Source organism: Hetaerina americana, unplaced genomic scaffold, assembly GCF_022747635.1.
Source record: "Hetaerina americana unplaced genomic scaffold, ioHetAmer1.1.p SCAF_6, whole genome shotgun sequence".
NCBI lineage: Eukaryota > Metazoa > Arthropoda > Insecta > Odonata > Calopterygidae > Hetaerina > Hetaerina americana.
Genome location: NW_027287205.1, coordinates 63,168,726 through 63,240,814, shown reverse-complemented (window position 1 = coordinate 63,240,814; position 72,089 = coordinate 63,168,726).

The following is a 72,089-nucleotide window of genomic DNA, read 5'->3' as shown; positions in this document are numbered from 1 at the left end:
GTCACTTAAGAAAAATGATCACCTGTTACAATGATGCAGGGATTTTCTTGTGGATCCGAAGATCCCATGAGTTAGTATGGTGCTCGCAAACAGTATGTTTGGTAAAAGTACCCACCTTACCATGCTGAACAACTGACACATGAAAGACAGTCCCCTGTAAATGTCCGTTACTTTAATCACTGTACATAGCTTATTACAGGAATCTTGTTCGTTTTACAACTTCCATTGAGGCGGTCATTAATATAACATAAAGGTTTGTGGTGAAGGAAGCTGGGCCATTTCATTACGTTTCCTTAGATTATTGATTCAGGAGGAACCTTAATTTATTAATGATGCATTGTTTCAGCCATTCTTTATGAAGGAAGAATTTTAATTACCCTTGGTAAACAAATAACAAATTGATAGATCTTTATTGGTGATAATTTGAATAAGAAATATTAAAACAAATATAAACTTGTCGAAAGTGTTGCAAAATGTGTGTTCACTTTACTCATACTACCTTGATCAAAAGATTCCCGGAATAACCACCGTGTGGCGCTCCCATCGTTCCGATTTGAGTTCTGTTTTTTTTGTTAAATTGGTACATCTGTTGTTGATATTCCCTTTAAATCTTAGTGTCATAACTTGACATTTGCAAAAGTTACGTAGCCAAGAGTACATCTATCTCTGTGTGTGTTGGCGATTTTTTACAATTGCAGAAATGGATTTAAATTTGCAACAACGAACTTGTATTAAATTTTGCGTAAAAAACGGATTTAGTGGCGCACGGACGTTGAAAATGTTGGAAAAGTGTTTCGGCAACGATTCTCTAAAAAAAACGGTCGTTTACCAGTGGCACGAGCGGTTCAGCAGTGGTCGTGAGTCAATCGAAGATGATGAACGCAGTGGCAGACCATCGACATCGAAAGTCGGTGAAAAAATTGATAAAGTAAAAGAAATGTTGGTCAATAACCGCAAATTAACCATCAGAGAAATAGCGGAGGACTTGAACATTGCCTATGGATCCGCCCAAGACATTGTGGTTAATGATTTGGGTTTCCGTCGTGTAGCATGCCAAAAGACCTCAATTTCATGCAAAAAAGAGACCGTGTTGACGTCGCAAAAGACATGATTTGCGAGGCTGAATCCGATCCCACATTCATCAAAAGGATCATTACTGGAGACGAGACGTGGGTTTATGAGTACGACACGCAATCCAGACATCAGGCAAGTGAATGGCGTTCACCAAATGAGCCGAGACCAAAAAAACCACGTCGTTTTCAGTCAAAAAAGAAGGCAATGCTGACGGTTTTCATGGATTACAACGGTGTAGTGCATCATGAATTTTTGCCAGACAGTAAACAAAGAGTATTATTTGGGCGTTATGAGACGTTTGCGTGAAGCAATTCGCCGAAAGAGACCAGAAATGTGGGCAGAAAACTCGTGGATTTTGCACCATGATAACGCACCGTCGCACAGTGCTATCATTATTCGTAATTTTTTGACGAAAAATGCAACAAATACCATCCAACAGCCACCGAATTCACCTGATTTGGCTCCCTGTGACTTCTTTCTGTTCAATCGAGTTAAAAAACCATTACGGGGAACGCGTTTTAGCAGCCGAGAGGAAGTAATGGAAAAATCGCAGGAAGCACTGATGGACATACCGAAAACCGAATATAAAAAATGTTTCGAGGATTGGATCAAGCGCTGGCATAAGTGTGTTGCAGTCGATGGGGATTACTTTGAAGGGGACAATATAGATTTAGATGAATAAACTTGTATTTTTAATTTTCTGAATAAATTCCGGGAAATTTTTGATCAAGGTAGTATGTATTCCGATACCAATAGGTTTGAGATATTCATTCATTGAAATTTGATTTTTTGCTTTTGTCAACTATATATAATCAATTTTCATTTCTGAAAAGATATTCCTGTTTTTTATTTAATTGATAGCACCATTAACTCCTTATAAGGGAGGAGGAAAGGTTCATATCTTGCAGGTCTTAACAATAAGGGAAAGAAAAAACTGACAATTGCCTTAGGTAAGCTTAGAACATCCTATTTCTTTCCTCTCCCAAGGTCACTCAGTTTCATTCTTTCTAATAAATTTTATTATTCCTTGAAGTCATTTTCTCGGCCACTTCAATCTTGTTGAAAAGAGGTACAAAACCTAGTATGATATTCACCAGAATCTTTTATTTTATTAGTTACCCTATTTATTTTTTAGTTGCGTACTAAATATGGGATGGTGTACTTATAGTGTTAGCTAAATGCTCAATTCCATAGCTATCGCATAGCGATCGTCAGGGAGGGTGTAGAAAAGATGGGAAATAAAATTCATGAGAATATTCATCCACAAATCAACGAATATTTGTTGTATTCATTTGCTACAATTTTAAAAATCATCTAGTAATTCCTAAAAATAAGCATTTCCCAATGAAGCTAAGCACATTTATTCACCTTTGGCTTTTATTTTTTCCACTCAGCGGACTTCAACCTTTACCGGCAGAAAAAAACGGTTGCATTGATTCAGAACGGCATTGACTCTACTGAAGTTTACCTTTACTGTGTCCATCAAAATTAAATATGGCTCTGCAATGATTTTTACGGAAATTACGGTAATTTCTATAAATTTCACGATGACGTGAGATAATGTTGTCTCTCCATTTAAAATGCTTCTGCGTGGAAAGGTTACGGAATTAAAGTAATAGGTCTCATGAGGTAGATTTCGTAAATTTGGCAGATTTATGCTGTCTTTTATCAATAATGTTACTCATGCTACTTCAATGCTATCTAAATGAAATGAAAATATGAAATTTAGTGAGCTAAAATAATTCTTATGAACCAATTCGGATTTTCCTTAAAATTAAATTTCCGGAGACGTTTAAATCTTGATAGCATTAACATTATCTACGTACCCTATGACTTACACATCAATTTAAATTAATGTTGCTCATGACTTGTCTCACTTGCTCTTAAATCTATATGCGATCGTGAACCTGATAGAATAATTAACTTATGGAGTTATGGTTATGGGCCATATTAAGATATCTGGATGATTTATCATTGTTTAATTTAGAAATGTTCCGAATATTTTTTGCTTAAGTGGCAAAAATATTTAAGCAAAAGTCCAGGGATTAATTACATATCTTAACATCTGAACGAGCATTGGCCATAAAGGAAATCAATGATTTAATAACGTTTATTTTGCTGGCGTAATTCTCTAATTGTTGATTCAATACGCGTCACGCCGTACATTTGTCGAGTTATAGGTATTTCTGGCAAAAACAAACCCTAATAATATCGCTAATATTCTGGAGTAAAGTAACGCCAAAATTGGAATCTTACAGTACATATTTCTTTTGACGTTTCATGCCGCTCACACGAAGGTAACTGCTGCCTCTGACTAATTAAGAATATTTAAATCAGTTAAATGATAAATACTTGTTATATAGTTTCTTATAATGTTTCTAGCTCAATGTGGATGGTACAGACGTTCCAATTTGCTCTCTTAGAAAGCAGACTGTATCTGTTGTGTGATAAAAAAATCATTCTTTTTAGTCCAAATCATTTATGAATAATGTAAGGCTGTACTAATCAGGCGTCCCTTAATCATAAAAAAGCTTATTTATATTCCTAATACAGGTATAGTGGCGGAAATATGTTATTCTGAATTGTGTCCCAAAAAAGGAGATTAAGTGCTTTAAAAGTATATATATATATATTGTACCTGTATTTCGAAAAGATAAACACTCCAGGAGATTTCTACCTTCCTTCATAATTATCAAGAAAAATTATTATTATTATGTGAATAACTACTGACAGTAACAATATATTATGATCCTTGAATATTTTCTGCATTCTACAAGTATTATCTATACTTGAATGTGATGTTCTGATATAAAAGATTATCAGTGCGCGAGATGACTAATGAGTAGAAAATACAACTGATAAAAGCCAATCCTTTACACTTACATAAAGAACTGGCTCAAGTATTTTTTCCCTAAAATTGTTTCTTTAAAACTTCGCTTTGAGTGTGTAGTACGTTATGCGTGCAATCGAGTTCAAAGCACAGCAGGCAGATTAGTTCAAATTTTAAATCGCGATACTCAGATGTTTGAATTGAAAATTCTTTAGACCAAAGTACGTGTACCTACATAATTTAATTCTTAAAAAATAATTGTTGAAATATTTAGTTCTGGAAGTTTTATCATCTATTTGGCTGACACCGCAAACCCACGCGAATGGGATCGTGAATGAATAACTTATTTTTCCAGCGAACTATAATGACAGCATCGATTTAAGTATTACCACGCACATTTCAATGAATTCAAAACAATATCCCCATTACCCTATCTCCGCGTTATGGCATGCATTTTGCTCTTTTTCAAAATTTTAGACGTCTATCGATGATTGGATTTCGTCGATTTCACTCACGAATCCGAGCGGTATTTGGTGGCACCTCAAAATACGTTATCCCACTCGGTATATCCCTTCCGGTCGTAGATATTGTGCAAATGGAACACTTCCCTTACCCCGTCATCCAAAAAGGAATTGGGAAACGTCGAAATGCACTCCTTTCTCCTCTAACCTCCTCCACTCTGTGTACACATACCTGTCTATCCTTCTGTAATCCTTCCCTCTCCGCCCTCCCTCTCGCTATCTATCTATCTCTCTCTTGATTCCGCATCAAGCCGCCGGGCAAACTAGGCAAGCCTTTCCACGGACATCCTTTACCTCCCAGAACATCACCTCTACCTTCGTCCCACCGCCAAAATACCCCACACACCATCACCCTTCCCCTTAAGCGCTCCCGTTTCAAAAGTCGCCTCTCCTCTACCAAAATTTTGGGACCCTCGATTGAATAAACAGATGCCGTCATTTCATAATGAATATGACAAGAGAGAAAAATGATAGTTTAAATATTAATAGGACATTTTTTTTTGCTGTATTATGGACTCTGTATTAATTATTTTGATTTTTCAAAGGATACCGAATTCCAGAAAATTGTTTTAGATCCTCTTCATTTGGATCGCATCGAATTCAGTTTTGCAAAAAACTTATTATCATGTTAAGGATATTTCCAGAGTTAATATTTGATGAACCATTGGTCGTGTAATCCATGAGTGTAACGGCTATGTGTAGACATCCAAAAATCTAATAGTCGGACAGATACGTCCTAAAATAATCATTGCATCTTCTTGCATTCATGAAATTTCGGCCAAAATTCTTTGAAAATTTTTCTTTTATCAAGTTTATTTAAGTTAAAAATCATTGATCATATCTACGCGAACAAAATGTAATCAAGAAAACATTGTAAGCAAATTACAAACGTTTCGTTTTCTTTTATTATTTCGCTCACAGCTTTTCTTCATTACTCATTTCAAATTTGTTTTTTCTTCTCGTAAATTCCTTTATTTCATAGTAATTTAAATTTTTTAGTCTTCATTTGTTGTTTCAAAGAAAGGTAAAGCTGCTGTCGATGACCAGTCATATGATTGGCCATCGATAGCACGTTTACATAACCTTATCCCCATTGGAGGAATTATTGCCTTAAGACCTTTTTACATGTTTTTTATAGTTTATATGATAAAATGTTCTACGTACGTTGTAGTAATCATTTGTCCTTTCCTGATACATCAAGTATATTTAAGGTTGCATAGCTGATCTACTCAGAAGAAGTGATGCCTTCGATTATGTTTGTGAAACATGGACAAAATACCAACAGGCCCTCTTCCATTCCTTCCTCTTCCACCCAATTGCCCTATATTCCTGCAGAGGTGTGGAAGGGGGTTAGTGACTCCATCGGGGTTGGAGGAAGTAGGTGGAATAGGAAGGCCGTGCAAGGACCAAGTCGTTCAAGTTCGTACGTGGGGCGGAGGAGTCAGGGAAGGGTCCGGAGAAAGAGGGACGGAGATCGAGAGGGAGAGAGAGAGGATGTAATTCTGATGTGGGTTTTGGTCATCCTTTGATCTGCTGGCCTGAAAGGGGTGGTGCGGCGAGAGGCTGGGGAGGGATGAGGAGGGAAGGGTTTTAGAGGAGTCCCTTTGGGAGACTATGGGTAAATTAGGGTCTATGCAAGTGAGGGATCAGAGGGGCGGAGGAGGCGAGAGGGGCGTCCGCAGGAGGAGGGGGGAGAGGGTGCAAAAGGGTACCAGCGCGTGAGTGTGAATGTGTTTGTAACCGGGGTTTGACTAAATGTAGTGGAACATCCCCCACACCATCTCCTGCGGACCCTCTTACCCTGCCTCGCGGACCACCACCCTCCTCCCCAACTCCGAATCAAACTACGAAAATCCCCCGACTCCCTCTCCCCAACCCTCGCCCCCCCCCCTCGCCCGCCCGCTACTCCCGACGCTCAAGTGACGGTGTTTTTTTCCCAATATCCATCCATCACAGCCTAACAGGGGGCCCGCTTCCGCCCCTCCCCGCGCCACCTTCTCCAATATCCGTGACCTCGTCACCTAACACATCCCTCAGCCCAGCCACCCCCCACCCCACTGACCCCTTCTCCTTCTAATCCTAAACTCATCCCCCAGTACTACCCCCTCCAATACCGCGGTCCCACCCTAACCCCTCGCATCAGAGGGAAGTTTTTTTTTATTCCATCTCCCACCCCGATCACCTCATTTCGCAATCACCGTCGAAACCTTTGATCAGGCACTATCCAACTCCCGACAATTCTCTCACGCCCCGACCGCCCCTACCCACTCCCCCCTTCCCAAGGTCCCAGAAGCCCTCCCGACGACCCCCGCCCGATCCTCTCCCTCTTCGTCCGTCCCTCTCCCCACCTCCCCAAATATCCTCGACCCACCACCAACCCCTCCCGCCCCGGCCTCCCATCACGGTGCATTCGGAATATGTTTCCGAACACGGACTGCCTCTCCCTCCCTCGGCCCCGGCTCTCCCTCCCCTTCCCATCCCACTTCGTTCTCCGCATTGATGCTTTAGTTAGTCCTCGTCCCAGGATCGTCATTTTTTGCGAGTGCGTTAGTCACTCTTCACCCCACTCCGCCCTTTTTTTTCATTTACCTATACAAGAGCTTTGGACGTGGCGATAGGTGAGGAAAAAATATGTGGATTATATTTTCGCTGGGCCAGAGGGAACGGCAGGTTTATAACTGGGAGGATGAGGGAGGTCTCGCGGATCGAAATTTTGAGATTTTTTCAAATTCTTCCCGACGTGCATGTATGGTCATATACACATGCATACGCGCGACAGAGTTTGTTTATATATATATATATATATATATATATATATATATATATATATATATATATATATATATATATATATATATATATATATATATATATATATATAGGAAAATAACTTTAGGAAAAGCACTTTTTTAAAATGATTAATAAAATGAGTAGTAGTAGTATTTAGGGGAGGCGACCAACAGCTGAGGTCATTTGCGCCATTAGGGATGGACAGGGAAGGTTGAAGGGTGGAAAGAAACCTGGCGGCGGCATTAGCCTACTCCTCAGGAAAGGCGCCAAGGTGTCCAGAGCTTAACGTCCCATCCGACGGACGGCGTACTTACTCAAAGTGCCCTCCACAAGGCACCTCAAGTAGGGATCAAGATACCACAAAAAAAAACCACCGGGATCCCGGGCCCTCTGGGTGGGAAGCCAGTACGATAGCCACCGCAACATCTGAGCCCCATTAATAAAATGAAAATAACTCACTTTATTACTTCGGTGGTCCAAGCTACCTTAATCAGAATACGAGGTGTAACTGTTACTTATGCAGTGACTTAGCTTTAAGAGTTGCTCATCGTGCTCCAAAGAAGATGGTTGATATATATATATATATATATATATATATATATATATATATATATATATATATATATAATTTTGGACGGCACAAAAGAACACAAACAAAATAGTAGCACTTTATAGGACACTCACATTGTAAATTGTTTAAGCTTTCGGCCTTCTCCGAGGCCTTCTTGAAGTAAGACTGAAGACTTGAATTATTTCTCCGTCAATCAAAAAAAAACGCCTTTCTCCTGTCTCCTGACCCCAGTCGTTCTCTCCACTCACCACTCGATGAAGAACTGACATCCGTGTGAGTTTTTTGGTTACCGGTACCCTCAGGGAGGAAATATTCGGCAAGGATTTGTGGTAAATATTTATATTTTTGTTTAGCTTTTGGAAAAGTTTTCCAGGATGAACGGTAATGTTTGATTTCTTTATAAAAAAAATTCGTGCACTTTTGGCATCCTTGATATCTTTTGATCGCTTCTATATTGAAAATAAGAGCTCCAGAAGTTTTATTTTTTCAGGATGTAATCACCAGCATTCATGTACTATATGATGGTACAAAATGTTTCCTTGATGGAAATGAATTGAAAGTGCGTATGCCTTTTTTTAATGCTATGACAGATGATTTTAATGTGGAAATTGCCATCTGTCATGCTTGGAATACGATTAATAATCGATTTTTATAATTTTTAAATAATTTTTAAGCCTGATGCTAGTAAACCGTAAGCCTGAAGCCTGTACATCCTAAGAATAGGTTATTTTCCTACTCTCACCTTCTTCTCGCATCTTTTTTATTCTCTGTTTGGGGAAAATAATAACGTGCTAGTCATTCATCCGAAAGAATTTCAAAGAAATTCACTAGGGTAAATTTATTATACGTTATTATGAATTAAAATAATGAATTAATTATTTTTGCTTAATTACAGAAATATAGACGAGAGAACTGAGGAAAGAATTACCTCTCTCTCTCTCTCAGGTATTTTTTTTCCCTGTCATAAGTTGTTATTCAAAATCTAACATTCCATTTGACGTGCCTGTGTGTAGTTATAAGCGACTTTTCGTGAGAAGCATTCCTCCTCGGATATATTGATATTTCTCCTCTTGACAAATTAGCGCGAACTTTACTGTTTGTCAGTTAATAGTTCACTTTCCTGGATTTTGTCAATACATATAAATTAACCTCTAGCATGTAAAATAATTGACAAAATAAAAACGATGTTAACTAATAACGAGGTTGTTAACTGAATATTCATGAAGAAATTAGAGATTTATTTCGATATACTTGAATCAGCAACGTATCAATTGGATCATAATTTATTACTGAAATTCTTTAATTTTTGACAATGGAAGCAGAAATTAAAGTTTTAGTATTAAGCACCATTGAAACTAAGCCTTAAATGGGCGTTTCCAACTGGATGTCACTTGGATATAACTAACCCTGCTAATTTGTGGCTTGTCTGTTAGGTTCCCAGCCGATAGTAGTTCACATCTGCATCTACACAATACCCCTCAAGCCACCGCAAGGGCGTGTGGCGGGGGGTGTTAGGTCACCAACCGTAATAATGAACAATACCACATGCAAAACGACAACATGGAACCACATGGAACACCCACAGCAGCGCACACACGCATGCAAAAATCCCTTCTTCCAACACTAATGCAAAGAAATATACCATAAACCAACAAACAACTGCACCCCAGGATGCAGCACAAAAGCCATCCAACAACACGCAAGCCAGGACACAACAAGCAAGAATGCGAAACTCCACCAGTTAGTTAAACAATCATCAAAGTACCCTAACTTCACTAGTTGATGGTTGTTTTAAAATAGAGTGCATTATGTACAACTTTAAACCATGGATATTTCGAATTGTAGCCAATTGAGATGATAAATTCTGCATTTATTATGAACTGTGCGGCAGAAAAACGATTCTCCAATCGAGTTTTTCGGCAGTCCATACCCCCTAGTCTCTCTTTTGATCTCGCTGACCAATGTATATTCGAACATTGTCAAAACTCAATGATTTCTATTCTTCTTACAGTTAAACTCTTTTATGAAATTTCTTAATATTGGTGGCTCACTATCTCGACTATCCAATGATAACGCTTTTTATTCGTTCATTACGATACTCCACGAAATGGAACTCTTCTATGGATTCTGTATATTTGCAAAAATGCGTAATTTGAGCATACTTGATGCTGCGTCAAATGAGTGCTTCTTTCCCAAGTATTTCAACCTGTAATATGTTGCTATGCCTACCATACGAGTGTACTGATCTCTGGGTGCCCAGGGGATTTTTTTTTCACGCAAATTCATCATTACACAATTTGCAGATATACACGTAGCTAGAGATTCCAGCCCTGAGACCAAGCACTGATAACATGAAGATCTTGTAAAACATTCTAACGGTGTATTGGGTCTCCTCATGACATCTCAGAAGATGCCCGAGTTGTCTGAAAGTGATCTAATTATACTGATTACGTTATAACTGATGCCATATATGTAAATAAGAAAAAGGAGCAACTGATCACACTGCCCTGCGGAATGCTACTTTTACAAATTAGAAACTAATTTTATTAGTATTTACTTTTTTCTCAAATTGAAATTGATTGTTATATCATACTTAGATATATAGGGAATGGCGTAACAGCATGTATTCAGCACACACGCCCGTTAATGGGGCATAATGAACAGTGGATACAGAAATTCTCTTATGCCAATTCAATCGCAAAATACCACTCTTCAAAGCAACAGGCTGGATCCTGTCCCAAGAAAATTATTGGCCGCGAATCGAAGTGTTTGCTAACTATGTGCGAACAACAGTGGAAAATGTATTCTCCATCCATTCTTATCTCATATTCACCCCATACCATTTTTTACAAATTCAATGCTTGAATCAAATCTATGAAACATTGACCAAATATGCATTGCAAATTAAACCATAAGCATAACTTAACACTTATTAACCGCACAAAAAACTATACAAATTATTACTTATAATCACTCTTTAACGAAGAGCCCTAAAACCGTCACAGGGGATGAAGGCTATTTTAAGTGGCGCTTGGTCTTCAGGACATAAGATGGTTCTTTATATCTGTTTCTGGTTAGTTAACTTGATAAACTTCATCTATTAAAATGCAATCTTATATAGCTGAGAGTTCGGCTTTTAAAAATTCTCGAAGATTCAATATGGAGAAGTACTATTAAAATTAGAACTAAGATAACAAGATATGGGATCGTGGATTCTTCGTCTTCGACCAGAAGACGCTCGTTGAAACACGGGCGAAACTGTTGTCAGAAAAACAACCTACGCGGTGACATCCCAAGAATGGAGAGTCTTTCATAAGATTACAAGAATTTGATCCTAGTAAATAAAAAAAATATCATGATCACACATCTCCAGTTGTTCAAATTTATTTATCCGAACAAATTTAACCATTATTCACATATTTTTCCGAAACAAAATAAATATTCTTTCAAATTGTGAAACGGGTGTATGTATTTTAAATAATTTTTCATCATGTGGTGTTAATTAATCCACTGCTCATTTTTTTGGTGACAGCTTTTTTATATTTTGGAAGTAATTTTGACGAAGTTCGTCGGTTCTGCTTTTACCTCTAGTAATAATATTTTGTCGCTTGCTATCCGTTGCTTACTCTTTGTTAACTACGCTTTTTCATGCTTGTTTATTCAATATCATGGCAATTTCTCGCTAGCTCTTGCCCCTTTCGCTATATATTACTCTGTAACCATCACTCCAGCAATCCCCGCTATCCTTCCATTTCACCTCGCACATACCTAAAACATCCAAACTTCCTCTTTCAATCCTTCGGTTTATATTCTCTGATTTCTTATCCTTAACATTGCCCTAACATTTCAAGTACATATTTTTACTACTAATTGAGTCTTCTTCTGCGCCTAAGGAACATTCTTAATTGACTATTTGTAAAACGAACAAGTTTTAATAGGTGCATAGTATGGATCGTTATTACACCGTTGGATAACAGAGCTTCAAGAAAAACTACCACGATCGGCCGACAAATAAGTCCTTTTCCATGACGGCAGAGTGCCAGCTCACTCGCTCGCATTTGTGCCCACAAAATCGATGAAGTTACGATTCCAACCGGTCTCTTCATCTCTCATATTCCCCATGACTGCGTCCCTCGGACAACAACCTGTTCTCCAATATCAAGTAATGTCAGGCAGGAAGAAGATTTTTCTTAACAAGAAGGCGACTGTGGAAATAAATGTCTATTTTTCAGAGCTGAAGTCATCACAATATTTTTGAGAGATGTACAAATTAAAGCAGCGTTTGAAGAAGAAGAAGAAGACTAAAAGGAGAATATGTTGTAAATGAAGAACGAATATCCCGAAAAGTTAATTAGTTTTCAAGTTTAAATGACTTTTCAGACCAACATCGTTTTTGTCCCCTGGTCGTTGAACATGCCGTCTATTTTAATGGATGTTTAGTATTTGTATGTTCGTTATGTGTCTAGGTCCGTCCGATCCATCTGCGTCTTCTTTTATTCGAGGTTCTCCATTTTGTCTGTTCATCTTCCACTCTTCTGTAAGCCTCTTCATTTATTACTTTCTCTGCCGATTTGTACTTCAATATTCCGGGACGACGTTTTTCAGTCTTCTATTCTCCTCTGGTCTACTTTTCCTTTATCTACATATGTCTCTGACCATGTGACTTCACATGAATATTTTGACAAAACTTTTTCTTGTTTACATATATGTTTTCTTTAGGCATAGGAGCTTTTGTCGCATCATAAACACACAGTTAGTTTGGCCTATTCTGCACTTGATATCCGTTGGAATTCTTTCGTAGATTGTAATGGCGCTGACGAGTTAAGTAAAAGCTTCAATTTGCTCTAATTTCTCTCCCTCCAACGCAACATCTGCATGCATCTTTTTTTTCTAAATTTAGGATTTTGTTCCTAATTTTCTCTTTATATTGATTCAATCCATTTTGCTCAAGGTTGTATGCAGGACCTCTCGAAATGACAGTGGATAGGAAATTAATTAAATTTGAATTGCTAAACGTAATATTCACATCACTAGGAGAACATGGAATTTACTTGAGAAACAATGGAAAAGTAACTTGTGAGATAATACGTTTTCATCTAACAATTTAATGTTAAAATATTAATATTCAAAGTTGTGCTGCTACAGTAACGTTATCGGTTACATTCACTGAACGCGAGTATTCACATTGTAAAAATCATTGGCCTTAAAATTAATGATTTTTATGCTACAATATTCTTGTTGAATAGTTGTATTCATTTTGAATTACTCATTTTGTGCGAGTTGAATTTCAGTTTTATTCATTTTATCTATGTGGTCTTACAGAGAACTTCCCGTGTGTCAAGTTTTATAAAAAAATAAACTGCTTCAGGGTGCTGATTTTTCTCACCAAGCTTGACAGTTTTATATTAATACAGAATTTTCAAGCGCACATCGTTATCACATTAATCCAGGCCAAAGGGTAAAAAAATATCGGTGGATACCAATGCGAACGAAGAAATTCTCCCGGCGCACAGATGTCTGCTTTTGTCACATCGAAGGGATAGTATAGATTTTTACGGGCGAAATGAGACCACTTCGTACATTATTGCGTTCGAGACGGGCATGTATTCACGTAAACCTTTTTCCTTCTCAATATATTGCACTTTTCCGGCCGTGCTTGCATCTGATCTCATCCTCGGGAAAGCTGTCTTCGTTTTTATATCTCCTCCCTTAGAAGCCAACTTTATACTCCACTTGACCCAATTTAATGGCACGGCCTGGCTTCGCGTCTCAAATCTCCGGTTGGAATCAAGACCTTAAAACCTCTCTGCAGGTGTCGTGTCAATCCGGGTCACTCGGGATAGAATCGAGTTGCCATCCCGGATTCAATCCCATCGACGGAAAAAGAGAAACATCCGCCCACTTCTGACTCCGGGACGGAGCGGGGCTGGCGTCTCCACTGCGGAACTTTATTTACAGCTCACTAAAAACTGCTCGAATCCCGGGAACGAGACTCCTTCCCTGCGTAGCCGACGGGGAATTCGCCGAGCGCGTAATTTAAAAGCGGCGATTGGAGGTCTGCTGAATGGGGGGAGGGTCGCTGCCAGTTCCCCGACGGAGAGTGCGTTCGTGCTCATTTCCCTTCCATCCTCCTTTAGAAAGGCACAAAGAGATCCTTGCTTGTCTTCTCGCCACATCGTCACCGCTTCGAGCACCACGCGGGCCTGCGTCTCTCCACTCGCCTCAACCCCCGCAGAAGGGTTCTCGGCGCTGGCAATTCATTATTTCTTCCCAAGAACCTCCCCTCGCTTATTCCGACCCCGCAAACCTTTTTTTTTCCCCTCCACACTCCCTCTCACCCCTCCTCCTCCACCACAGTCACGGGGCGTCCGGGATTTCACTTTCAAATCCGCAGTTTTCACGAGGGGCCGACGGAGGACATCGCGACAATCCTTACCGAAACCCCTTCCCTCCCCCTCCACCCTCCACAAAGAACCACTCTCATGTACACATAACCCATCCTTTGTGGAGCCCTCAGCAGTTTACCCTCTCGCAAGGGAGTCGGGGAGGGGGGGGGCGGTGGAATGGGGGAGTGAGAAGGGCTTTATATATCTTCCTTCCCCGCACGCCCCACCGTTTCTCTCTCCTTCCAATCCCTTTTCCCGTCGGATGCAGCGCAGGGCCCCTTTCTGAGGTCCCTTCCCAACGCCCCCCTCTCCTCCAAACACAAACGCAAGCGCTCACACCAACTCAAACCAGCCGTATGACCTCACCTCGCCTGATTTTATCTCGTCCCACTCCCCTGCAGCTTGCCCTGCACTACCTCCCCCCACACCTTCCACACCCTTTCGAGTCCAACCCCCGCCGCCGACCTCCTCCCGCCCCATCACCCCTTACGCCCGCCCCCGCCCCGTCTGCCCCGGCCATCCCCCACTCCGGAGTTTGTCGCACCACCCTCGCAGACGAAAGCTATCAACGAGTCATACACCCCTCTCCGAACTCCCTTCCCACCAACGAGCAACGACCGCCCCTACCTCCCCTCGTTTTTGAAAAAGCCTTCCCATTTCTCGTTACCGTCTCTCCCTCCCCACGTCAAGGCTCAGCCTCCCGAACCCTCCGCGCTCCGTCCAACACCCACCCCCTTGCCAACAGTATCACATACCCCTCGAGATTTCGTAGGTGCCTTTTCTTATTCTCTTTTGCATTGAAGCAGCGCACATAAACGCACCCTCTCTCTAGTCCCTCACCCGCCCTTCACACATCCCAGCAGTCCCCCTCTCTCCTTATCGCCTCATCTTTCTCTCTCTCGTCCGCTAGTCTCACCGATCATGTCCCTGTGCTGGACGCCCTTGTTTCTCCCATGCATCAACGCGAAAATATAAAGCGCGTGTCTAGTATGCGAACCGAACGGAACTGAGGAATTGTTCATTAATTTAGCCACGTGAAACGAGGCTGAAAAGAGGCGTAGTGGTAGGGTATCACGTTTATAGACCGTATAATCACATGTTTGAGGAATTACTTTTTCAAGAGTCTCAAATTAGTTTTTCTTGCAGCAAAGCATAATTCAAAACAATAACGCCAACTCATAATACTCTTTTGACCTTGCTGGCGAATTTATCATGGAAATAATGGCAATGAAAAAAATTTAAAAAATTGGAGAGCCAAAAATACAACGAATGAAATCGCAAAATGCCTAACTTAGAAGCCCATTCGAGATATTACACGTAGTCAATGACGTTGTATGAAAATATGCCTCCAAACTTCAGGGGTAGAAGGTACGTTGCTGTTATGCATGAAAGTCAGCTATGCGTTTACAACACACATTCTAGCACATCCAAGATGGTACGAATTTTCGTAGAATTGCGAGACTCCTGAATGGCGATATTCGAAGGAACCCCAAATGATATGTGTACAAACATCGTTCCTCATCATTATTTAGAAAGTATAAAATGAGAGATTTAATTCCGAAGTTCCATACCTTCCGACTCCATTCCGTCGGGTGTGTGCAACTGATAATATTACACTCTCCAGTGAGCGAAATTATGGTTCATACGTACCTAAGAGATTATGCATAAACGTATTTGAAATGTTCGTCGTCTTCCAAATTATTAAAGGGGAATTGCGACCTAAGCTCAAGTATTATTTTTACTCAAAAGTATCGGATTATTAGCTACAGGTATTTCAGTCAAACTAAGATGCATGATAGAGAGATATTCCTACTTTAATGCCTATTTATTATTCTATTTGCTCAAACGTAGAGTGATCTGTGGCAAAAAAATATTCAAACACTTTTTTCTATAATTACTTCTTAGGTTTAGATTTGGTAGTTTTGGCTACTACATTTTGGGTGGCATATGACTCGTGTGATTGTAAACAGACCAAAGTCAAATCAACTGAAGTACATGCCACTGCTGCGTGAAACTAGCTGACATTTGGTAAAGCTTTCGTCGTTTCTCCCACTTTAAGGAACCCAACCTCAATGACATGTTTTTTTTCAGAATTCAATGCGGTCTTTGACAGCTTAATGTTACTATAAACTAAGCAATCTCCTTTAATTTAGGATTATTGGCACAGATTTCTAATGACTTTTTAATAAACCGATGAAGGGATAATTAGTTTAAATTTGAGTGATTATCGAATAAAGAATCTACAAAATAACTGTGAAAGAGGAAAATATGTCACCTCTAAAATGATAAAATTTTTGTGAATGCATTACTTTAAGCAGCAGTCTATCGGATTAGGATTGGTTTTTCAAGGCCTATGGAAGTACACATTACTATAATTTATAAGCACGTGCTAAAATTAGAAAAAAAACGCTTAAACTCACACTACAATTGCAATAATTCATTCTTTAGTCCTGAATACATTCTACCTCTATTATTTCCGAAAAAATACTACTTCTCTTTCCCCACTTACCTTTATTTCCCAACATTCTCCGCTCTGTCCCCGCTTACAGCATCTCATTACCTCACAGTACCTTCTGCATTCACTTATTTGAACTTCTTAGAATGCCTTCCAGCAACTTTATCTCTTCTCTTCCATTCCAGAACTTCATTGCTTGTTTTCCTTTGCGTCCATTTTATTTTCTCCATCCTTCTATACTCCCATATCTAGGTGGAAGAAGGGACTATTAGTCTCAACCTCGCCCAATTAAGTCGATAAATAAATAAATAAAATAAATAAATATCTCATCTCTCCTCTCAACTCAAAGAACAAGTTTGCGAGTCATACAAAACAGCGCCCCTTTTCACGATTAAGATTCTATTAACCATTTCTGTAGATGCTTACTAAATATGTCTGACATGATCCTTTTGTAGGACTTCAATTTCTCCCGGCGGATGATCCTTTTGATTATTTGTAAAAGTTTCTTTATCTTGCGCTTTCTCCTTAAATCCATTGACCACTTGGTCCGCCTTCTTAAAAACACTGCATCAATTGATGTAGTGTTTTATTTGGTATTTTATCGTTTAAAATAGGTCTTGGATGGAGAAAGGCTGAACACCGATACACTTCATAACCTCACATTACCAGGCAAACCTCACACTCCAAACTGCAATAAATTGATTTTGGATTCTATATACTTCCACATTCCCTTCATTCCACCTAACATGCCTCTTCTTTCCTTCCCGTAACTTTCCTAACGTTCTACCAGCTATCATAGTTTCATGCACATAATTTCATTGCCAATCAAAATACTCTGCATCCACTTTTCCCACCTCCTTGGAATTTTTTTCAACATTGCTATCCATCAAAAATTTCCTAATAATTGTTCATTTATTTTCCTTTCGTCCAATTTGACTTTTTTCCATTCTTAAGGTTAATAATAAGGTTAAAAGTCACTGTTAAGGTTAAAGTTAATACTGAGCCCTCGATTTCATTATTTATGTCCTGCTCATCACTTTTTTTTCTCCAAAATTTTAAAAATGTGCATTTTGCTTCCGTTCAAAGCTATTCTTCGTTCCTTGAATCAATCTGATAGTGTCTAAATCTCTAGAGAGTTGCTTGCAACCTGCTCGGTGCTTATTTCTCTATATACCATTGTCATCTGCAAATAATCTGAGGTTGATACTAACGCGTGAGCATGAGTCATTAACGCATTTAAGAATATTACCGACCCTGTTACATTTCCCTGGGGGACGCTCGAAGTTGCATCTACCTCCGTTGAGCACAACCCATGCATTACCATTATTTGTGTGCGATATGACAGTAAGTCTCTAATCCAATTCATTTCTTCTCATTCATACTAAAACGATTTCGTTTTTTGCATCAGTTTGTTGTACGTGACTCTATCGAAGGAGTCCTCGGAGTCCAAAAATACTGCATCGACTTGTGTATTTTTTTTCTCCCGATCAAATGATATCACGACAAAAAGGCCAAATCGGGTTTCGCGAGATCTGCTGTCTCTAAATCAGTAGTGGCTGTGGTTATGTATCTTCCTACTATCGATAAACCTCAGTTACTACAAATAATGTGTTCAAGCATTATACATGAAATCGATGATAAGGATTTGGGCCAGTAATTGGTTGGATTTTTGCTATCACCACCTTTGTAGATGGAGTAGTATAGGATAGCTTCCAGTGGCGAGGTACCTGTATTGGGTCTTCTTTTATTGATTAAATGAAATTAATTTCTAAAAACAAGGCAATATCTTCAACTAATTCCTTCAATATATTGCAGGTATTTCTTCAAGGAGTGGCAGTTTGTTGACTTTAATTCTGCAGAGATGAAATTCTATTCCTTTCTTGGACAGTGTTATACATATATCGCTCCTACGTTTCCTGGGTGGGTGTGGAAGCTCGTTCAGTGCGGTAATATCTTTATGTAGACGCTCTGGAAAAACTTGTTCAATATATATTTGCATTCTCACGCTCTGTGTAATAAGTTCGCAGTTTTCTCCCTTCAAAGATTAAAGAGAAATAAATATCAAAATAGATATGACAGCAAACGCGTCGGGAATAATTAAGAATAGGTAGTGTATATAATTGCCGTTATCCTGTATGTTATGTTTTTTATTTAATAGGTATATCTTATTAACAGTTCTATAGCATGATTTGAATATACGTATCCTGTTACTGAATATTTTTGCGTGCAAGTATTTTCTTTCGCGTGAATAAAATATATCGAGAATAAAACGAATATTCATGTAGAGATAACATCATTCGGTTTTGCATGTAGTTTTATTCTATTTTAGGGGTGGTGACCTAAAACCACACAACTCCAAAGACTCGCTAGCCACACACCCCCGCGGCGGCTTGCGGGGCATTATGTAGATGTAGATGAAGATTGTACAGGTGAACGTTTACCTTGAATTTTCAGGGCGGCACCCAAAAGTGGTAGGACTGATTTTCTCTGGCGCGAACGGAGCGGTGAAGGGGGGTCTGCCTGGCAGGGTAAGGTGGACGGGGCTCTTAGCAACAGACCGACACCAACCTCCGTCGCCTGCGGGCTGTCGTTGAGTGAGGACACCGTTTTTACTGAAGCAAGTTTTTTGTCCGCGTCGAAAAACAAAATGAATCTGAATTTAGAGCAACGATATTCCGTGAAGTTTTGTGCGAAACTCGGGAAGAGGGCAACTGAGACCCTCGATATGATCAAGCAGGCTTATGGGGACACTGCCTGAAGCCGTTCCACAGTATTTGAGTGGCACAAGTTGTTTAAAGAGGGTAGGGAGCTCGTTGAAGTCGACCGTCATTCCGGACGTCCGTCGACGGCAAGAACCGACACCAATATGGACAGAGTGAGGACACTGCTGAACACAGACCGACGCTTAACCAGTGAAGAAATTACAGACCAGTTGGGTCTGTCTGCATCCAACGTCCAACGCATTATTTCACAGGATTTGGCCATGCGCAAGGTGTGCGCCAAGATGTTGCCGAAAATTCTGCCATGGCGCGCTCGTCGTAGGACAGCTCCTGGCCAAATACGGCGTTGCCACGTTGCCGCACCCGCCCTATTCTCCCGATCTGGCATCACCGGACTTCTTCTTCTTCCCCCTGATGAAAAGACAGCTCAAGGGACGACGTTTTGACTCGATAAAGGCCGTTCAAGAGGCTTCGACGAGGGTCATCAACGGCATTCCCAAAGAAAATTTCCAGCGGGCGTGCGGGGAATGGGAGCAACGTTATACTAAGTGTGTAGCAGCTCAAGGAGCATACTTTGAAGATTATTCAAATCAACCAATCCAATTCTTAAATTCCAAACCCGTCCCAAAACCATTCCCACGCCATGCAATAAACCCAGATGCAAAACATGCCCTATTTTCAAAACCAAAATCCCATCCCTCTACCACCCGCTTTTTAATTCTCTCCCACCAATTCCCTCCTCTACTTGCACATCTAGCAATGTAGTGTACCTTCTTAAGTGCCAACTTTGCCCTGCCTATTATATTTGGCAGTGCACCACACCCCTCAATATCAGAATCAACAACAACCAAGCCTCATGCAAAAACTCTTCCCTAATTGATATGCTCCATATCCCCAAACACGCCTCCGAACACAACACTCCCTTTGATAAATGCTATAGTGTATCCATCATAGCATCCCTCCCACCCTCTGATCCTCCACTGATACTGAAAACATTAGAGCAATCCTTTATCTGGCTCTTGGAGTCCTGAAATTGGTCAGGAATCAATATTAGGCATTAATTACCCTGCTCCAATTATATTTTCATCCCCCTTCCACCCCCATCACCTTCTACATTTTCCCCACCCCTCTGACGCTGCCCCTCCAAACCCGTCCCTTCGGAATTCTCTCCCCACCTTCTCCTTCCATCCATCGCTCCAGCCACCGTATTCCCTTCAGTTCTGTCCCTCTCTTCCTTGATAAAGGTGGTCACGATTACCGAAAATTCGAAAAATAGTGAGTCTCTTTTTTGTGTGTTTCTGTGTTTTTGTCTGTGTCCACTAGTGCTAGGTGTTATACATTATATATATATATATATATATATATATATATATATATATATATATATATATATATATATGTATACATATATATATACATATATATACATATATATATATGTATACATATATGTATACATATATATACACACACACACTCACACACATAAATGTACGCACTCATACATATACGTTACATAGTCATATATAATCCCTTCTTGCTTTCTCCTTTTCTCATTTCCTCCACGCTTATTGTCCTCTTTTTCACAGTTCGATGGATTCCAAATTAGCTTCTGTCATATTCTCATGTTCCCCTCCCTTCACTGAGCAGTGTTCATTTACTTCCGCTGAATACATCAAATCGGGAAGCGGAAGTTTTTCTCCGTCGCAGGCCGCGTTGTGGCTACAAGCAGAAAGGGGTTTAGGCTGTATGAGACGCAGGAAATTTTTAGTGGCCTCTTGTGAGATTGTGGGAGTCCTCGACCCTTTGAAGTTTGAAATTACTTCCATGTGGTTGCTTTCATTTCTCCCTTATGTATATTTTAAATGAAATGAATAAATTAAAGGTAATATAGGTTCACAGATATTATAATGTTAGATTGGTGTTTTAAGCCAAGTGACGTGGGTGCTTTCTTCTTTCCTAGGAATGAATTATGAACCTTACGTCGAATTTTGTGTATAAAAATAATTTAGAAGTTCAAATATCTCCCCAAATTACAATCTAAAAATATTTGATAAAACATATGGAATGTTATGCAAGGGTTTATTAATGAGTTATGATTAGTTTTTCCTTTGTTAGTGTCTAATGACTAAAAGCTTCACGCTCTTTCTTAACCCATACTGGACTTCGATCTTCAAGCTTGGCTTTCCTCTATAATTTCTTCCTGTGTAATGAATACACCCCCAGGTACCCTACGCCACTGAAGTGCTTTCAGAATAATATAATTAGTATTATTGTTAGTTTATCTGAAGGGTAAAAATAAATGAAATGTGTATATTTGATATTAATTATTAGTATTAACGTTAAATCATGATTATAAATAATGTTACTCGGCCAAAAAAATTCTTTGCTTCAATGAATTTGAATGCCCAGCAAGAGACGACTCCAAATGCAAGTCAACTCAATAATTTTGTTCTACTTTATTAGTTAAATATATATATATATATATATATATATATATATATATATATTTATATATACACATATTTTTTGTCCCTTGGTTCACTCACAAAATAAAGGTTAATCATCAGCAAATCTAACTGTTTATATGAATTGTCCACCGACTTTCATTCCCATTTCCAGTTCTTTTCTTGCCTCTTAAATCATTTACTCCATATATACGTTCAACGGCACAATTATTGGTAGTTGATTGAACGCTCAGTGCCATAGATGTGGGATGAGATTAAATGTAAATACAAAAAATGTTTTGTGGTTTCCCAGAAAGAGGAAGACTAAATTAAACATTATAATAGGAGGGCAAAAACTAAAACAGATGAAACAGTTTAGGTATCTCAGAAGCGTTTCGGATCAAAATTGTCGAAGTAGTAGGGACTTAATAAGAAGAATTGCCTAGGCAAAGAGGCTTTCTCCAAGAAGAGAGAGTTGATGACAGGGACAATGATTAAGGATATTAAGAAGAGACTCGTCGAAACTTTGATATGGAACTTAGTTATGCACGGCACGGAAACATGGTCACTCAAGCAGTAGGATAGACGTAGATTGGAGGTTTTTGAAATGTAGGTGTGGAAGTTGATCGAAAAGGTGGAGTAGAAAGAAAGGATAACAAATAAGGAAATACTAGGTCGGATGGGAGAGGAGAGAGGATCGTAGGGAAAAATCATTAAGCGACCGAAAAAATGGATGTAAAGCATATTTATTGGCAATCAGATATAAAAGACTGTGATAGAGGGGAGAACACTAGGAAAACGAGGAAAGGGCTGGAATAGGATTGGTGTGTTGGAAGAAATAAAAGGGGAAAGAAAGTATGCAGTGAAGAAGAGGGGGTTTGTTTTATAGTGGATGTTGGGCTGTGTTTTGTTTGGAAAGGAAGATATTTTGTTGGTATTGTGTCAATCGAAAACCTACCCTTACTGGTAGATTACTTCTAATGTTTATATGTATAAATAAATAAATAAATATATATATATATACTATATATATAAATATATATATATATATATATATATATATATATATATATATATATATATATATACATATATGTATAATTAATTTTGTACCATGTCTATCAGCCACGAACGAGTTGTTTCCTTTCGCTAGAGGCGAATGCTGATAAACGGGAAGCCGACTTACAGGACGGGAAGAGGACATACAAGCAAACCTGAATACTATAGACCAAGTACTTCGGGAATATAGTATGAACATCAACAAGAAGAAAGCGAAAGTCCTTGTATGCGGAAGAAAGAAGCTGAACGCAGTTATCAAAATTCAAGAATTCAATCTAGAGCAAGTGAAACCCTTCATCTACTTGGATAGCAGTATAACTTGGGACGGAAGAAGCTCGACCGACATCCAGCAAAGAATAGCCCAAGCGAAGAAGGCGATTATTGCGAAGATACAACTACTGTGTTCAAAAAACACAAAATTGCAAAAAAGGAAGCAGTTCGTCAATACGTCCGTGTGGAGCATGGCACGGATCGGAGACATGGAATATTGGAAAAGTGGACCATCAAAGAATAGAAGAATTTGAAACATGGTGTGGGGGGGAATGCTGAAGATTAAATGGACTGACTAAGTGAGGAATGATGAAATGTATGGAAGAGCAGAAGAGGAAAAGGCTATATGAAGAGCTCTACGGCAAAGAAGAACTAGATGGATTAAACATACCTTGAGGCACAATGAATTACTTAGAAACATAATATAAGGAAAAATTGAAGGAAAGATCCCGCAAGGAAGGCCAAGAGACAAATACATAGGTCATATTTAGAAGGATATAAAACAGGGAGCCTGCCAGAGGGTGAGGGAATTAATACTATATAGAGAAGAATGGAGGGCTGCAATAAACCAATCTTAGGATTGAAATACTGATGATGACTGCTCTACTTATCACGCATGAAAGGTGTAAAACCGAGAATATTTCCCATAGCTTTCACAGTTTACCGACGCGGTAGAGGTAAAAGACCCCGGAGAAGGAGTTTTCATGGCAGTGAAAAGCATTTTTGAAAGCAGAAAATGCGTATTTAATAATAATGACATGGAAAGTGTTTGGTGCACTTCACTGCGATCTAATCAACACAACGTTAATTTACGCTCCTTCTATCGACCTCCAGACTCGGATGATCAAACATTTCTTGTATTTGGTGAACAAATATACCGAAGGGGATCGAGATGGTGCGGGGGCTAACGTACTGGCTTCCCACCCTGAGGGCGCGGGTGGTGACTTTAACCTCCTCGGTATATATTGGGACATGATTATCATCAAAATTAGATTGAAATTGTTTGTTTTCATGTTTCTCCTTCCCCCGTCTTTCTTTGTATGGGACGTGGGACGCCTCCGCTGCCTTTCTGCTGCGGTGTGTCACATTCCCTACCTGTGCCTTTGGGGGTGGAGACCATGAGTTGCATTACCATTTGTTAGCAGAATTTCCCCTTCTTACTTTTCAATTCTACTTCGCTCCATATTGGATGGATTTTTACGACATTTGTGGGTGCACGTGCATTAAATAGTGTATTTATTTACATGCAAGTAGGTTAAAAAGGTTTTTGCATGAATATAGATGCCTCTGTGGGTGTAGATTTACATGAATTTGTTTGTTTTGTAAGTGGTTTTATTTTCTTGTACGGTTGATGACCTAATAACCCCACAACACACGCCTCTGCATCGGCTTTCGGAGTATTATGTAGATGTAGATGTAAAAGATGGTTTAACTTCTATACTGGGAAAATGTTATTGAAAATAGAGCAATGTGTGCACATATTTTTGAAAGTAACCTGGTTACACCTCTTGCTTTGACATGGAAACATGTCTGCTATATAATGTGGTTGAGCGTACTCCCTACAAAAGTACGCCCTAGTTTAATAAAACAAACGATGGATATTACTTTTTTATCACTAATGCATATGCACACTTCAAGTCCATTATTGGTGGCTTAATGGATCGACACTTGTCCGAGAAATGAAATACCCTGGGGAAATCTCTTCTAATGATACACGTGCCGCGTTTTTATTACTCGTTCCCCCTCCTGACTCATCATCTCTCCTCCCCTCGTACACTACGTTTTAAAGTGGCTCGCAATGTTTTCATGGACTCTGAATTTATTATAAACTGTACCATGCGAAATATTCATGCTGGCAAGACGTGAGAATTATGCAGCTACTGTTAATATTCATTCGCGCATTACTACTCAGAATTTTAAATTGGAAATTATCTGTCTACTTATTTCGTCCGAACCCTGGCGAACTCGCCCCTGGGGAACTACATGTTAATAAAACAGGAGAGATGTAAAATAAACAAACATCGTCATGATTTGATCACGCTCACCCCAGCAAAATTATCGCCACACTTTCGCAGATACAAAGGCAATATTTCTCTCGAAGCGGGACATAACTCGTCACCCTTTATTAAGTGGTCTCTGGGAGAATAAGTTATGTTTGTATACATATACCACAGTACTATTTCCACGACAGTTCCGCGGGTTGAAAAATATTGGACGACGAATACGTATCAGATGCGACTTTCAGGTCTCATTTGTCAGCGAAAATTTATGAAAAAATTCATGGGGCATTATCGCCTTATCTGCCCCTCCTACACCACTCAAGTACTCGATAAAACGATGGAGAACGCTCCAGTTGCGTATTCCTTCTCGAAATGCCAGGGACGACAAGAGCAAAAACTTCACACACCCGTTATTTCCCAGTACCTCCTTCCTCGTCATCAACCGGCACCCCAGCCTCAAGAGTAAGCCACCCGCCCCCTCGCCCCTGCCCCTATTCTCAATTCCCGAAGTTTCCCACCATTCCACGCCCCATCCAGTCAACTCCCATGTGTAAAGCTCCCTTCCCCACGGCGGGAGCCATCTTTCACCGCACAACACTCACAGCCACCCATCCCCCACCGTTTTCATTCTTCCATTCCCCCCTCTTTCCCGTCCCGCCGTGCACATTTTATCCCCTCCCGACTCTCTCTTTATCCCCCATCTTTTGTGTGTACGAAATAAGTCTCCCTCCCTCCCACTCTCACTCCCCTCTCTCGCTCAAGCCACCCCCGACGAGCCCCGCACGCCAAGCCGGCTTCTCTCCCCTTTTCGGACATTCCCCACCATCCTCGCGCCCTCTGACTTCCCGCGCGTTCCAACTCCCGCTCGAAGGACAAAAAAGAGCCCCACCCTCCCACGCCATCAATGAATTTTTTCGCTCCCCACTCGACGAGCGCGTAAACTGCAACCGACATCAAGCGTTATCACTGCACAGCCATCTCTCGTCCCCCCCTTTCGCGCGAGGGCTACTACCACCCGCGGCCAAAAACAGCCAACCCTCCCATTCCAACCCCCTTTCCATTGCTCCTCAGACGTGGTACAGTACCGAAAAAAAATCTCCGTCTCCCCATCCTCCTCCTCTCCCGCCCTCTTCCCATATCTTATGGTCCCACCCCCCTCGAGGTCGCCGCGGGGGGTGGAAGCGGCGAAATAGAAGAGGGTGTAGTTTCGAGGGGGGCAACGGGGTATAAGGGCCAAGCGTGGGGGGATGGAATCTACAGAATATTTTTTATTCTTCACCCTCGACGGCCTCCGTATCCCTTCGCGGTCGGATGAGGAAACAATCTCATCCTAGTGGAAATAAGCTCTCCGAGAACCTGTTAAAATTTTACCCCTCGTAGACTCTCGGGAGGTTTCACTACGGCTTGAGAATCTGGCGATATTTTTACGTTGAATAGATGTATAAAATAATGATAATCGTTGAGAGGTAAATAAATGCTACTCGTCTTCATACATTCCCTGCAAACCATGCCGTCCCTCGGGTAGGCAGAGCAGAAAGACAATATTATATGTGGACTTTCTTTACTACTCCAAATGGGTGACCGCTTCAAATAATTTCAAAGGATATAATTGATGCAAAATAACTTTACTGCGGGAAGAGGTGATATTTAATCACAGAAACTAAATAAGAAATCACACGAAAAAAAATTAAAATGCACATTCTGTTATCTTTTCAGCGGAATTATTACTAGGAATAAGTTACTGAAGAAAAAACCTAATGTATGTTTCTACTTAATTTTTTATTTCGGTACACCAAGTTTCGACGTATCGACCTCATCCCCAGGTAAAAAGTTACACAAAAGGGCGGCCATACATACAGTACAAAGAAGATATAGAAGCACTCCCGAGAGCCATATAACATTTGAACGGTACAATAGAATACAAAATAAAATAGATAACACGTAAAAGGACACTCGCAATTAGATGAGTCTAACCTGAAGAAGGCCAAATGCTCTAACAATCTAAAATGTGAGTGTCCTTTTTCGTGTTATCTACTTTATTTTGTATTCCATTGTGTCATCCAAATGTTATATATAGAAATATATAAAATATGCATATATATATATATATATATATATATATATATATATATATATATATATATATATATATATATATATATATATATATATATACACAAACACACACGAGGGCGGCTCAATAAGTACCCGTGTTAGAAATGAAGAAACCATTTTTTCAAAAATATTTTTTTATTTTTCAACATAGTCATCTTTGAGAAAGATTTTCTCCCAATGTTCCGGCCATTTTTGAACCCCTCCAAAAAATAGGGTTTGTCGGACTATCCAAAATACGCCTCTGTCTCGGAAATATATTCCTCGTTTGAGCTAAATTATTTTCCCGCGAGCCATTTCTTCATGTCAGAGAATAAGAAAAAGTCGTAGGGAGCCAGATCGGGTGAATACGGGGGGTGTGGCAGCAATGCATAACGCAGTCCATGCAGTTTTCGAAGTTTACAGCCGGATCAGCTTGTTGTCCACTTTGAGCAATCGCGGCACCCATCGGGCCGACAATTTTTTCATCGCCAACTTATCATGTATAATATTAATTGCCGTTCCAGTCGGCACACCTACGGCCTCTGCTACTTCGCGCACTTTCGTTCGTCGATCAGCGAGAATCATGGCGCGGACGTTTTGAATGAATTCCTCGGTAACCACGTCTGCCGGGTGTCCTGGTCGCTCCTCATCAAAAACAGATGTTCGCCCACGTTTAAATTCGTTGAACCAATATCTAACTGTGGTCATAGATGGCCTCATAAACAGCATCCAACTTTGATTTTATCTCCTCGCATTTCTTCTCATCCAAAAACAAAAAGCGAATCACCGAACGATACTGCTCTTTTTCCATCTTAGCGACAATCACGAAAAACGTCTTATTCAAATGGCTGCCAAATCCAAATTAACCTTTGAATCGGTCTGAAATTTGTTTTGCACACGATTACAGCATAAACTTCCCTTAGGAACGCCCTTTGTGGTCAAACACGGGTACTTATTGAACCGCCCCCGGCAGCCCTGCTTTTTACGATGTATATATATGCATATATGAATGTGTGGGTCGCGGTAGTCCAGGGTCCCGGGTTCGAGTCCCGAGCAAGTCTCTGGGCACCTGCAGCTCTACCCAGTTGTGTGATTTTTCGGGTGCCAGATCTTCCTGGGAAACCATAACCGGCACAGGGATAGGAACTGGCCTCCCTTCACTACCACTTTGAGTAAAGGTGAAGAGGGGAAAGAGGTGGCTGGAATTAGCGTGTTTACTTTGTATCTGAGGATGACGTGGATGCGTCGACACTGGTACTATTATTGGAAATATATAATCGATTTTTTCTACTATTTAAGGCAACACGTGGAAGTACGAGGATCGCGCCTATTAATTTTTTATTTGGCATTTTTTATTGTGTATTTTCATTTGAATCATTATTTTTTAACACGATTAGTAAGTAGATGAAAACCACGGAATTCTACTATCCAATGATCCCTAAAGCGGCGGTCATGTCTGCCCGAGAGCAGATGGAGAACTGCTCATAGCAAAGGTCTCCGATTAGACGTACATTTAGACTTCGATCATCGTTATTTTTTGGACGGCAGCGTAGTTTTTCCAATTGGTGTTATGGGTCATGGCCATGGCGGTCACCGTAAGAATGTCCACGGCTGAACCATTGTATGAAGTGTACAGATTGCTGAATCCCATGAAATACAGCCACGCAGGTCTTACCTACGGTACAAATCTCGTACTATGCGGGGCCAGCTACGCAGCGGCTACCACTTAAAAAACCAAAATTCCTGAGAAACCGCCAGCTGCATAGGGAAAAAGACACGCCACTTTACTCTGATGGCTGACTTCCAGCGATAACTGGGCATAGCACGAGGTGAGATTATTGCCACGTTGGTGGTGGGATGGTGCTATTACCGCTGACGATGCTGATATTATGAGAATTAATGCCATAAATTCTACTGATAAAAAAGTAGGAACCGATCACGCTTCATATAGGGGCGCTACGATCAAGAGATCGAAACTAATTCCATCGACTATTATCTTCTGTCGATCTATTAATCAAGTTAAAACATAAATACGTTGTCCCGAAATGTTTATATCCACTGTCATTTATTACAAATAATAACTGCTAAACACAATATCAGCCATATCTGTTTAGACTTGATCAATAATTTATTTAAGACTAAAAATGTAGTTTCTAATTACTGTTTGTTTCTCCCGATTTCAAAATGCATTTCGCACACAACGGAGGTTTTATTTAAATATCTGTATACTACTTTGAGACTCGCTTTCGTTGGTGAAAATATGGACTCACCAGAAATTGTATCCCCCTACCGGGAAAATCTTGAGAGAGTTCGGCAGTCAAATGTAACCTTTAATTTTTTTACTCGAAATTGAAACGTCCGGTTACTCCGAAAATTTGAGTGGTTAAAGAATAAATATGTTAATGTAAGCGAAGATAAGGGTTAAACATCCGTAAAATAAAATGCCCTGAAGAAGGAGGCTCTCTTCCGGTTTTTTTGTTATCGTTCTTGTGGACGCTTTCAAAATTAATTTTCAAAATGTTAGTATCATCTGCAATCTATAATTTTCATCTACATCTACACAATACCCTGCAAACAATTACATGAAGGTGAGGATGAGGATCATTAGGGATCAGCCTTATATGCAGAAATAATAGTTCATTTGAATATAAGTTGGTAAATATATGAAAACAATCGTTCAACTTGATTCGTACAAGCATAGATAAATCATAAAATAATTGGTATTAGATCAATTAGTCAAGTTTTAAGTTTGGGCTAGATTTTGTTGTGATTGTGTATCATGTGAAGCGCGAACGAATGCTTGAATCTGTCGTTGACGTCTCTCTTATTTTATTCCGCTGGACGAATTTATCCGATATAATTTATTGACACATAAATTTCCTCTCTGTCGCAAGGAAATTCATGTGGAATCTAATTTACTAAAACCTAATTTCTCCAATACTCCCGCTGCGCTGACTTTCTTCTCGTAGCAAGTTTTAGCAAACCATGCGGATTTTATTTGAATCTTATGCAATTCTTTAATTAGCTTTTTCTCTTATGGATCCTAAGTAACGTCCTTTCTACGTATTCCAAATGAGGGCGTTCATAAGCGAAGTAAAATTTCTCTCGAACTTCATTGCAATTACCTACAAATCCTACGAGCCTAGCTTCTTTAAGACTGACCGGCATAATCTTCTATTGTGTGCCAGTGTAATACTCAAGTATTTCGCCTGGTATGAGATTTTCAACTCAATCTCGTTATGGTATAATATATTATTCGCTTCTTCTTTAATTTTTCTTTTCCTCCTAATCATTAGTTGTGTACATTTTATAATGGTTGATTCCGACCCTCATACTGAACATCACTCCGATATCTGGTCTAAATCGTTAGAGAGTAGAAACAAATATGTAAGTGTCCTTGGTTTTGATGAATCACTCTGTCGTCTGCAAATAGCCTCGGATTGCTGTTACCGTGGGAGCATAGATCGTTATTGTTTCAAGAATATGATTTTTCTCGTCATTAATTTGCTCTAACGCACAAATGCCTTAGTGTATGCCTTCATGAACTTATTATTTATTTATATTTTTATTTTACAGTTACGTTGCAATTAGGCGATTTTCCTGGTGGCAACGGTCAAGTTTGGTCACAGCTCTTATAACGAAAATTACATACGGACACATATAAAAACAGATAAGAGACAAAATATTTTTACATACTCGTACAATTGCACTTCCACATCACATGCAAACAAACTTTCACATCACATACAAAATGCCGTCCACATCACATACAAACAATATTTTCATATCTACAATGAAGTTTATTACCCAGTGGCTGCTTTACATTTATACTTAGAACTTCTAAAGTTGGATGGAAAGGGCTCAAACAAACCTCCAGGCAGCTGGTTCCAATCAATCATGGTTCTATTTAAAAAAGAGTATTTATTCTTATTTGTTTTTTGAGTCCTTATTTTTATTTTGAAACTATGGTCGTTTTTTCCCTTAAAGTTAGGCTTTTCTATCCCTTGCCATAAATCTTCCCACGCTTCATCCTTTTTACAATTCTATACATCGCGCCTAACCTACTCCTTTTTCTTCTATTTTTCAAACTCCCCCATTTCAGTATATCTTACATTTCTGTGACACTATGTGTTCTTTTGTACCTTTCGAGTACATATCTTGCTGCCTTTCTTTGAACTTTTTCTATCTTTTTAATATGTCCCACCTCATATGGATCAGTTCAGTTTATTTTACTTATAGTTACACGGGGTAGAATCTCAATAATTTTGATGGGAAATTCGTAATGAGGGTACATTCGAAACTTCAGAACTCGTTCTCCCACCATGAGCAGACGAAGTTTTCTCCACCGTTGTGGTACCGCTGGACGTAACCATATCAGGGCTCTCCTTCTCTCAGGACCCCTTTTAGAGAACGTATCACGCCGCCAAAATGGGTGTCCTTCGGCAAAAATGTCAGCAGTGGCTTCTTTTACATAGCTCATTGAATGCAATCTTTGTGTAAAACGGGGAAGAAAGGGATGGTTAAATATATGCTATAATCCTGTTATTGCTGCTCTTAGTCCTTATTCCGTTCGATAACATATATCCGATCCGTCATCATTTCACATTGATCATATCGGATCCATCATCCACGCTATCGATAGTGGTCTTAATTATGAATAACGTATTCATTACTATTTCGAATCTCGGTTTTTCCTCTAGAGTCCATCGCCTTTTTCTAGAGCATAACTATCGGGAAAATTTTGGATTTTTTTAATAGCTTCATCAACACTGTATATAAATCCTAATTTTGGTTTGGCATATTCATTGATTCACTTACAGGCATAAGTGAATCTTGAACCTTTGAATATTGCATCTTAAACCCTAACTTATAATGGCTGCATTTCTTCACTCTGACGTTTGTTATTTTTTATTGTATGTATCTTATATCCGGGTATCTACCTCTATAGTTCTTCCTGTTCACTTAAAATCTCGACGAATGCCTTTACCACGCAATCGGATCTCGGGATTTTCCCCATAAGATGATCCCTTCTTTATTTTCAGAATTTTTATTGCAGTGCGACCATCTTATTCTTTTCTTATTTGGACTTCTTTGTTAGTTTTTCAACCCGTCACTTTGATCTTGACCGTTCTCCTGTAGCACTACACTTCCAATGCATTCATTGTCTTTCTATCTACTCTTGTTATCGTCCTTGTATCATTACTGCGGGGTATCACGCTTCAAATGTGTTTTAATTAAGGGCTTCCCTACCTCCAGGTTTTTGCGGTTTCGGGTGCAAACAGTCTTTAATCATGGTGGAACAACTACTTCGCTTGGACTGTTTTGCTAATTATTTATATCTTGTTTCTTCCACCGTTTCTGGTTCGGATTCCCAAAAATAAAATTCTTCGACTCTCGATTTTCCAATCGCTAGCATAATATTCGCGTTCTTTACTCCACGGCCAACGAGCCATAATCCTTTTCTACATGTTTTTTCTCATCAAATTGCATCCATACATGCCATAATTTAGTATACCAATCTCTCTGTATCTTAAAGTAGCTGTGCCATCGCTAAAACGCTGCATAATGGCATTACATTTTCTCCGAGATTAGGCATCATTATGTGCCCTTCTTGGATTATTTTATCTATAGAAATAGTTGGAAGGAAATGGCAATAATGCACCATTAATGCCACATTATCGTTTCCATAAATTATTTCCCATTTTGAGCTATGCTTCTGCACTTCAGCGGAATAAATATTTGAAAACATTCAATCGGTTTACGGATCTACACCTTCTCCATTCTTGTCCAGATATTTCAAAAGCCCTTTAAATATAGGTGTATTAATATTTTCAATAATTTTCATATATTTATATAATATTAAATTTTACCGTTATGACATTATTGCTAAACACAGATTTACAGACAATGAATATCATGTCGTTTCCAATATTAGTATATATTTTCATTCCAGAACATGGAAACATAGCCACCGTCATTCAACATTTGAACTCAGCGCATTGATGATATAAAATGAGCCATTAGAAATTTGAGCAAACTAGAAAACATAAGGACAGAATCTCGATAGTCTTTAAAATCTAACATGGGAAAAAAATTCATCCAAGAAGCGTTTTACACTCATGGTATGATTGTTTATCAAAGTTCTTGAAATTCTTGGGACCATTCAGACAAACCTAATCTTAACTTTTTTATGTATATCATTTTAGTTTGCATTAATCTGGCATAAAGTTAAACTTAAAAGAATCTTCTTTCCTGGAATATATGTTAAAGCCGTTCGTAATAAAATAATTGGGTTGTGAAAATTAGATGACAGAAATATAACTTAACTAGTTATATTAGGGTTTTACAGTAATCTCGCGTTTCGCGGAACTTTGTAGCGGAACTGCGTAGTCCCTAGACCATCAAACACGTATATTTACGGGGAAATAAAAGTAATTATTCTAATTGGTAAAATACAGTGGTTTGCCTGATGCTCAACCGCAAAGCCGTAAAAATATATCCAGTGTTTCAATAAGATTTGTATACTGAGAATACTATTTATTCATTCTAGTAGCATATTCCACAGAATTGGCCGAATTCCACGTATCAACACGAAATTCTTCTCATTTATTTATTTTACTTTAAGCTTTAAGTTACAGCCCCAAAATGGGGATATTCTAAAATATAATGTATATTTTAACGAATTTTCCTCTGTTGACAACTGATTTAAAATTATTATAAAGCTTGGCAATCAGCTAATTTACAAATATGTGCATTTTTATTGACATTTCTATTCTTTACAAATGTTTATTTTTGCAAAATGTTTCGTTGATTAAACATAAGTAATTAAAACGCTATATTTATTTAAATCCAAATCCTTGTATAATATACATTTGAGGAAATAAATGGTCCCTACAATGGAACTGAATTTAGCGGATACTTTTTAACAAAAGTAATTGTTGAGAATAAAATTGGTAAGTTTTTATATGAGTAATTACTCTAGTTTCCATTTTTACGGTCAATAAGATATCCATTGTTTCACTGGCTCAGACATTAATTGTTCAGGAAGCAAAGAAATCCTCTTTATTTGTTGATCGTTCCTACATATTTATTGCGTCCCAGAAACGTAAACTAATATTAGTGCAGACAGAATGCAACGCATCTTGTGCGAACAGACGCTGCATATACTGCATTTCATGTGGTTCCTAACCCTCTACCAACCTGGCATGGCTAATCCTACCAGAAGCAATTATTGCTCCCTACCAGCATAACTCTATGGATAATTGAAACGCACGAGGCCATCCACCAGTATATATAATATATATATACATATATGTATATATATATATATATATATATATATATTATATATATATATATATATATATATATATATTTATATTTATAGGAGGAGTGTTCTCTGCCCTCCGGTCAGTAGTCCAGCGCTCTACTCCTGGACTACCGCGACCCACAAATATATATATATATATGTATTTACGCTTACATACATACATACATATGCGTGTGGTTGTTAGCGTTGGGCAAGAATTGGATTTCTTTGAAGAGATATTTTCATTACCTGTTCCTGAAATCCTAATATTACAAACAATGAGATTAGCTTTTGGGATCTACCCTCATGTGAACAGCATGTGTGGCCTTCTTCGGTCATGAAAATAGCTGGTCCCACTCGCGTCATAAAAACTTTCTCCATCATGAGGGCTAGTATCATAAAGAGGAGGGAGTTTAGGAAAGGCGCGCGGGGTGAAGCAGAGGAGGAGGAGGGAGAATTATTCCAAGGGAGGGAATGTAAAAGATAGTGGGCAGAACTGAAGTCGTTCCTGGGGTTTTAGGGCGCCGGCGTGGGTGTGTGGGGGTGAGGGTCGTGGCGGGGGGGGGGGGGGGGGGTCGGCGGCTGGGATAGAGTGAGGCGCGGAAGAGGAACTGGCTTCACAACGATGCGGTCAGCACAAGGTGTTTATGGCCGTTGGTTTCGGTGGGGGGGGGAGGGGGGCTGAAGGCGAGCGAGACCCAACCCACCGTTTCCAGCCAGCCGCCGAAGAACCTTCCGGGATAATCCCACACATTTCGCCCGCATTTCCACGCCTCCTAATGCGCTGGCGACTCCTTCCTGGGGAAGGGAGGATTACACGCAAAAGGTATTGGTGTGATGCAGCCTTTCTCTCCGGCCCCTCACCTCCTCCCACACTCCCCCTCCAGCGAACCTCGTAGTGATTTACGGACGCATCCCTGGAGCATCCTCCTCCTCATATTATTGCAGGCGCATTAATCAAACGCATAAGGACGGATTAGAGATTGGGGGGGGATATTTCTCTGGAGTTATTTGCCCGGCTTGCGCATTGCCTAAGGCGCTGAGGCGGTCGGAATGCAAGATGTCGAAGGGCAACGCTGCGTGGCGTCGGGGAGCTTTTTTCGGGTTTGTACACTCATTCATTTTGTTTTAAAAATGGTCGGTCAACTTTTGTGCAATTATCCTTTAGGCGGTCACATTTATCGCATGTTTTAACCGATCTGGTTTCATCGAATATTATGAATCATATTTACGAAATATTTAAGATAAAACGATAATTTTCATAAATTTGCGGAACTGTTGAGTCTATATTGATATACGTTTATTTAAAAATAATAGTATTCATTTTTTTTGAGATCAAGGTAGCTCAAACGGGTGATTGCACAAGAAATAAGGTTCGTAGAAACATAAATATCAAAATTTAGACCCATAGTTGTGACGAAGTATTGGGTTACTGGCACAAGTATGCAAAATTACATATAAATGAAATTCATTACATAGGGAAACTATTTAAAACTGATAAGGTGAGCAGTTTAAAGCGATGTCGTATATTTGATACGTGATACACTCTGATTTATTAACATGAGTCGTAATAAAGTTTGAAAGTTGCGGTAAAATATTGAATTTCATGATACCCAACAAAGTTTTTAACTAGCTCTTTCAGCAAATAAAATATAGTGATGACATTCTAGATATTTGCTAATTTGCGGCCCCAATATTTCTCGAGTAGGTCGCAAATGAGTTACGCAAGCATTATTTGTCAATATCCTTCCATGTTTATTGTCATATCGCAAATTATTTCGAATTGAATGCAAATTCATTTATGCCAATGCACATCATACTATGCTTAACTTGTGGTTGGCATATCAAGCAGAAATATTTATATTTATAAATATAAAGTATAAGATTTGTTATTCATGAAAATAATTCACGATCAAAAAAAAACGAAATTATTTTCAAAATCCCCCTTGTTGGTTTGTTTGCAATATTTCAATGATTTCTTCTTACTCTGTTTACAGAATTGACTGGAGAATTTCTCCAAACTAATCTAAATATTTATAACCAGTGATAATAGTAAAAGACCGAGACGGCTGCTCTGGTACTGTCTTCATTCGGGAGGCGAAGAAGTCGTCGGAGAAGCTCGGCTTTGACTAGGAATCCTTCCTGCGGCAATATCCATCTCGTCCCTAAAATCAGGGACCTATGACTTAATATAAAGTAAACTGACTACATACCCTTGATTAAATTGCAGACAGACAACAAAATGCATATTTTGCTATTGATAAATGAAACAGGTATCCTAACGGAATGGCATTTGTCTTCCTACGTTCCGCAGCTCTTCAATCTCGAATTGATCATTGGCGTGAAATGTTAGAAGTAAGGGCTTAATCTAATCCTCCCGTGGAAGGGATTCTCAATGAATACAATTAATGCATCAAGCTTATAGTTTACTGATCCCATTTTAAAAATCTCCTCTTTCTTTCAGGAATGCAGACAGATATGTTTTGGTTGACGGGGTTTATCGATTTACAAAAGCTTTTGTTCGGTCGCCACACTATGAAGTTCAATAAACAAATGGCTGGTCCTGATCTACTCTGCGTCGGAATCGATACAATTTCACCAGCTTTCTACAAACTCTTTATTTTTTTCTGCATTACTGGGTATAGTTATTTTTTTTTGCTTTCAAATAAATATTTGCTCCCAATTGTTTTTGTGTCCGCCACTACATCTATTTCTTACCTTCCTTATTTTCTAAGTTTTTCAGTCCTTATTGTCTTGGGTAATCGATTGTCAATCATTCTATGTTTTTCCCTTTTCCCAGGGCACATTTATTATTACATATTTATTTTCTTTTAAGCAACAGTTCTTCTTCGGCAACTTTAATTTATCTTTCCTGAATAAGGCATTTCGGCCGCTTGTATTTTCTAAATTTCTAGTTGTGATGTGAGCCTTATTTCTACGTACATTGCAGTTTACTCCTTTGCTTTTTATATTTTTATTCTCTTCTATTTTTACTATTGGGTGTTTATTTGATCTGCATCTGCGACTGTATACTACCCCGCAAGCCGTCAGAGGGACGTGTAGCAGAGGGTGTTATACCACCAGCCATGCTGGTTCAAATCCAAACCAAACCAAGAAGAACCAAGCCTATCATACCCTACCAAACTAGTTTGCAGTTGCACAAATATGTTGAACAGGATATATTTCGTTTCTATATCATAATCGTCATTGTTGATGATAACCGTTGTCCGTTTCTGTATAATTAATTTCGAGATATGTTTTTTGGGATATTCATGAATAGCGGTTTTTGAAGTTAACGCTTGAAAGGAAATCAATTTGTTTTTCGAAATGGATGTCATCCTCTTATTTTTTAATTAAATCTAATGTGTATCCCTCCCCATGGACTAGAGCCAAGTCATGGTGGAAGTGGTTGTACGTTCTAATGGCATCTAGATCTGTGCTGGCGGGAGCATTGATAATTGCTCCTCGTAGGATCACCCATGCCAGATAGGTCAAAGGTTAGGAGCAAGACGAAATGGAGTCTGCGCAGCGTAGGTTCCTCAGCCAGGCGGCTGCAATGGCGTCAGAGCCCTGTGGGGTGACCATTGAGTGATGGTGTCACTTTAAAACACTTTTGCGGAACGGCAACTGGATACCAGCTCAATTAGTTATCAGAAGCCTTTTGACGTCAGACACAATGATGAAAATGAGTCCTGGCAACTACCGGGTGATATCTAGGGAAGAGAATGATTAGTCTCAGGCTTACCTTTGTGGAATTCCTTTATGATGAGGGTAAAAAAAGGAGAAACTTTACACTTCCACACACTTTTAATGTTCTCCGACCATGGTTTCGATGCTGCACATCAACATCAGGTGACCGGATGATAATGCGCGGCATCGAAACCATGGTCGTAGAACATCAAAAGTGTGTGGAAGTGTAAAGTTTCTCCTTTTTTTACCCTCTTCATGATTAAATTTGTTATGAACGTATCGATTTAATGGAAACATGACTGCGCTGCTGTTTTATTTATTTTTGGTTTGTACTGTCATAATTTATGTGGGATAATTTTGAAATTAAACCGCGAGCTACGTTAAATATTCCGTAAAAATAGTTTTTTTTACGGTTTATATATAGCTTCTTCTGTTGTTTTAAGTTGAAAGCCAGCCATGAACGTTTCTAAGTATAGGCAACCATTTTGAGGCTGCTGACAGCCATGTGGCCTAAAATGCCATTTTTAATTTTTTCATAACGGATATATTACCTATGTATATAGTGTGTGTGTATGTATGTATATTCAAATGAATCAATTTTTATGACGGGAAAAATAGGAGTAGAGGAGGTTAATGCTAGCGTTTTTACCCACATCATGACGATATTATACTATTGAAGAAATTATTCGGATATATTACCAATAATTTTTAACGTTCAATATGAAACTTATTAAAGAATGTAATTGTGCTCTACTGTCATAGATTGAGTGAAGCGTTTACGAAGAGGAGAGAGTTGATGACAGGGACATTGAGTAATGACGTTCGTAGATAAGTTAATGACAATTTTTGTATGGAGTGTCCTTTTATATAGCGCAGCTTTTGAAATGTGGGTGTCGTGAAGGAAGTAAAATGTGAAAGGGAGAGTGAGGAAAACAAGCGAGGAAGTGTTAAGCATGCTCGGGGAGGACCAGGAATGGTTGGGATAAATCCAAAGGATGTAGGAAACGTGAAAGCAGTGTTTAAATGGAAAATGGGATGTTGTAGACTGTGATAGAGGGTAGAACGTTAGGTAAGCAAGAGCTGGATAGGGCAGGAGCTAGGATGCTGGACGGAATGAATAGGGATAATATGTATGCGTTAGTAAAGCAGGGTTTATTTTAGAGTAGGCCTTCACGTTTGAATTGTATGGTGAGGCTTTGAAATGTAGCGGAACGTGCGGTAAATATTTTCAGTATTCATGCAAAATCTACAAAAAACGGTTAACTATTTTATTGTGATAATATATTTAGTTTTCAATTGTTTATTTTGCTCATTTTAAAATTAAATTTTTAAAAGTGAATAATAGTCCCTGGAAACATCAATTCAAATATGAATTTAAAATCTATCATGGTGACTAAAGATGCCATAGGTATGAGGAAAATAAGTTCTCTTAATTACAATTAATTAATCTTGAGTATCACCCATGGGGTGACCACATGTATCATCCATTCGATTCGTAAAACAATTAAATTGTAATGCAACCATTTCAGAGTGTAAAAATCACCTTGACCGAAGTCTTGACTGGGTCCGGATCCCGGTCAAGGTAAATGATTTTTTACACTCTGAAATAGTTGCATTGTAATGCAAGCTAAGTGGATAACACCGTTAAATGTTACTGTCATGGCATCTTCCGCAGGGTCTTGGAATAAAATTGTAGTTATTCTCAGGCGATTGGAAGGAAATCAGCTGCTGAGAAATTTTGATTTGCTATGACGATAACTGTGTTATGAATCCGCAAAATTTATTGATTAACGCACGCAAAGAAATATTAGAGATTCAACTATAATATTTGATTATAATTAAAAGAATGTACTGCCTAGGTTAATAAATATGCTCAAAGAAAAAAAACTAATACTATCAGAATAATAACACTACACTTCAATAATTATCACTTGCTCTAACGGTTGGTGACCCTATGTTCTCCTGTCATACGCCCTTCTGGGGAAAAATGAGGACCCAGGTGTAATTCAATTACAGTTGGTGATTAGTGGTTAAATAGAGTATTTCCCAGAGATATCTCTCACGCGATATGTTTCGGCATTCTTTGAGTCATATGTATTAAAAACCAGCCATTTCCCTCATTAGTTACTTTAAGTGAAAATTATATTTATATATCATAAAACTGCTATTTAGTACGACCTATTGTTAATTAATTATTCATGCGGCATCATATAGTTAGCATGTTAATTTCCTTTTGCATTTTCCAAGTAAACATTGTGCAAAGTGATGGCTGTTTTTCTTGTCACCGCCTCATTTGTGCCCCTTTTCTTTCATTGTATGCTAAAGAGGTTTTTGTCAAGGTACGAGGAGGCGTTTGTCGCTCAGTCCTACTAATAAACACCCGGGAAAACACTTAGCTTAGGACTGCTACAGTGAAAAATAAAATAAGGCAATGAGGCCTTATAGGAAAAAATGTCTTGACAAAAGAGTTTTTTTCTCTTCAGCATGATGCGCACGCCATCAAATTAAAGAGTCCCCGAACTATGCCCTTATATGCAGTCAATTCAGCGCGGCAAACAGCATTTCCCACGCCTGCCGAGAAAATTTTATCCCTCCGCTCTCTTGTTTTTCACTTCCCCGAGCATCCATTCCGAGCATAAACTCGCATGGGAAGCAATTCCGCCGAAGTAAGTTAGCCGCCCCTAGCAGCGCTTAACTATCTCGCACTGCCATCTACACCGTCGCCTCCCATGCAAGGAACCAGCACCGCCACCGCTCCTCCACATACCCTCCTGTTCCCTCATCTCTCCTTCCTCTCCCCTCCCCCCTTCCGCATCATCCTAAAAACAAAGTGTAAGCACATCAGCCAGGGTCCACACCGGTCTCCCGGAAGCCCCTCGCCCGTTCCCTCCCACCGGGCACGCCCTTTCCGTCCACCCTCCATGCTCTTCTCGAAATTGCGCGACTCTCCTCTCTGACAAAAGCCTCCCCTACCGAGTACGCTCCCATTCCCTCGACTTCCGATCCACTGGGAGAAGGCGTAAGGAGTCTCGGAGGTAGGAACACTGCGGAGCGGACCCCCATTCATCTAGGGGGGGGGGGCTGATCCCTTGGAGCGACGGGGGTTGCCTCGAGTTTCCTTGGTGTACGGACAACGTGGAGGGATGTCACTCCGGGGGCCGGGAAGGTGCGGGCGATTTGAAGCAACCCGCGTTATTCGTGGGGTGGGAAAGGTGGTTTTAAACGCGAGGAGTGGGAAATAGGCGAGTGTCGTGGGAGGTCAACGTGGTGTGCTCGGGTCGGGGTGGATGTGTGAGTTTCAGAGGTCGCCTAAGCGATTCAGGATCCTCGCGAACGGATGACAATTGGGATTCCGGTGCATTGGAATTATGGATGAGTAGTGGTTTCCGTGGGTTTATTGGTTTATTTATATTTATAAATATTTCCACTCGAGCACAGTCCAACAAAGCGTAGGTCACGGTAGGCAGACTTTTTTTTGAACAAGCATACGTCCGTTAATTATCGGACTATTGAATTAATGTTGTGGTTGTCTAGTTTGTTGGAATGCTTGAATCATCATTGGTGGGTATTGAAAATTATTTTTAGTGCCGTTATTTAAATTTAATATTGGATTAAAATCTTGTATTTATATTTGAAACTGTTAGAAAGTCATATTCATTACATATTTAAAAATTCTGTTTTCTCAGTAGCCACTTTCTGTCATTTTTATCACAACATAGGTTAGCTACCGTAAAAGGTAGGTTTTGGATGGAAAAAATCACCAAATAAATATCTTGTCTCTCCTAAAAAAAACCTAACCTCCTCCCGTGCAACAAACTCCCTTTCTATCTCCGCATATTGCCTTCCTCCCTTCATCCCGTCCAGCATCCCTATCATATTCCTGCCAGTTCCTCGTTTTACTAACATACTCCCCTCTATCACACTCTTCATTATCTTGATGTCAATCAATATGCTTTGAATTCATTTTTCTGTCTGCTTATAATTCCGTCCAGTAATTCTCTCTTCTCGCCCACTATATCCAGCACTTCCTCATTTGTTGTCTTTTCTGTCCTCTTGATATTTTCCGTCTTTCTCCACACTTACATAACAAAATTCTCCAATCTACGCCTATCATTTTGCTTCAGTTACCAAGTTTCCGCGCCGTACATAACTACGCTCCATATAAAAGTTTTAACGACCAATTTCTTAGTATCCTTATTCAACGTCCCTGTCATCAATTCATTCCTCCTCGTGAAAGCTCTTTTGCTCAGTGCAATTCTTATCCTTATGTCCATACTACATTGACCATTTTGATCAAAAACACTTCCGAGATACGGTAACTCTTCTACCTACTCTGATTTCAGCCCTCCTCTTTTATCGTTTAACTTAACCTTTCTCTTTCTAGAAAACCGCATGATTGCGTGCTTGTTATCTATTTGACCTCTACATTTTTGTGACAGCTGATATTTAATTTTTATGAATAATTTGTTTTCTTCCAAATTTGTGCAACATGAAGGCAGGCAGAATTTACGATAAAGTGAGTTCAGATATACATGGAAGTAAGGAATTGTAAGGGACGAAATAAAATACCTAACTTTAAAATATATAGAATATGAGTGCATTGTGTATGATAGTAACGATGTACTTCGCTTTTTGCTCAAAAGTCATGACGTAGCGTTGAAAGTATATTTCCACCTCCAGATGCTAAAATTCCATTTTTTTGCATGCCATTATTCCTATAAAATTTGCAATCCCTATTTTATGATCATATGATCAGCCGCCGCAAAAGATCGCGGACTAAAATGTTAGCTCGGGGAAACGTGCCTTCACTTGCCCACCGCCTGAAGTGGATCCACTCGCCGATGAATCCCTTTCACTCCTCTTTTAATTGTCTTCGTTTCTTAGGTATTTGTGATAATGCCATGAAGTGTTTTCTCTAGGGAGAGATGGAAATCTCCGCTAAAATATTTTTTTGCCCTGTGAGGAAAGTAAAAATTAGAGCTAGTTACGCCGCCATGAATAAATGCTAAATTTGATGCAATAGTACCAATAAAGATTTTTCCACGTTTTATAAAGTTGTTCATAGACATCTGTGGTCGAAAATAACGAAATTAAAAACTATATGAAAACGATTTCAGGTATTAACTATGAAAAAATGATACGTAATATCGAGTTGCAAAATATTTTCTTCCTTCAATATATTTTAATTCAATTCCATATTATTTCGATGTCGATTCAACGTCAGAATTTCTCGTGTCAACATCATCTCGGCATATCATTCTTGGGATTTAGTCAATCAATATTAGGATCTTGTAAGTTTTCCAAATTATCTAAGTCTCAGCCTATCTTCTCATTCCCTCAAAGCCCCTTGCGAACCTTACAGTTTCCAACTCTATTAGCTTTCATTTTATCCTGACTCCGTGTATTACACCATACGCCACCTCTAACCTTTCCCTCAAATCTCGTTTATTGTTTTCTAAATGTATGCATTTTTTTATGCTAGTGACCTAACGACGTCCGCCACACTCCCTTGCGGCGGATTGTTAGGTATTGTGTACATGTCAATGTAGAAATGTAGGCAGTAAATCAAGAGCGATAATGATCGACTCTGCCTTAGTTCTTTCGTTATTGTAGCTTCTTTCCTATTTTTACCACAACTAATTCCGGACGACAAGTTTCAATATGGAGTATTTGTCCAGTTGTTTTAGTTGATATCTACATAAACATGGAGCCCCGCAAGCCGCCGCAGGGGCATATGGCGGCAGGTGTTAGGTCACCGCCCGTAAAAGAGAATAAAACCACATGTAAAATCAATATTTTTATTGAATTGAATATACCTACTGGCGTACACATTCATGAATAAACCTTTTTCACATACACGCATGAAAATACATATACCATCAACTAACACACACATGTACCTTAGAGTGTAGTAAAAATTTATCCCATTACATGCAAACTAGAATATGAAAAGTAAGAAGGCGAAGTTCTGCTTCCTTTTGGACGTGCAACATTCTATGGCCTCCGCCCCCGAGGACACAGTTAGGGAATATGACACAAGGCTGCAGGCAGTGGGAGAGTCACCCCCACAGTGAGAGACGTGGGATGGAAGGGGACACTTAAAAACAAGCAAAGCAGAGTAAGCAATACTGTAACGAGCAGTACATTTTTTAATCGAATTCACATGCGGTCATGTGGGAAGGGTTTTGACAGTAAAACCCACGAGTTTAGTGAAAGTGCCTGCATTGGAGTAGAACTAATAAAACTAATAATTATCAACTCGTATGCTTGATAATGATGATCCAAGCTTAAAGTTTGGCACGGAAGCTCATGAGTTCTGATTTGTGGATTTTTTATGAAGAGGGGCGTTATGATGTGAACAGTATCTTGAGTTAGAATATAATTGACTGAATGAGCGATTCAGACATGTATGCTTCGCACTGATGCTTTTGGACCTAGTTGTATCCTATTGTCATAAACGTCCAAAACCTAGCCGCATCGGATACATAAGCACTGAAATATGGGGAATCACTAATTGAGCGAAGGTTAACTTACAGATTAAATCTCTTGCTTTAATTGAAAGAACGTCTGTTTAACAGTGATGTTGAAAATGTATCGTACTGCGGTAGGAGAGATAAAGTCAAAAAAATTAGAGAGATTAAGTGAAGAACAGATAGATTTAAGATGTCATTTTTTCCACTAACGATAAGGGATCAGAATAACATGGTCCGACCGCGGTAGGAGTCATCTTCGAGTCAAAACTAGTCTGGTGAGCATTCACCCCCAGCCACAGACCATAGCGGTTATTGTAGGGTCCTAAAATATCAAATGCCATCAATATCATCATAATCGTTGGAGCAACCTACTTTCACTCACTAGATGTTAAATTTTTAATATAACCATTGCCTCTTGAGTGATTCCAAACCCAGTTCATCTAATAATCTAGACCCGTAACTAGATTAATCTTAACAGCGTTTTACAAATGTAGATCCCCTATGCTGCACGCGACGTACTTTGATAAACCAATCCAACCTCATGAAGATTCCATGTGCCAGCAGTTTACAAGGGGTTTTGTATTCTATTTGGGATCTAACTAGCGAAAGATAGCATTGCTATTTAATATTGCGAAAGATAGAAATGAATTGGTCGGAGAGAACACGGTAATTGGTTGAAGCAGAATTGACTACCGAACCAATTGACATAAGAAATTAATTTAACGTCTCAAAATTTTACCTCATTCAAAACCTTCAAAAATTTGAAGGTTTTGAATGCCATTAATTACGGGAGTAATTGTGGGGAATCTTTAGGAACGAGATTTTTGGTAATTGGAGAATTGTGAAGAATCGAATAGATAATCAGAGCAACATGACAAAATATATGCCGTATGAAAATCCAAATGAAGAGATGTACAGGGTAAGGCGTGGAGTTATCCGGCAAAAAATCGTTTTAGGAGCCATAGACGATGTTCAGTATTGATTATGGTCCAAAAACATCTGATTCAATTGTGGAAAACGTATGTTAATTTTCCAAAGTTGGTAAACTCCGTGAACAATGCTACTTTTTAATTCTAACTAGGGTACGATACAGCGCAGGTTTATTGGAATATAATTTTAATTCATCACTGAGCTTAAATTTGTTCACGACTTGTACAAAAAGTAGAAAATAAAATGTTATTTACATGTGAAAATGTATATCATATGATATTTATTATCGAGAGTCAGAAAACAAAAGAGTTTCAACACACAATATCAATTGTCGATTGAATTAATAATGGTGATAGCTTGTTACTATACAGCTACATCTATTGTCTGTCAATGCACGAGTGATTGCAGGCCAGGGTCGTGTGGCACCGTACACTTTAACAAGAGTGTTTGGAATCTCTGTAGAATTTAGGGAGTGTAAGTGTTCATAAATGTGACCTCGTGCCCTTTGGATTCCATTGGAGCTTTCATTTCTTTTTCGGCCCACGCAGCAACGCATCAAACACTCCTGTAAACCTGTTCTCCTTTCACTTTGAATTTCGCTCGGTGTTTTCATAAGGGCAGCATATGTTTAGCTCATGTTTGAGCAATAAAATGTGTTGAAATAAATTAATTCTTTGGGAATTAGTTCAGTGCCACACAGACTTTCTCGAAACCAACAAAGGAAGGGGTTAACTTATATATTTACCTCGGAAACTATTAGCGAGAGTTTTATAATGTTCATTTACCCACGGAACAGCGTATGCTGAGTGACGAACTGCGCACACAGGAGCCGCGCACAAAGGCCTCTGTAAATTGCTGTCAGTCTCGCGAGGCTTTATGGAAGTGGGAACGGTAAATGGTTAGTAGGAAAGGAAGGAAGATGTAGAAAAAGGAGAAGGATGTTTTGTGGAGGCGAAGAAGGCAGGTTGGGGGGTGGGGGGTGGAGATTGGTGCCGAGCATTAGGAATAGCAACAATAACCTAAATTTTTTACTCTCTTTTGGTTTTATTTACTCTCTTCTGATAGAGTCGAGCCTGGTAAAGAAAAACGGAGAAGGGGTATTACTTATGTTAGTTAGCTTGGCTAAGTGAAGAGAAAATTAATGGCGAGAGGACGACTTGAGATTTGTCTTCTGTGAGGATGGAGCTAAAACAGCTAAGAAGAGATAAAAAGAGAGAAATAATGTTAGGTATATTTTGAGGGAAAATGGTTTATATAAAAATGGAGGTCCGTAAATTAACGATCTCTTGAAACGAACGAAGCATATGCAACTATGTAGTCAAATTAAATGAACAAATATCATCATGAGGCTCGCCAAATATTCACGATTGTGTACATTGGGTAAATGGTAATAATTATTATGCACTGAGGAAGTTAGTTTTAATTGTTAATACGTATTTAGACTTTTAAAACTTTTCCTTGTTCATGCGTTTTAAGTTTCTAATTTTGAGAGAGGAAAATACAGTAATTGAAAGGTTTATGCCCCATTATAAGACTAACATTTGGTATTATATTTCGAGAAACTGGTTATTAAAATATTTCATTATTCTACAAGGTTAGTAATACTACATTGCCTCATTAAATATATTTTTGTCACATAAAACCCCTCAATGAATTACTCTTGAATAATGAAAACATGGAATTAATAAAGGAAAATATTGACTAGATTTAACAATTATGGCAAATACCGGAGCAGAAATGCATTTATTATACAGAAAATGGAAAATGAATATGAAGGGAACAGGAAATAAGCTGAAAAGGTGATAATGTAATCAATATTCTATGGAAATACGCTTTTTCCAAAATTATTTCTTGCATTTACGTTGTTCATACATTCTTTTACTTTCTTCATATATTCTCTTCATTCTTTTGTTCTCTCCTTACTGAAAAAAATTTCAGGTATATTATTTAATTGGAAAGTATTCATTGATTACGAAAGTTACTTGTTGATTATGGTCAGCGGAAGGTAAAAATGATTAGGAGTGATGGAATGGTGCATTTAATAATAAATATCTTATCTATCCAAGATCAAGAACACAAATTAAGCATCTTTTTCCATACTTTGAATGCACAAATAGTAACTTTATATTTGAAAAGAATACTACAGGGAACTTCTTTTTCGCATAAGGCGACCAAAGCTAAGAAAGAGTCCAACGAACCTTCCACCATATTTTCAACATATATATTCTGAGGTTTTTCTGAACTAAAAAAATCGTCATTTATTCCTTTTTCATTGTACCAAGTACATTGAGGATAATGGAGCATTCTACACGTGGCGAGGCCTTATGTTAGTGTAAATCATCAAGAGTGAGCATTTTGCCTCCTAGTACCAGACACTGGCAAATTCATGAGGAGCTAAAAGGGTTTCCTGGGAAGGGGTCATTCACTGAATGTAATCCTTACCCCTTCTCCCAGTCCGTGACTCTTAACGTGCATTAGAAATCGACCATAGGAATAGCCAAAGCCATCCGATCTCAGAAATTATCCACGACTGGCATCCCGTCACAGAGGTTAACAGCGAGGTAGGACCGGGCAACACAAGGATCTCCTGGCGGAAACCAATGGTGGACGATGCATGGTACGGAAGAAGGGGAGAGGCTTGGCTTTCGAGAGGGGGACTTGGCAAGGGTTTGGGGAAGGGAAATGTTGTGGGCAGGAAGGAAGGAAGGGCGGAAGGAAGAGCGAATGGTTGGAGGGGGATAGCCGGTTGGGGAGCGGGGAGGAGGGGGCTTATGCGTTGGGAGTACGTGTTCAATTACGGGCGTGGGTGTATGCGGTGGAGGACGGGAGAGAGGTAAGTCCTCGGGAGAAGATAGAGATAAAGGGAGAGGGGGTCCTTAGGCGCGTTGGGGTGCACTTGGATAGGAGGGGCGTGCGATGTGGTGCCTTGGGGGGAGGTAAATGAGTGAGATGAAGACAGGAAAAGACTTATATCCTGTCGCGGGAGAAATGAAGGCGAAGGGTGTGGGTTGGACGGAGTGAAAGCGGGGATGTTTAAGGGAATGCTGGCAAGCAAGCAAGTCGGGTGGGGACGATAAGGGGAATTGGAAGCGGAGGGACGAGTGGGGAGTGGGCTCGGAATAGAGCGGGCCAGATTAAAATGTTTCGGGAAAAACGTCGGGTAGTTGCTTGTGCTACTCGGGTGACGCACGCATTTTATAGACAACGCTAATGAAATTGAAGCGGATTGCACTGCTGACTCATCGTGTTTGAAATGAACTGTTCTAGTCTCGAGAGACTAGAACTAGCAATGAGAGACTAGCAATGGAGTGGCGAATTAAAAATTTCCTTAACAAAATACAATAACTGTACCTAAAAAAATAGAAACTAAACTGTACCTTCTTTCTGTGACTATTCTATGTAAAATGCCTCGAAAGATCTAATATCCCACACCCTATCGGTGGCTAGAAGGGTACTTATCAAATGATCAATATAATGGGTACTAAATATCCCAGAAAATGGCTGGCAACGGTTAATGTGAAAGGTTTATCTGTAAAAATGCAATTGCCGTACCGTACGCACTATTCCCACTTTACATTTGCCACAGCAAACGATGATTCAACATCATTCAAAGAGAGCAAAAAGTAAAACTCATAAAGAACCCCCAAAGCAATAAAACCAGCCCGATTAAAATATCACTAATAAAGTGAACAAAGTAGCTTATCTGAAATGAATAATTGAAAGTGCCAATGAGATCATTAAAACCATATGCATACCGTTACTTTAACATTGTGCGTAATATTTTTCGTAAAACTGATGGGCTGGTTCTTTTGGTGCATGTACAGAGCTTAAAGTATTTATTTGGGCTTTATAAAAATATCGTATAGCCAATACATTTTGGCATAAAAACATGTATTTTCCGAAACTGGTATCGGTTTTGAAGAATCCCCTAAACTATGAGATCAAAGAGCCAATCTCTTTAGTCCGTCCGAAGTCATCATCTAAGAGATCTTCTATTAAAATCTGTTAAGTGCAAACACTTCTTATCGCGTGTTTGTATCACTTCTTATCACGTGTAAAAAATCAAAATATGTACGAACTGAACCGAATCAACCGAGATTAATTATAATGTTTTTAATGGAAAAATGTTCGTCTTTGCTTCTGTAGGGATTAATCTATTCCAGTAATTTCAAATATGGCTTCCTGAGCATATTCATTATAATTTTTGACTGCCCTAAATTAAATTTTTCCTCAATTACTTTACAATTTCAATTATTTCTCTTTTTACAGTTTTAGAGAAAAGTGAAAAACATGTTCTGGCAAATACCCCAATTGAACAACATCGGAAAAGAAGGTACACATGGAAGACGCAGAGGCACAGGGAAAGATACCAAATTGACTACATACTATTGAGAACTATATTCAAAGACCAAGTTAAACGATATAAGGGCTATCTTGGTGTGGTTATTAATAGTGATCACAACCCAGTGATCATAGACAGCCATCTACAATAAAAAGAGATGACAAATATGGCACAGGAAGACAGAAGCAAGTAAGAGAAAAGTTTACCGAGGCAATCCACAGAAGAATAGAAGGAAATAATTAGCTTAGCATAGAAGAACGATGGAGGAATATAAAGAATGTAATAACCGAAACAGCAGGTGTTACTCACCGGTAACTAGTGACCAATGAGGCAAAATACGAGGGCCTGTGGATAAGAGCTCAAATAAGACCTTAATAAAGAAAAAAAATACAAAAATCCACGAAATGAAGCTGAGGGAACCTTTCATAGGAAGCTGCGGAATCAAGTCATATGCGAGTGCAACAAGGCCTAGGAAGAGCGGATGTAAACGTGCAACGATTAAATCAATGACAATATAAGACGTGTATCAGCATAACTGAATATAAGTTGGTAAAGTGAAAATTTGGAGAAAGAAAGAAAATCCTACAACACCCCAGATGCTATTGGAGAGGTTCTTAAATAATGTAAAGATATTCGGAAAGAAATATTAGGAATTCATTTGAAGTACTCCACTAAGGGTCGTCAATCAAGAAATTAAGAGTAGAACAGATAGATTTAAGATGCCATTTTTCCCTCGAACTTTAAGGGGTCAGAATAAAATAACGTTTTTGCGACCGTTCTAGGAGCGAAAGGACGTTTGGGTCAAGGGCAGTCTGGTGTGTACTCGTAGTCACCCCCTGCCACACATCCTAGTGGTGGCTTGCAGGGCAATAAATAAAAATTAAAACTAAAATAAGTGCCAACTTGAATGTGAGTTATTCAAAGAATAAATCGTCATAGAAGAAGATAAACAGGTCTAGGAGATACTGAGAAGTGGATTCGATGTACTCGTAGCTGTGAAAGACCGGAAGAACAACAAGGCCCAAGGCGTTGACAAAATAAACAGAGAAATAATCTAGGCACCAGGGTCGAAGCGAAGGATATTCTCTTTGAAATAATCATTGGTTGGCGGAAAAGTACCACAGGAAGGAGTCGGAGATGAAACTGCGATTAAACAAATACCTTTCGTCTACCTGGCCGGCAATATTACTTGGGATGGTATACGTTTGACCGTTTCAAAGAACTACAATAGTAATTTTAACGGAGTCTACTGCTCATATTAATTGAAACGCAATAATTTCAAGGTGTTAAAAATCATTCACCTGGACTCGAACCTGAATCCTTCGATATATGGCCTCGCGCTATAGCCAATTAAGTTATCGAGGCATCCTCTTACACGAAAATTTTCGACCGTTCAAACAACACTAAGCAAAAGTATAGCCTTTTGCTTGTTGTTGTTTGACGAATATTTGGTTCTTTTGAAGAGATCGTTAATTTACGGACCTACATATTTATATAAACCATTTTCCCTCAAAATACACCTTAAATTATTTCTCTCCTTTCATCTCTTTTAGCTATATCCTCAAAGAAGACAAATCTCAAGTCGTCCTCTCGCAAGAATTTTCTCTTCACAGCCAAGCTAACATAAGCAATACCTCTTCTCCGTTTCTCTTTACCAGGCTTGACTCTACCAGAAGAGAGTAAAAAGTTTAAGTAATTGTTACTATTCCCAATGCTCGTTGGAAAACTCCACCCCCCACCTGCCTTCTTCACCTCTTCAAAGCATCTCTTTCCTTCTTCTTCTTCCTTCCTCTCCTACTAACCATTTACCGTTCCCACTTCCATAAAGCCTCGCGAGACTGACAGCAATTTACAGAGGACTTTGTGCGCGGCTCCTGTGTGCGCAGTTCGCCGCTCAGCATACGCTTTTCCATGGGTAAATGAGCATTATAAAAATCTCCCTTATAATTTATGAGGTAAATATATAAGTTAACCCCTTCCTTTGTTGGTTTCGAGAGAGTCTGCGTGCCACTGAACTAATTACCGAAGAATTCCTGTATGTATTTTTTCACATTTTATTGCTCAAACATGAGCTAATGTCCGTATGCATTTGGAATTTCATATTTAGATTCATTAGTCGTTTTAGTCACCTTTTGTGGTTAAAGACTGTTAAAAAGTACCCTTCCCATCGGAAATAGTTAAAGGTAGGTCTAAAATCTGTCGCATAATCCCGTGCCCCTTTCAAACACTTCTGAATGGGTAAACATATCCCCCGTTTCTTGGTTGACTCCTTGGAATATGAAACAAAATTGCCATCTATCCCTGCTCTACGTAAGACTACATCTGCCTTTCCCACTACTCATCTTAAACGAAAGTCATAACACTAGGTTAAACCCAAGACTCACTTGGCTGAACAAAGGCTTTTTTTACTGTTTCTGTGAGTGGAACTAAAATTATACTCGTTGTGTTAACGTCACACGATACACGAGGGTAAGATGAAAAGTTCTTGGCCTGAGAATGAAAGACTGCGATTTCAGTTAAAAAGTTATTTTATTTTTCTACATAATATCCCTTTAGTTCAACGCACTTGATCCAGCGTTTTTCCAGCATAAGTATTTCTTCCCGGAAATGAGGGGCTGGAATAGTGAAAATATCCATCGATGTCCCTCTCAACATCTTCATTGGACTCGAAGAGATTCCCTGATACAAATTTCTTCACGTTTGGGAACATAGAACCCTGAGGGTGCTAAATCAGGAGAATAGGGAGGAATGCCGAGCAATACGGTAGTTTTCCCATCGCCAACGCACATTTGTGAGCAGGTGCGTGCGGCCTTCCTGGTGAAAGATGATTGTTTTCTTCTTCAAGCTAGGTCTTTTCTTCACGAGTTTAGTCATATAGTTGATCAAGAAGGTAATACTTACCTCTAGAGGTAATAGAATAGAATTAGAGGTAATACTTACCTCTAATTGCCCTACCTTTTTCAAGGTAATCGATTAGGAGGATCCCTTTCGTATCCCCAATCAAACTGGCCATAACCTTTCGGGCAGAATCGATCGACTTTGCTTTCTTTACCGTTGAAACACCGGCTTCCGCCCACTGCTTCGACTGCCGTTTCGTTTCTGGCGTGGAGTGGCGGACCCATGTCTTATCTACGGTGTCAAATTGCCCCACAAAATGGGTTGGTTCCTTTTTGAATCGGCCCAAACATTGCTGCGAAAATCATTTGCGCGTTCGCTTTTGATCGTCATACAGCAAATGCGGCACCCACCTTGCGCAGAGCTTTCGCATCCCTAATTCTTTGTGCAAGATGTTTCGCAAGCTTTCTTCCGATATTCCCACGGCCTTGGCTATCTCACTCACTTTCACTCGCTTTTCGTCCAACACGATATGGTGCATCTTTTCGATGGTTTCCGGTGTAGTTGCAGTTTTTGACCTTCCTTCACGTGGGTCATCTTCGAGGGATATCCGACCACGTTTAAATTCAGCTGTCCACTTTTTAACGGTTTACATTGGAGGAGCAGAATCCCCGTACACTTTTTCCAACTTAAGATGAATTTGTTGTGGAGAGCATTTTGAGTGAGAGCGCCGTCCGTCGGATGGGACGTTAAGCTGCGGGAACCTTGGCGCCTTTTGTTAAGAGTAGGCTTATGTCGACGACGGGTTTCTCTCCACCCTTCATCCTTTCCTGCCCATCCCCTATGGTGCAAATTACCTCAGCTGTTGGTTGCCTCCCCTAAAACTACTTCTACGAAAAATTATATGACCGCACGATATACACGTTTTTCCATATTTACGAACATGCCTCGAAATACGTCTACTGCAACATTACTTGCAAACAAACAATTTGAAAGAACCTTCTTAAGAAAGTTGAAAATTGTCTTACGAACTAATGACACGTGAACTCAGGCAGAAATTATAAATATTCGCTGATTGAAGCGCCATTTCTCTGTCAGGTCGAGAACCTTTCACCTTACCCTGTATGTTTATATATTAGATTTGGTCTCTTTTATGTGCAAAGATTTTTGAGTTGGGCTATACAAGAACTGAATGTTTGAAATTATTCCTTTTCTGCATGTTTCATCAATATTGGTATTATCGTTGCAATACGAAAACTAATACGATGAAAAAAATGAATACATGGGATTAATTTGCTAAAGTAGGGAGTATACGTCAGTAACTGCTGTGGACTCTTATTTTCGGAATCAATTTTTTTACTTAAAATCACTTTTCAATTTTACTCTCGTTAAATTATGCCATCATAGAATAAAACACAGAATAAAATAATTAAATATCTTCTCCAATTATAGGCAATTCTAAAATTGAAACCATGCTGGTTTCCGGGAATTACCGTCGCGTAGTTTAGTTGGCAACCAAATGGGTTGGTTTACCAACTAAACTACGCGACGGTAATTCCCGGAAACCAGCATGGATTCATCAGATATACGGCGCGGAAGCCTAAGGATTAATTCTAAAATTGCGTAACTATTGCAGGGTGTAGCAATCGCATTAATTAATATTTCCGCAAACGAGTTTGTTCCCTTGAAGATTGATTTACACAAGTCATGTTTTAGAATAATATAAAAAATAATATTCATGTACGTAATTGTATAAAGGAGCATAGCAGCCAATATTTAACCTAGAATAAGTAATAATAATGGACCAAAGTGCTGTGTAAGTAGATAGTGAGGAGTTATCTGAAGGAAGGAAGCGCATTATCGCAAAATATTGAGGGATAAATGATGCAGCTAAGTAAATTTCATTGGATAATAACTGGCCAAGGTAAAAACATATGCATAAGCTTTTTTAATGATATAGAACCCACAAAAACCTATCTACTTTGAAATAAAAAGGATGGTTCGTGATTTTTTTCGCGGATGAATGTTTAAGCACAATAGCCCACCGGAATGGCGATTACATAGCACTTTATTTTAAGCATGAAACGGAGCCGATCGGCCGGAGAATCGCTCGGTCCTGTTTCTCAACGGAGACTTTAAATGTGCCTGAGTTGCGTTCATTGCTGTTTTTGTTCCTTTAAACCTCTCTTTTGGCATTTTAAAAATATGAACAGTTTTTATTTTTCCAAAATAAATTATCCCATAGAAGAATAAAAGAAAATGATATAGGCCCTATTTCCATTGAGGGGAGATCTCATTGTGGTATGATATTTGAAAAAATAGCCTTTTTGAATATTGACACATTATATTTTTAAGCTATTCTTATTCCATTTTGAAAGGGACACTTATTTAATTCCGGTTTACGAAAGCAACTATTTGCTAGATTAATAATTTAAGGACGAAAATTTGATTAACAAATTAATCATCGAAAACTTGGAAATATATTAGGTACAATGATTGCAGGGGTAAAAATTATGATTTATGAATAATTTTAATTAAAAGCTTTATCAATTTATTTTTATTAGTCTTTAATTTTAAATTTCTAAATTATATAAAAATTTAAGACTTTTGAACATTTTAAAATCCGGGACGTTTTTACACCGTAACTAAATGGTGTAAATATAAAATCCAATAATGAAAGTTTTATGATTGAGCTAAAACTCCATTTCCAGTAGGCTATTGACATTTGTGGAAACTTCTATGGACACTAAAATTTTGATACCCATATTATAGTTATAAATGTATATCGTTACCAGAACACGCAAAGGGTTTGTAGAGGCTTATATCTTAGTGTGATTGGGAAGGTAATCTATCCTTCTCCGTGAATCAAAGCAATATAGTACTATTGTAGATATTCAGTTGCTTCAGGCTCAACTTTTTGGACGTTTATGTTCAATAAATGAAGAACACAATGTTTATTTCCACTATCCTTTATTTCCATACCACTAAAGCGTTGAAACTAGTAGTACGAAAATAATGAATAATGGAAATATAGATTGTGTTTTTCAATTAATATACTATTGTAGATTACTGTCCTATGTGCAAGTTGATAGTTTTTTCTTTGTAAATTTGTCAACATCCTGTCAGCCGCATTTATTATGTTCCGTGCATAATTTTCATTTCTAATAGTTGTTTTCACGTTTCTGCAGATGTCGTCCGTGAGTCTCAGAGCGGTCATTATTACCGAATAGGAGCGATGAAAAAGCATTTTGCTCGTATACAGACTCAAGTTTGATGGATTTTTTTATATGAATGGTGGAAAAAAAGACATAAGCATTGCGTTTTTTTGTGAAACTAAATAAAATGAGGGATATGAAAAGAGAGGAAGCTGCAACGGGCGTGGGGGGGGGGGGGAGGGGGGAGTGCAATTCATCGTTTGCTCAATCCATCAATGAAGCTTTCGACATTTGGACGTGAATAATTCGAGAGCACTCGAGTGGCGCATGATATGACATTTACTTTGAATGCATTGTCATACGATTTGATACGCGCCATCGACTTTGTGAGATTTATTTGTTGACATACTTGTTACGGAAACTGAGACCTCTATTTAATTGAGAACGATGTCGGCGTTTGATCCCTGATCGAAAATACACCTGAAGCGTGATGTAATTTTTGCCATGAGCAATAAAAATTGGACCAAAAATATTATGCTGCATCATTAATCAGGTATTGGATTCGGGGTTGTACCCTAAAACAAGTCCCAGGTGACAAATTCGTGCCTGTTTTTTTAAAAAAATTGGGGTAATCTTTCAATTCTTCATTAATAAAATATAGCCTTAATATTTTCTAGGATATGTTGGAACATGGCACAGGTAGAGAGGATGCGCTCATGCAAGACCCAATCAGGATTATTCACGCGTGACTTACTTTTATCAGATGAAAGCGGTAGGCAAGTGGTTGCGATTTGATAGGCATTTTGATGAGGCTCCATGGTAAACTGATTCAAAAACTAAAGTTCCCTAGTATAAACAAGGTTGCTATAAATTGGGTTGAAAACTGCTAGAGCGGGAACGGAGGGTAGTCCTTGACAGCGCTAGTTCCGACAACGTGCGTGTGACCACGGCGGTACTTCAGGGAGGAGTAATCGGGCCGTTGCTTTTCTTAATTTTTTTTAACGATTTGAACTGCGTATTGAAAAGTAAGATTAGGATGTTCGCGGATGACTCGGTGATTTATCGGGAGATATCTGGGGGATGAGAATCGATTAATTTTAGCACAGGATCTGGATTGCGTTACTACATAGGGATTGTCATTAAACTTTAGTAAATGATTGGTGATTTATTTATTTAAAAGATAAATGGGAATTGTTTACAAATCAGCTGGAGTTGACCTAGCAGTAGTTGATACGGTAAAATACCTAGGTGTTACATTCACCAAAGACTTAACTTGAGGGACTCACATGCGTAAAGCCTGCGGGCAAGCATATAAAAAGTTGGGATTTAATAGACGCATTGTCGGCAAAAGTGACTCGAAGGTCAAGGAACGTTGTTACCACGCTCTTGTAAGGCCTCATTTAGAATATGCATGCAGCGCAAGGGATCCGAGTGAAAAAGGCCTCATTCGGGAAGTAGATAAGGTTCAACGCCGGGCAGCCCGTTTTCGTAATAATTCTTACGATAAAACAAAAAGCGCCACCGAAATGCTTACGGGGTTAGGGGTGGGAATCATTGGATGAGAGACGATTCAATGCAAGATTGAAATTATTAATTAAATTCAGATCCGCATGTTTCAGCACCGAGGTTTCGCAAATTTTTCGCACTACAACAATACATTGGTCGCTTGGATCATGTACATAAAATTCGGGAAATAGATGCAAGAACTAGCAGACTTAAGCAGTCCTTCTTCATACGGACAATACGGGATATCAACTGTAGGTTATAGATAGCAAAAATTCCATTTACCGCCCACAGCATCTAGGGAATAATAAGTTCTACTCAATTTGCGTGCACTTTCAGTTACCTCGTGTGATTTTCTGTCAAAACCCTTCCCGCATGACCACATTAACTTGATATTAAAAATTTAGTGCTTGTTACAGTATTCCTTGTTATGCTTTATTTATTTTTAAGGTTCCCCTTCCATCCCTTAGGTAGGGAATATGACACAAGGCCGTAGCAGCAGCGGGAGGGTCCCCACCCCTCATATAGAGAGACGAGGGATCGAAGGGGAAACTTAAAAAAAGATGAAGCAGAGCAAGCAATACTATAAAGAGCACTATATTATTTAATGGCATTACCATGCGGTCATGCGGGAAGGGTTTTGGCCAAAAACCACACGAGGTTAGTGAAAAAGCATTCATTTGAATAGAACAAAATTATCTCCTAGACGCTGTGGGTAGTAAGTGGAATTTTTGCTATCTATAACCCTACAACAGAGACAACGGCTTCCAAATCAGTAAAACATGGAAGCCAGTGCTAAAGAAAATTAAGAATGCAAGGGAACGCACCCGATAGCCCGTAGCGGAGCACACTAACGCTTCCGGCCAATCAGGGCACACCTGAGCCCCGGCGGAGTGTATAAATACCAGGCCTTTTTCATGCTCAATACTTCACCCTGAAGACGATGGCAGAGTCAGCCTTCGAAACGTCGGTGTACTGCAACCTGACCCGGTGGGAAACCCGAGAGAACTTCTTGTATAACCCTACAGTAATCCCGTATTTTCCGTGGGAAGGATATCTGTTATTAACCAAATTGAATATTAGGGTTACTTTTTATGTGAGGTTTATTGGGTCGTAAAAATATTTTCATTAGAACTATTTTAATTTGAAGGTTTTAGTTTCTGATCAACCTACTTCATGTTTCTACATAAGTTCACTTCTAAGCTTTTTTGTATCGCTGCGCTAGCTTAAATTACTCAGCATGGAAGCTTAAAGCATGTGAATTGAATCAATAGACAACGACCGGTCTTGAGTTCCTCGTAGTCTTCTTACCGTTGTCCACCAAGCCATCGTATCAAGTGCAATAAGAGGATAAAGTCGCTTTACCTCAAGAATCGTGTAAATTGTGATGCTCCCAATAAGAGGAAATTTATCAACCAGAACACAAATGGTCAATCATCGATCAGGTCGCAGTTCTTGATCCACTTGTTAAACGAGTTCATCGGTCAGGATAGTGGGTTTGCTATTCCACTCTTCAGCACGCACATTTATGATGTCACTTTTGAAGTCTAGACACCATTGTCTAACCTTTTCTTTACCCATTACTGTTAGTGCATCAACCGGGCACAACTCCCATCGAATTCGGGCAGCTCATGACTGATCCTTTTGCACGCAAAAATCGAATCACAGCGCGCATTTCGTACATAACGGGAGCATCAATTTTCTCGGACATTTTTATCTGAATTTACGGTTAGGAAATGACTGATGTATGAAAACAATAACTCTATTGGCTTCGGAAACAATCAGTAGATGGAGCTGCATGCGTACAACATTGGTATAACCCGCCAATATTTAAATGTGAGATAATGGCACTTTCTTCTCGAACATGCCATGTAATTATAAACAATAGTTTACCTAATTGCGGCTGTTTTTTTATGGATTATGGTACATATTATAGTGCACTAATTTCTATCTATCATGGCGCAAAATATTCTTAACTCACATCCCACATATTATATGAACTCATTTTTTTAAAACCTCTGATTGCCTTCTGGCTCTCTTATTTCAATCAAAAATGCCTATTCTTGTACCCACTTTAACGCTTTTTCCCAGCATTCTCATAACCTCCTTCTTTTATAACGACCTTACAATTTTAATGCCTCTTAGTTTCTACTGTATTCATTTTTCCAGTCATCCTTCGAATTTCTTCCAACAATTGTATATCTTCCCTAACCATTCCAAGTAATGTATCGTATACTTTTTTTCGTTTATTTTATTTTCTCATGAATACAATTGCAGAGAGAACAATATTTACGTAATTAAAGGTAATGCATCCACAAAGAACACAAAGAGACTAGCCAATTGATTTATTAAGAATGCGATGTTATCACATGAACTTAATTTTCATCGTGATATCCATACATCACTTTACACGATTTTAAATATTTTAACATTACTTAGTCATATTTTGCTGATTTATATGAGATTTCGATATATACACCGATGTAAATGGAAAGAGAGGAAATCTAAAATTATATTTAAGCAAGGAAGCCACCGGATATGTTTAGTGGGAGTCAATGGCAAACTTCGGAAATAAAGAGGAGTTTCAGATATCTATCAGAAGAATTTTCATTACGGTTCTATCATTTTTTGGCTGGCTTTTTAGGCTACGAATTTTGTGAAGGTGAAGACCTAAGAATATTTTAGGTCTTCGTTCAGTAATATATCAAATTACGCTTCTACCTTGAAGGTAGTGTTAGTTGCCGGAAATTCCTTTGATATCGCACTTACGATTATTTGGGAAGAGAGGAATTATTTGAACCGTTCATAACTATGGCGACGGTAGGAAGGCATTTTTAACTGAAGTATTTTCAAATTAATTGGAATATTTGAAATTATGAAAGAAAAAAGATATTTGGAATGATAAAATAAAACATCTATCTTTGTTGAATATTTAATATTTCACATAAGAAACATTTTCCAAGTCTTGAAAAATCAATCTTGTCGACAAAACCTCATCAATAGTTTAAGAATTATGCTCAATGACTTCAAAGGCCTAGTAGTTGCGGTCAGTTCGGATGGATTATTCTAACATCGATTAACGTAATCGCTCTTAAATTTCAAATCTTAAGAAACACGAAAATATATACGTCACCGAAATTTACTAATTGATTTTTTAGGAATGCTAAAATTTTTGTGTTTTCGTATCCTTTGTATTTTAAGTATTATCCTCTCCCGCATGAGCGCATCTTACTATCGCTAGGGATGCAATCCAGTCGCCCGTGTCCCTGTTTGCCGCGAGCAAATTCACACCCAATTTCATGCACTGTCCCCACACGTATTTATGCAAACCACTACGAGGCACTCAAACCCCTTCACCCTATCCACCCCATCCAAACGTCGACATAAGTGGGCGTGTGCTCTGCCGTCATAAGTGTCTACCCCCTTCCATCCTCTACCACACTCACAGCCCTCCCCTCCCCCCTCACAATCCGGGAACACTCATCCCATGCGATGGTGGGGACGAGCACTCAGCTTTGCTTATGTTTTTTTTTCCTTACTTCCTATCCGGAACGTGCTTTTATACGCGTTTTATGCTCCCATTTCCGCGCCATCTGCCATGAGGCTTCCATCTCTCAACAACCATTGGAAAACTCCATCGGCAAGTTGATCGCGCCACAGCCCCCCACTTCCGGAAATATATCGTTATTGAATGGCTAAATTAAAAATATGCCCTCAATACTAACTACCAACCATACATTAAATGAAATTATATGGTTGATCATCACTATTTTTAAGAATCGTGAGAAATATTCCTAAAAACATGGATATCTATCTATTCAGCATTCTTGGCTATCGATCACTCCTTAGGGAGGCACGGAAGGCCCAATTTGTCAATCGCAAATCCAGACGTAAAGTCTAAAGAAAGGTTGTAAACATAGAAGCGTAGAAAAGCATCAAGGAATCAATCAACCCGCGGCGTTTCGATTGGCTAACCCAATAGATATAAACAGCGCCTGCGGGTGTGAGTTTGCTTGAAGCACAAAAATTTAATTTGGATTTTAGTTATTGGAATCCATATACTCTAACGAAAGTTTTCATTGGTTTTTGTGTTATTTGGGATACCCATAAAGAGAAAACATTAACCTTGGCAAGGTAAGAAAAAGTAAGACCCTACCTGTATTTTGTTAAGTTATCTGATTTTTCCAAAAGACAAGTTTGTAATTTGCTAAACACCGCTACCAATTAATGGAAAGGAAAAATTTATTTGTAAATCTGATTACCGAAAAAGTATACCATTAAAAGACTATTTTTGGATGAATGTGTCAGAGGAATTATTCAACGCTAGGGGAGATCCAATGGTTCATCTATGGAATTGAACGCACTTGCATACTAATTTTATTCTTTTTCTATGGCAGCATTGTATCGTCAACAGTTGCCGGTAAACATAATTGATATTTGTAAGGCCGGAATATTTTTTAGTGATTGTACACGTATCTCTACACTTAACATTATTTTCTCTAAGGGATCACGATTTCATGTCGTGCCTCCTATCCAATTCACTGCTCCTGTTTCAAGATTTCATTCATGATCTACCTTGGTAGTTACTCCAATTTGGTACTTTTCCTGTGTACCATCATTTTCGCGATGCTGCTCGGCCCTACTATAAAATAAATGTGTCTTCAATGCATGTCAGTGTTATTCATACTAAAAAGACTTAGTGATCTTCCACAGATTTTTATTATAAGGTACAACGCGTTCCACCGACTTGCGGTATCATCAGGTACAAGTTTTCTTAACAAACAGTGCGAGAATATATACGCTCAGGACAGAGTGGGGGTGGGGAGGAGAAGAAGAACCTAAAAGCCTGATCTCCTCCACCCCTCTCAGGCCCTTCTTCTCCTCCCCGCCCCCACTCTGTCCTGAGCGTATATATTCTCACACTGTTTGTTGATAAAATTTGTACCTGATGATGTTGCAAGTCGGTGAAACCCGTTGTACCTTATAATAAAAATCTCTGGAAAAGTACAGTCTTTTTACGTAGTATAGATAATCAATAATTCCACGTAGTGGAGCCTGAAACAGAAGAATATATGTCAGTGTTGCCCATAATATTTCGTTACTTTCCTTTGAGGGGAAGTTGCATATCAACTTTTTCATATCCATGTCGACATTTGCAACCTCTGTAACGGCGATTAGAGAGGGTTAATGAAAACGGGTCTCTTGTCGCTGAAATCAAACCTCCTCAATATTTTTCGACAGGAAAGTTTTTTCCAGTCCGAATTTACTAATTTATTCCTCCTGTTTCTAGCCACGAGGCGACTGCCGATTATAATTCCAGGATGATTTCCTCACCAAAATTCATCTCTCCTAGCTCAAATCTCCCACTTTCCCTTGAATTAGACTCCAGGTTATAACTCAGGTGTATAATCTGAGAGTTTCTGTGACAAACATCAGAGAATATACATGTTAGACTAACAGCTTGAAAGGCGCTAGTCATTAAGATTTCGGGTAAAGTCAACATTTGTGAGCATAGAGTCTGCATACATTAATAGTTTCTGTACACAGGGAATACCTTTTCACTTTCCCTAATATTATTGTTGATGAGTTCCTCCAATGTGAATCTCGAAGCAAATTTCCTTGTTGGCCGGAAATGTTTGAGAAACCTGATTTACAACACTTTCGTGCTATCGAGTTTCCATACCGATTTCATATTACGTCATTCTGCAGGATCACATCTAGCAATTAAAACATAACTGAAACTATCCAACTCGAAGAATTTTTCAAATACAACTACACCATATTAAATAAATCGACGATTAAGAGATTATATGGAACTTTAAACTAATATAATGTATTTTCTTACGCGAGCCGTTAACGCCGTTGACGTAACTTATTAGAAGTAAGTAGAGAAATTATATGATAAAGCTTAATCCTTCGTAGTTACTTAAAGGGATACTGACTGCCTTTGAAAACAAGAGGAAAATGCCAATTGTTTAAAAACATAACGTGAGGAATCAAAACTAGAGATAAATTTCCAAAAAAATGATAGCTTTCTTAAACATTAGCCTCGTTCCGTAGTCATTGAAAATACAAGGGAAATAAGATTATTCAAGAGCATGAACAACTCGTAGCGCGGGGCATCTCAACCTCTACATAGTACGCGGCAAGCCACCGCAAGAGTGGGTGGTGGGAGCACATCTTAGAAGAAAATAAGTTCCATCCTAGGTATAGTAGAAATAGAATAAGACAATGGTCACCTCCGAGCAGAATGGAAACATTCCCAATTTTTAGGGAAAGAAATGTAGAATTTTAGCTTAATTAGTAAGCTCTCTCAAATAAAGGAAACATCACCGATCTACAACACTAGCAAGGCGACTTAAAGGGTGTATGTAGTTGACCTAGCAGAGTGAAATTCGGCTGTCATAATGCAAAATCAATACAATGATGGAGGTAAACGAAGGTGCGGGCATCTTTCATCCCACAGTGACCAATACTCATATGAATGGCAATGAAAGATATTACGAAAAAATGGATTCAGATATTTTAGCACTGATGAGAACATATTATATGATGTATAGTATCAAATAAAAGTATAATTTATGTGTAATTTTGGGAACAAGTCGTAGAAAAAGTTAAGATGAGCGATAAATATAAATGATATCAGTAGTATCCACTTGAGTGATTAAAAAACAATAATATGGAACAGGACTGAATTATTGCTTATATGCGATTGTTAATGGAGGAATATAACTTGAATTTATATATAATAATGATTTGTTCAAGGAGAAGAGATCGACATTATATTAGGGCTCTAAACAAAAGATAAGTGGAATAATTTCTTCAACAAAATGGAAACATTCTAATAATAGTAGCAGCACAGATACTTTAGAGAAGAAAAAACCCTGACGAAGACGGTATACACGTAAGTCCAGGAAAATGCTTACGAACCAGCATTTCAATTGAATGAATAACATTGAAACTCCGTGAAACTTTTCTATCCTCCCACCTCATTTTTTCAGTCTCTTTGAAGTGTCCAGTAGATTGCACCCAGCAAAATTCAAAGTGAACGAAAGACTAGTTTACAGGAGTGTTTATTGCGTCGGGAAGGAATGGAAGCTCTAATGGCGTCCAAAGACCATGAGGTGATATTCTTGAACAATTCATTTATCCTTCCTAAATTCTGCTAAGAATACCTACATACTCTTGAAAGGGTTGTGTCACATGACCCTCGCCTGCAATTACCCGTGCATTTACAGGCAATATTGGGATCGTAAAAGGCTAATACCATTAGTAATTCAACCTAGTGATATTGTGTGGAAAAATTCTTTTGTTTTTCAACTTTCAGAAATACATATCATATGATGTATAGTATCAAATAAAAGTAAAATTTATGTGTCATTTTGGGATCAAGTCGTAGAAACATTTAAGCTGAGCGGTACATGTAAATGATACTCCAAAAGAATTCTATGGTCTCGGGCTCAACTTTGTGGAGGTTCATGTTCGTTTAAATGAATATACTTTGTAACTTCCACACAATTTGCTGTACCTGATGATGACGCCGTTGCGTTGAAACCGGTAGTACGAATAAAAATTGTGTGGAAGTTACAAAGTATATTCATTTAAACGATACTCCAAAAATCCTACTTTGCATCGTATTAAGTGGGGATTTAAAAGTAGCAATTTTTAGGGTGTTCAAGGACTTAGGTAAAATTAGTGTACGTTGTCTACCGTTAAGGAGCATTTAATTTGGGAGGTAACTATTACTGCACATCTTCGAGGACTTGTAAAACGATTAATCGCGGAAATAATAACCCTCCGCCTTAACCCTATACGTGTCTCTGTCCCGGGTTTCGCATGCCCTAAGTCCAGTCATGTAATACTTAATTACCGTTTCATTCCTCAAATTTCTCTAAATGCCAAAACTCTCTGTTTTTATAATAGCCCCTAAAGTTTCGCTAATTATCTCACATGCAGTATTGTTACCTTTCTCCAACGTTTCCCACTATCAAGGTGCGCCACCGTCACCCATACTGTTTTTTTCGGTGAAATTAATGTATATTAAATATAATATATTTTAAACAAATTGACTTTAAAAAAATTTAATTTAGCCATGAATGAGAAAAAAAAAGAAATAAATTGAAGGCTTACGATTAGCTTCTCACCTAACTATTAACCTCAAATTAAACTCATTTTTAATTCACACTTTTGATGATAAAATTTGGAACTCATTTTCAATGTGGTTCGGTTGGTTTTTTTCAATTCAGGCAACTTATTTATCGTAGATACACGTAGCAGTTATTGAGGTTTCAAACATTATTACATTTTATCATTTATAGAAGTAAATTGGAGGGATAAGAGGCTTATCCGTACCTATCCGTATCACCTCAGACTGGTCAGGTGCGACCGGTAGATTGGGAGTTTTGATGGTCATCGTTAAGAAGAGTCCATTATCTCACTTGGTGTTTACCGTATATGTGAAGGAAACGATTAAAGAGGCTAGGGAAGAACTGGAGATGGGAATGAAAGCCGGTGAGAAATTCACTAAATCAGTTAAATTAGCGAAGACAAATCATTAGTTTGTGTCAGGCTAGGGTTTGCAAACTCGAATGAGTCCATTGTAAGGTCAGTGGTATAGGTATGGAATGAGAATTAATGTAAATGAAGATCACAGGGTTTTCCAGAAAGAGAAACGCTATGTGTAATATAAAAATCGGACTTCAGAAATAGAACATATGGAACATTTTACCTGTCTCGGAAGTGTTTTGAACCAAAATGGCCAAACTAGTAGGGACATAAAAGACGGGCACAAAAAACTTTTCACGAGGAGGAGGGAATTAATGACAGGGACGTTGAGGAAAAATGATAAGAAAAGGCTCGTAAAACTTTGCTATGGAGCATCGTTTTGTACGGCGCGGGAACATGGTCGTTGAAGAAGGATGATAGGCATAGATTGGAGGCTTTAGAAAATAGGGTGCGGAGAAGGATGGAGAAAGCGAAATGGACTAAACGGAAAGCAAATGAGAAATGGCCAGTAGTAAAACAATTGACCAAGTGTTGGGACTTGTTGGCATATCATGTCAATAAAAAAGAGGCAAGAAAGACGGAAGTAAAGCGTTTGTATTGGCGATGGGATTTTGAACACTGCAATAGAGGGGAGAATGTTAGATAAACGAGGAAGGGGTAGCATTAAGATGGAGATGTTGGACGGAATAAAGAGGGAAAAGAAGATTGCGGGATTGAAGAAGGACTTATAATAATAATGGACTTAAGGCTTTGTTATGGGAGGCAAGGGAATTGTTGTTTAACCGTTTGGTAGCTTGTTTCCACCGAAAACCTGCTTAAACCGGTAGATTAGCTATAATAATCGTATTTTTTGTCACTCACAAAATAGTTTGCATATTTCTATCAAATGCTGACTTCACCACATGTCTCCTTCCTCTGCTGTGCTAAAATCGCTAAAAATTGGGTGGTCAGATCATTGGAACGGAAATATATTTTCATCAGTTATTTTTTTAAAACTTGAATAAATTAGGGTAAGGGTATGGGTTTTACGTTTATAATTTCTAATGGAACTTTTGGAAATACTATTTTTTCCCAAAAAATATACATTTAATAACAAGTACAATTAAAAACTTATTTAGGAAAATTAACTGAAAGGACTGGTAGCACCTTGGCGCTGATTTTATAATTCGATGATACAAGTATGTTTTCTCGTTTATTAATTAGGTAATAGGGAATATAAGTATTTCTTGGGAATTTTTGTGCATTCCTTCAACGCTTGTATGATTTCTCGAAGCATGAATTGTTAATTTTTATGGAGTATATAAACGGGGTCTTTCCCGATACCCTTATTCACTTCTCTTGACTATATTCATAAAACACTCCCAGAAAGTGCCAGACTGAATACCTGATGAAAAGATGAAGGAGCGACGCTATATTTTCCTAATTTGACCTTTTTGAGAAAAATTCTAATTAGTGGTGTACTCAGGTCATCTCTACGTTCAAAAATTTCAAATAAGCTTCAATTTAGCTATTGAAAAATATATTCTACAAACTAGATTATGATAAACTAATAGGCTAACGAGATTTACAAAAAAGAGCTGGAATTTATTTGAAAACCGAAAGATAAATTACTAACTAAATCACTATCGGATAAGGCATTTGTAATCATTTTAAAAACTTTCAACAGGCGTCTTCATATTGCGGTAGGATAGTTCATGAATTCAGGTGGCTTTAAGTGATAATTAATGTCCACCATTTCTTGGGCTGCATAATTTAAGGGGCTCACTTCTTCAAAATTATGTTTATTTCCAGTTTAATACAATGTGCAGTGACCAACTTAGTCGATAGCAGAGCTTTAATATCAGTGAAAATCATTCAAGCATCTTTGATAATCCTTACAGTAACGCATGAAAAACCTTTAGTGTACCAGAAAGAGACTGTTCAGTGATCAATGCAATAATGTTTGTTAACCATCTACCCAATTCCAACAGAGGTATCGTAAGCTAGACAATCCGATACCGACTCCTACTTCTAATCACAGCAATAAAATGGCAATGGGCAAGGACTTTAAACCTTCCAAAATTTAGTATGGAAATCTACGAGTATTAGTTATAGAGATTTTGTATGGAAATATCGTACAGTATTCATACAAATCCCTGATCCAACGAGAGTATTCGACTATGTAAAGATAATAACTCGGTTTAAAGCTTTTAATTACATCAAATCATTAACAAGCTAGCGATAAAAATAGAATTTTAGATCAATTAATTGTCAGTCACTTGGAAATGGTTAACCATTGGTAAAGATCTTCATGGCGGGCTCTCAACTGGAAACTATGTTAAAAACAATAAATTAACCAAAAAAACTGTCTTTTCGGAAAATTACACTGAGTTTTCGGTTGAATTAAAAAACTATTAGGAATATATTTTGGCCAAAATCTTTAGGAAATTAATAAGGAAGCAAAATAGATATCGTGTTTTCATGAAATTGATACATCATTCACCAGCAAAATAAAACCATGAAGGTAATGACCCGCGTACCGTAACAGGAAAATAATAGTTCAGTTGCATAGAGAGCACCCTATCAGCCAACGACATAAGTGGCATGGGTTTCAAAAACCCAGAAAGGTACATAAATACATGCATATACATAGGTACATAGCCATGTTGGTACATAGGTAAATACCTATCTTTTATATTCGGTGCGTGCAATATTCGAGGACCGATTGTGAAAGAGTATTTACAATACGGTATTTGCCATTTTGACTGATATTTACATATTTCAAGACTGGTATTTTTCTCTCACCAACAGTTCAAGGGGTCATGAAATGTTCAAGCCTTTCCACCAAGTCAAGTTTTAAGTCCACAGGAGACGGAATGCTGACTAATGATTTAATGAAATTTGAATTGTTTTCAGTTCAAACAGTTTTGACAGATATTAAGTTTCTTATTGCCAACCATATTTTAATGCAGTTACCGAATATCCTTTGATTGAAATATCCACTGCCAATAATTAAATCTTTATCTCTCCTATATTGTTGATTCTGCTACCCTGGAAATATGGCTCTTCCACTTGTCATCAATTTTTTCCGATATTGCCTGAGGTTATCTTGTTTCTTTCAATGGACCCCCTTTTGTTCTATTTGTATTTCTCTTGGATTTATTTGCTTTATTTTCCGTGGGGGCGAAGAACCTTATCCTCTGACTTCATATTTCTTGTCTTTATTTTCCCAGAAAATAAACTAGCTCTGTCACACGAAAAGTAATAGTTTCTTCGTTTACACGCACTGAAGATATTAAACTCCTTTTTCAATTCTTGCATTGAGTCAATCATAGGCGTTGCGTACATTTTGCAATATTACACGGCATCCTTTATTCGCTCTCTTTTCTCGCTTCTATCGGATCGGATATTTTTTTCTGATTTTTATGTTGTATTTTAGGCTCTCAGTTGTTAGGTCCTTTTTATAACAACCAATTTCACATTGGAAAATGTTTTACTACACCTATAAGATTAGTTCAGATCGCGGTTCGTGTGGTCACATTGGTTTGATCACATTTTAACCACGACTGCTGTTATCTTTTCCTGTCATTCGCAGTCTGTCATATCCTGTATCTTTCGTTACCGGCATAATTTCTACCATCACTCTTGATCTCTCGGATCTTCCTTTTTCTTCTGTGCACGTAATTCCTTATTCAGACTTCCGACGCGATATAGTACAGGGAGCGGGGATGGAAGGATTCTCCGAGGGATGGAAAAGAAGAATGCCTATCCCTCTCAGGAGAAGACACACTTTATCGAGATGCTCGACGTGGAAGCCGAAGCTCGGGAGTGAATTAGATTTGAACTCTTCACTCCCTGCCAGACGCCTCTCGTACTCTCTCTCTCTTATATGCGTACAGCGCACCTTGAAGCATCCCATCCCATCGGCCCTTATTTTCACATCCAATTTTAGTCGCACTCAGAACTTTCATCATTCCATTCCCTCCGGTGTATTTTCTCTTCGACGCCGTATTCATCTTCCCCGTATAACATTAGGTTTCCATTACTCTTTCGAAATTGTGCCTTTCTCATTTTTTTTGGCCTCCTGGCAACGGTTCCTCCCACTAATTTGACTTCTATTTTGGCTCTCTTTATGTTTCGGAGATTTTTTGTTGGAGGACTCTTGATTTTACCCTTGCGTAGGATGAGGTGTCCCAGTAATTGAAAGCACAGAGCATTGCTATCATCTGAGAACAGTGATAAAGCCTGCAGATATTTTTCAACACGCGTAGTGGTTTAAAATTTCTCTGGTCCCAAAAATGAAAGCACTTGATTTTATATTCATTGGAAAAATAAAACTACTGTTTTTCCCGCATACATTTTGAAATACATTTCATTGGTTGCATATTCAACTTTAATATCATTTTCTATTCTATATCCAAATAGCAATGCAATTAAATTTGATTTGACTATGTTGTAATTCAGAAAAAGCATTTTCAAATATGAAGCTCTTGAGTGTAAATCAAATTACTTCTAGAGTGACCAAGTATATTTTAATATTATAGAAGACTTTTGGTCAATTAAATATGGTTTGTTGTCTCAGGCGTAACTTTATGGAATTTGCATAACATATTGAAACGAGATGAAATAATTTACTTTGTAATTCCACACACTTTATTTGAAAAAACACGACCCAGGTTTCGACGTTGAACGTCATCATAATCACCTGATGTTGACGTTCAACATCGAAACCTGGGTCGTGTATTTTTTTAAATAAAGTGTGTGGCGTTAGAAATTAAATTATTTCATTTCGTTTCAAATTAAATACGGATTTGAGATACATTGAAGGTATTACTTGTGAAAGCAGTCTAAGGTAAGACAAGAAAATGATTATTTCTCTTCCATACATAATTCCATGTTGGGAACGAGCGTACTGCAAATGATTGCCATAGAGAAAGTTTTCATTCGTGAAGCAATAAGGGTTCAGCTTAAGGAGACCCAATTAAAATTTACTTTGAAAAATTGAACCATGATATTTTTAATCACGAGTGGTACAATAAGTAAAAGAAATATTTTTCATCAGTTTGAATTATTAATGTAATGCGGCTTTTAAGATTCAAGAGAGTAGTTTCTAGTAACATGTATGTGGAGTTTATCTCTCTATGGTTTACAAATACGAACGGCGAAGCAACAGAGATAATACTATTAGGGAACGTTGGAATAGAGCAATATAGAATAATGAAAGAGTAGTGTGGTGTACTGAGTAAATGGCGAAACATAATTCAATGAGTTAGGTAAGATATGTCTGTAGAAAGCAAAAAGAAGGAAAGTAATAAGGTGTATCCTGAGACACAATTATTTATTGATGACGATTTTGGATGAAATTAAACTCGGAAAATGGATTTTAAAAATCAGATTGTGAAACATTTTTCCATAAGGAACAATTAAAAACTAAGTCAATAAATAGGGTAGTTTGAAAGAATGGAGAAACAAACTCTAGGATTGATAACTATTTTGATAATGGTACATAGTTGATTGCAGATCGAATATAAGTATTGTGTATGATTATATTATCCCTTAGAGCAACGAATTTAAATATTTTCGAGCATGTCTAGATTAGGCATTCCTTTATTTCCTCAAGGTGTACATTATAACATCAACTTAAGTTTCATCTGCTCCCGCAAATCGATCCATTAAATACTCGTATATGCATTCACTTTAGTTACACCCTGTACCAATTAAAGCGTCTTAGAGTGATGTGATTAACTTAGAAGGAAAGTTGGGAGCGACTTTTTGATCTAATTAACCTGGTCGCTCGCCGTGCACAAATTTCTTCACATCTTCCCAGTGCCGAGCAGCGGGAATGCTAATCGCCTTAGAGGGATCTAAGATGAAAAGTATCATTTCTCCTGCACAGACTTTCGGTTCCATCTTTCGGTCCCGCGTGTGACGGAAATAGCGGGTCCTTTAAGGGATTCTGTGTTTGATGGGCATAAATTTATATTTTTCCCTCTCCGCTCTTCTAAGCCGGGAGCAAACCCCTCCCCTAGAATTTCTTCGCTCTCTTACGAAGCCCACCCGGCACTTCCGTGGACCGGGGAAATCCCCCGACCCCTGTCTTCACCCTCCTCTTCCACGTCATTTCTCATTAACTTCACTGCACCAATCACGC